The sequence below is a fragment of the Squalius cephalus genome (genome assembly GCF_949319135.1).
Source record: "Squalius cephalus genome assembly, chromosome: 10".
Classification (NCBI taxonomy): domain Eukaryota; kingdom Metazoa; phylum Chordata; class Actinopteri; order Cypriniformes; family Leuciscidae; genus Squalius; species Squalius cephalus.
Window position 1 is genome coordinate 43129441 of NC_137131.1, and position 72089 is coordinate 43201529.

The 72089-nt window shown below is 37.1% G+C and overlaps 1 protein-coding gene across 1 annotated transcript; it reads left to right on the top strand.

Annotated features, from left to right (window-relative positions):
* Positions 1–20377: 20377 nt before the first annotated feature.
* Positions 20378–40312, top strand: LOC307165394 (NACHT, LRR and PYD domains-containing protein 3). The gene is made up of 11 exons (XM_079882984.1): positions 20378–20465; positions 21612–21883; positions 22280–22324; positions 26464–28291; positions 28637–28810; positions 29530–29703; positions 31147–31311; positions 34422–34595; positions 35041–35214; positions 35748–35921; positions 39398–40312. Exons 2-11 carry the CDS (start codon positions 21625–21627, stop codon positions 39426–39428), a joined length of 3198 nt encoding a protein of 1065 aa, XP_079739110.1. The 5' UTR covers positions 20378–20465; positions 21612–21624; the 3' UTR covers positions 39429–40312.
* The last annotated feature ends 31777 nt before the right edge of the window (positions 40313–72089 follow it).

A 72089-nucleotide genomic window follows, 5' to 3' on the forward strand; every position in this document is an offset into this window, starting at 1 on the left:
AGCAAGTGGCACCCTGTTATCATCTGTTAACAATTATTTTATTTTGCTTTTTTTATTCAATTCAAATTATAATTATAATTAATTGTAATTTTAAAATAAAATCTGTAGCTGATATTAATTTTAATATTAAATAATATATATATATATATATATATATATATATATATATATATATAAAATGTCATATTAATTTGTCCACCATAAATGGCTGGTCAAGTGGAGTGCATTGAAATGTGTTCTGGTTGTGTACTGCATATTTTGGCAATGTGGTAAGTAGGTCATTCGGGCATTTCTGTAGAAAATCATCATACTGTGCGCAGAATACATAATGCATATCGCAAAAATAAGGAGTCAAGTAAATCTGAAGACCTCCCAATCCGCAGCTGACACCTTCACATGTGGCCTTCAGGATGCCTGAGAGCAAATCAGAGCTTTGCATGACCTCAATATTGCCTTTAGAAGGAGATCTGGGAATGTCTTCTGTGATGATTTATTGATCTGAATTTATATAATGAATTTTATATCTATATCAATATGTTTATAATGATTAATTCATTTACGACTGTGTTAATTATGCATGTGTCATGAGGGAAGGGTCTTGTCGTTAAGGGCAACGTTTTTGCTATGATCAGATGTGTTGGGGGTTGATGGAGTCTCTAATGTGTGTGTGTGTGTGTGTGTGTGTGTGTGTGTGTGTGTGTGTGTGTGTGTGTGTGTGTGTGTGTGTGTGTGTGTGTGTTTGTGTGTGTGTGTGATGATTAATTTATGGCTCCTGAACCCTTGAGACCTCCTCTAGTCAGAGCAGAGCGAGTCTTAGTCAAATAAAGAACAACTCAGGAAGATGAAATTCTCCTCCAGAAAGAGCAGCGGGACTGTAGTGCGAGTCTGTGCGTTGGTCTCAGTCATTCCGGGATTACTTTTGATGATGGAAAGCCATATTCTACACAGGCTGTAATTTGGGTCACAAGTAATAGTAAATAGTTTTAATAACACAAAAAGTGCCATAGTGTTATTATTTCTCTTTATTTTATTGCACCACTTGTAATATCATGGTTTCTTTGAAGTATTTTGTAAGTAAACTATACATATAAAGCTAGACTCTTAGTGTACTGTTTTACCTGGTGGCCACTAGTTAGGGGTTCTTCATTGACAGTTTACCAGTCACAAGTTCACAAGTCTATAAAGCATATGTTTATACAACCAGCAGATTTCCTGCTCCGCATATTCAGTACAATAATGCCATATTAAGTATATTTTTTGCTTTAGAATTTCAGACAGGTAGCAGCTTAATAAGAGACCAGGAACATGATCTAGCAAAAGAAGGAAGTTAAAACATTTCTAAAGAGAAATTTGAAGAAGTTTGTAAGAATGTTCCAAGGTGCAATTCGTGAAAATGTAATGTGCCTTGTGTTAAAATATAGTCTGAAGATTGAGCGTTCTGCTGAGTTCATTTGTAAATTAAACCTCCTACTTTTGGGAATTTAAGACAAGCTGGAGGTTATTCTAACTTTAAGAGGTAATTTACGGTGGTTTTTAAGAACATTCTTTTCAGAAATTAAAATCCTCCTTATGTTTTGTCTTTAGAACAGTCTTACGACAAAAGTTTCAAAATATTTTCAAGAAATGTTTTTGGCAATATTAAATATTCTAAACTTTATTCTTAAGTTAAAAGATAAGGCAGTTAAGAAGAATTCTATTCTTAAGAATGTTTCATGAATCCGGCCCCTGGCTTTAATGAAACCTGTTTCTGTCTGATATTTAAATGTGTAAGGAGTAAAATACATAGCAATCAAATCACACATATGATATGTTTAAAGAAAATCATTTTAATTGAGATGGAGAGGCAAAATAAAGTAGCTTGAGTGACTCTGCAGAATGACAAAAACACAAACAGGACAACTGGATAATTTGTGTCATAACTAAGGGTGTGATGATACACTCATGTCATGATTCGATACAAATCGCGATTCTGAACTCACGATACGATACTATCGCAAGATTTTAAGCCAAAATAAAGAAGAGATCAGATGATCAATGTAATCAATCACAGTTCTAATCGCAAGAAAGCATGTCAAAATGACTATTCCCAAAATGTAAATGGTTAGTTCATCCCAAAAAAATAATTCTGCATTTAGGCTACTCTCTCTCATGTTGTTTTCGTGGGTCACGCAAGCATTTGAACGTCCGTGTTTAGTATAAGTGTCGTTGTAAATCTGTTCATCATTTAAAACCATCGTGTCTCCTCAGAAGTCTTGGATTTGGATAAGACCAGACTCGATTGATTATTTTTATGATGCCTTTATGACATTTTTTGGATCTTTTAAGTTTTAGAGGAATGGATTTTAAATGGAGGGACAGAAATCTCTCAGGTTTCATTAAAAATATCTTAATTTGTGTTCGGAAGTTGAACAAAAATCTTATAGGTTTGAAAAGACATGAGGCTGAGAACATGATGACAGAATTTTATTTTTGGGCCAATTATCCCTCATAAATACAGTAAGCTGAGCCTTGGATGAAACTAACTCTACATCACAAATCATATCGTTTACATCAACAATACATATGGTCACATTTTTATAACAAGATATCTTAATGTAACTCTTGAATGTTTTGGCCTAAAATTGTGGTTGTGTTAGAAATTATATCTGAGAAGTGTAGGCTCATTAAGTAAATAAAAAGATGAAATAAGCTTATAACTTATAAGTTGGCCTAACGTAAGTGTGTTGTTGTCTAAAAAAATGTTAATAAAAAATGTTTAAAAAAAATTGAATATGAAAAAATATGTTTGTTTGTTTGTTTGTTTTTTCTTACTTTTTCTACAGATTTCATCAGATCTTTTAAAATTTTGGCTCAGATCATCTTCAGACTGTGCTGGTCAAAAGCTATTAAAAGCTTTTCAGTGTACCACATGTTCACGTGTCACGCATCAGTGAATTCAGCATCAGGACACCAGACAGAATCTGAGCTTATTCAGCAATGCTCTGGTGAACGGACACAAGATCTTTACACGTGCCTTGAGCACAATCTTCTGAAAATTGCAAAGCACTTTGTGCCACCTATTGGTCAAAAGTCTCAATCATTTGTAACTTTACCAAAATCTGCAGGCCATCTTTGTCCTATTAAATGTACTTGTAGCGTTAATGACACTGAAGTGTTTTGTCCTGTAATTATAGTGATTATACTCGGAATAGTTCTGATTGTCTACCAGCCAAATCACTCTCAATCATCTCCTTTATTCTCTCTCTTCTCTCTTTATGTGTGTGTGTGTGTGTGTGTGTGTGTGTGTGTGTGTGTGTGTGTGTGTGTGTGTGTGTGTGTGTGTGTGTGTGTGTGTGTGTGTGTGTGTGTGTGTGTGTGTGTGTGTGTGTGTGTGTGTGTGTGTGTGTGTGCATCTTTCATCTCTCTCCTTGTTTATGTCATGCGTTCTGCAGATATTTGTATTGATAGAGACAGAGAAATGAGTTGATCATCTGTCTGTCAGTCCCTGGTTAATCACCATCAATATAGAGTGTAATGATCTCCAGAACTAGTTTCATTCCTTTAATGCACCATTTTCACAAATTACATGACCAGTATTTTTTGTTGTTTTCCAGCAAAATAACTGAACAATAATCCTTTTGTTTTTTCATAGTGCATGTTGGAAAGAAAGTCATACAGGTTTGGAACAAAATGAGAGTGAGGAAACGAACTATTCTTTTAAGTTTAAGTTGCTTTATAGTCTTAGTAGTTTTTTACAGAGTGGAATACCGGAGGAGTTTTCATGATTCATTAATTTTATTTGACTCATCATTTGTTCTTCTGCTGTTCAGGAAAATGATCTGTCGGTTTTCCTCATTACTGTGACTGGATGGACCGAGTTCCTGATCGCTGATGTGTAAATGTGGACAGTGTGTGTTGATGTGTTCGTCTGTGTGACGACATAAATGCAGAACAAGTCCTTCTGCTGTTTAGTTTAAATAAACGCTTTTTTTTATTGGAACTGAAGCTTTGACTTCTGAAAGTTACAGTATGTTTCATACACTGAACTCGTTTGTCTGAAAATATAAAGGAAAGTTTTGTTCCTCGTAATATGAGCTTGTTAAAGTTAAACAGCTGTACATTTATTTTCTTTATGAAGAGCAGTCAAGTCCCAGTGTGTGTGTGTGTGTGTGTGTGTGTGTGTGAGAGAGAGAGAGAGAGAGAGAGAGAGAGAGAGAGAGAGAGCAGGTTAAAATCATCTGAATGTGTGTTTGAAAGAGATAACTTTGACAGCTTAAGGTTATGTGGAAGGGCAGAGCTCATCTGAAGATGAAACGCCTTTGATCACAGTACAAGGCAGAGAATACTCAGAGTCAGCAGTGTGTGTGTGTGTGTGTGTGTGTGTGTAAGAGAAAGCACTCTAGATATGAATTCCAGGGCATGTCGAATGTAACATAAGCATATGTTATGGAAATGTTTGTCGCTTTCTTTGTTTTTTCTACTGCAATGCTACATGTCCTTAATCAAAAATAGAAACAGAAATTTTATGAAATATTATTACAATTTAAAAGAACTGTTTTTTTATGGTGGCAAAGTTGATTTGGTCCTTAAGAAAAAAATCTTGTCATTATTGACAGTTGCTGCTAAATATATTTTTTTATAATAATAATTAAGCAAATCATCATATTAGAATGATTTCTGAAGGATCATGTGACACTGAAGACTGGAGTAATGATGCTGAAAATTCAGCTTTGATCACAGGAATAATTTAGGCTATATATTTAAAATGGATTTACATAGAAAACAACAATTTTAAACTAATATTTCACATTATTACTCTTTTAACAGTATTTTAAATGAAATGAATAAAGGTGATTGTAATAATAATTATTTAAATATCTGCATATGATGTCTCTATCTATAACGTCTAAATCATTAGACAGTAATAGGCTTTTGGTTCAACTGTTATGTTCAAACCAGATTTCTGTTCCACCTCCTTTATTACATTGACAGAATTGCTAACCATACTTCAGTTTATATGGATCGTATCCCAGAGCTTGTGTCCAGGCCAAAAACTCTTGTGTGAAAGCGCCCCTTTATTTCAGAATGAGTTTCAGGATTCGGTCTATAGATGGTAGAAGTGTGTAGATGGAAACAACTCTTGAGATTGAGACAGTAGGGAGATCTGCAGTGAAATATTCCCCAGGCTCTGAGAAGGGATACAATGATAATGCATTGAAAAGTATTTATGATCCGGAGCTGATAGGACACTTCGAGCAGATGATAAACTAAGACTTGCTCGATATATTCAGCACTCCATTAAAATGAGCAGCGATTTCTTACTCCAGACAAATCACACCATTGACTCTGGACCTTCTCTATGTGAACACTGTGAATGAGATCTTGAACTTATATGAATGAAAGAGTCTGACAATAAATGGCAGAATCCCTGTTCCTTTAGTAAGTTTGACTAACAGTTTTATGGATTTATGATTTTCCCATAGACTGTAAAAAAAAAGATGGACTCTGGTCTCTGCTTCCTTCCACCGTAGAAAAATGAAGCCAAAATATCCCAGTAATGGTCGTTGCCGATTATGTCATTCGGAGCCCGAGTTTGCACAGAAGTGATCATGATCATTCGCAAGCACCGCTGTTAATCATGCTGATAACACCCGTTTTTATAGCATCAAAAAACTAACTTAAACCAAACTTGTTGGAAAAACTAACACCTGAACATGCATCTGTGTGATAAGAACTGCCTAAAATAACAGACACCATCTTTGTCCCATACGATTACATGGAGAAGTTGGGATTTATGACCTATACTGGAGCCAGCCACCAGGGGGCGATCAAAGTGCTTTGGCTTCATTTTTCAGGACCTGTGCAGTACATTTGGGTTTTCCCCAATGAATTAGATGGACTGACGAGCTTAAAATGAACAGCTTCAGGGATCGCCAGTGCTCGAAGTTTTGCTTTCAATCAATTCATCACCGGACATCCCTGCACCCTCAGCGTTTACCACGGCTTCATCCCAAAAGCCTCACGACTGCCTAATGCTGGCAGAGCATTTCTGTGTCTCGTGATGTAATGTTGTTTCAGCATGTTTCTGACCCGGGCCTGTTACTGAGATCTCTTAATGATCGGTGTTTTGACCTATTGCTTTTAGATTATATGGATTTTGGAGTTCAACTTGATTTATTGATTCACAGACGTGGATTTACATGTTAAACTCAGTGACTGCATCCGTCATCAGGTCGAGTTCATTTCATTATGTTGTCATTGATTATGTTGCGGAAACACAACCTTAGTAAAGAGTACATAAGGTTTTCTTTTTAAGATTATGTACGGAAACAATGATAAACTCAAACCATTTCAGACCCTCACGGCTAGGCAGAAACGACAACAATTTTAGTTTTGTACGCTTAATATTTCTCTGTACCTCGAAGCCACAGAAGTCTATAAGTGTTGTTCTGGTCCAAACTCTCGTCTTTTGAAATGCTCATTGATTTGCACCGTGGGCCGAGTTCACAGTCTGGTACTCTCTAAAGGCCTGAGGATTATACAGTACGTGCATGTCTGACTGTCAGCTTCTACGGTGTGTGTCGCCTAGAGGACGCTTTATTTTTTATAACTTTGTCCACAGTTTTGCAGAATGGGACAGTTTCATAAGCATAGCCACTGAATTAAGACTGTCTTAAGAACTAATCTGACGAACTAACATATAGTTAGGGCTAATCAGGTTTACGTTTCAGATTCAAATTAGACCTTTTCCTGTATTAAAAAAGTTATGACCAGTCTTGAAGAAGAAAATGAGATGACTGGCTTGTAAGACTAGACTGCAGTTTATACAACCGGTCACAGGTATTCTGCCCTCTTTATAGAAAGATTGTGATAATATAAAACATAGATACAGTCTGCAACATATATGGGTTTATGGCGACCAGAATACAAATGTTAGTTACCCATTCAGTTCTATGGGGACGTTTCTGAGAGATTTGGTCATTTTTGAAAGCAATCAATGAGTAAATCAGTGAGTAAATCAGTGGCTGGTTGCAAAAACTGCTTAGACAAGCAATCATCTCATTTTCTTCTTCAAGACCGGTCATAACTTTTTTAATTCAGTTACAGGAAAAGGTCTAATTTGAAACGTAAACCTGATTAGCCCTAACTATTTGCTAGTTCGTTATATTAGTTCTAGTTAGTTCAAGTTAGTCATGTCATTTACTTTATTTTAACACTGGTCATAACTTTATGTCAGTAAAAGTAGATTAAATTTGCATTGGAAAAAAAGACTGATTACCCCTTGACAAACTGCTAGTTAGCCAGACTACAGTTCTTCAGACTGGCTTAACATAGCGACTATGTTTTTGCAACTTGCATTGCATTCAGTGCATATTTTCATCAGTTCATGCTTTTACTGAAAATCAAACTCTTGACCTTATGTTTGAGCAACAGGAGCGCTACTATTTACATTATCTACTGTAGTGAAGAGAATGACAAATGTATCAGAGATGATATAAACATGGGAAGACAGTAATATTGCTATATTGTGACTGGTGGAGTGTGGAAGAGCAAGAAAAAAAAATGGTCAGTAATTTCATGTTCTGAGATGAAATGTGACTCTTTACTGGCCAAAAGTCTGTTCGCAAAAAGTTGTGAGAACATTAATTCAGAGCGGACCGCCGGACACCATCATATCACGAACAGTTGGTGAACTAACACTGACATGTCAAGATTGCCGTTTTAAGTCTCTGTGGAGCTTTTTGCATCTTCTGTTTTGCAGTGAAACACTTGCTGTCGCTTAATATTTTTGCAGTTTAGTTTTGAAGTTCTTTAAATTGTTTGCTTGTTGTATTAGTCATATTGTATATTGTCATTTTTTGTTCATGTTCTAGCCACATTGTTTAAATACAGATCTTACTGCAAAAACATCAATCATCGGGCCTGTTTCTGACAAAATACAAAAAAATTACGCAAATAACAATGATGCAACTGAAGGGGATTATACTGTAATTATCAGATGACTGATGTTTAAATACAGGTCTTAATGCAAAAACATCAGTCATCTGATAATTACAGTATAATCCTCTTCAGTTGCATCATTGTTATTTGCGTATTTCTTTTGTATTTTGTTATGTATAGGTAAATACTTTTTCCTTTTAAAATTATAGTTTGTGGCTTGGCAAACTAGTTTCAACAACACTTTATCTGTTTCCATTTCATGTAGCATATCAGCATTTCTTACCTGAATTCTCGCCATTATCTCTTCAATAATCCCACTCCTTTATATTTAATATCTGTGTTTCTTCATCTCATGTCTAGATGGAAAGGTTTCGGATGCACACTGAAGCGTATCCCTATGGAATTGAGTGAGGAAAGCTCAGGTCGAGAGCAGGAGAATCTGCGGTTCTCAGATAACACCGTCCTGTCCTCTGATCCTGAGCCTTACACTGATGATGATGATTTCAGTTTGATCATCGCTGACTGTTTGTCTTTATGAGAGTGAAAATATAACACTGTGGCTCTTTAAATTAACTGGAGTTTTTGAACAAAGACAGTGTTTTTATGGCCATGTGTTTCTCTTAATTTTAGTTTAATGTTTTTTAAGAAGAATATTTAATTAATAAGGAGCGGGGTCTGATGAAGGACAGCTCAGAACAGCCACATGTGTAGCAGTGTCAGGCTTAATTAGCTATAATGAGTCATATCACATATGCAAATCTTGATTATTTCAACAGATTTAGTCATTTACACATCCAGAGCTCACGACCTTCCGTAATGCCCACTTAATTGTACCTGCTGCTCAACTGATTACATTAATATATATTATATAGTTCCCTGTTAAAAACTAGACATTTAATTAGATTTTATTTTGTTGCATAATTGTTCTCAATAATTAATTTCATTAAGATGGAGGTGCCCACATTTTTTACGGGTCTATCAAACTTGATTGAGGGACAGGGAACGGAAATAAATGTTGCGTTGTATCGAACAGTATTTTGAAATGTTTTTTTTTTTTTCACTTATATTTTCTACATTTCCATAAATGTAAAAACAAAAATATAAATTAAAGGAAAGAAAATATAATATTCAATGGCATGTTTTCCCCTTCTTTTGATATGCAGAGAAATATGGCCAAATTGAAGGACATCTCTGCATTAAGAATTTTATAAATATCTCCTCATTTCCTTAAACATGCCGAAAACAACAATATATCCTGCAGGAAGTGTGAGACAAAGACTGAATGAAAGAGCAACTGCAAAATAGATGTACGTGATGAGTAGATTTGTAAGTCCACTTCCATGTTTATTCATTTGGATTTGTGTGTGTGTGTGTGTGTGTGTGTGTGTGTGTGTGTGTGTGTGTGTGTGTGTGTGTGTGTGTGTGTGTGTGTGTGTGTGTGTCTCTGTCATGTCCAGGTCTGCTCCCCAGTGTGCTTTTGCCAGTCTGTGCAAGCTGCCCACTGTGCCACCCCCAGAAGTGGGCATTAGTCCTCTAATTAAACTTCTTTATGGTTTGGGTGGCACAGAGAACAGGCACATGTCATGCCAAGCCTTGTTTAAACATGCCAGCCTCTGCTGTGCCCTGCCAAACTTTGCCATCTGACAGTATGCCAACCTCTACATCTGAAGCCAGATCTACACCAGACTGTGCCAGTGAGGAAGGTCCATGCCAAGCAGTGTCACACAGTGTGCCAGCCATTACCATTTAATGCCAGTCTCACCAGTTCTTCTAAAGCTGCAGCTAATTAGCAGGGAACTTCATGAGTGTATTAAGAAACACATGACCAATGATAAAGCATTATTCTTATTCCTTTTTGTGTGTGTGTGTGTGTGTGTGTGTGTGTATGTGTGTGTGTGTGCGTGTGTGTGTGTGTGTGTGTGTGTGTGTGTGTGTGTGTGTGTGTGTGTGTGTGTGTGTGTGTGTGTGTGTGTATACATACACATATACATACATATATACACACTATCAACAAGGCTGCATTTATTTGATCAAAAATACAGCAAAAAGAGCAATATTGTGAAATATTATTACAATTTAAAATAGCTGTTTTCTATGTGAATATATGTTAAAGTGTAATTTATTCCTGTGATCAAAGCTGAATTTTAAGCATCATTACTCCAGTCTTCAGTGTCACATGATCCTTCAGAAATCATTCACATCAATGTTGAAAACAAGTTGAGCTGCTTCATACTTTTGTGGAAACTCTACCATTCAAAGGTTTGGTAGTAGTGTTTTTTTTATTTATTTATTTTTTTTGTTTTTTTTTTAAAGAAACATACTTTTGTTCAGCAACTACACAGTACACTGATCAAAAGTGTCAGTAAAGGCATTTAATGTTACAAAATATTGCTATTTCAAATAAAGGCTGTTCTTTTGAACTTTCTATTCATAAAAGATTACTGAAAAAAAAGTGTCTTAAAACTGCGTGGGCGCACTGAAGCGTTTTTTTATTTATATAGTTCAAAGTTACTATCAGATTTAATGTTATACCTTGACAAACTATACATCATTAAAAATATATAATACTCAAGTTTCAGTATTTGACCACTATTGTATTCTGAGAAACTTATAGTGACAGTTATGTCTTAATTTGTGTCAGGAGTTATGAAATGAAAAAATGAGTCGATACCTTTAATATGAATTATGCACGTCAACCGCTTTCATTCATAAAAAACTCCCGTGCTGTCGTCATGACAGCGATACACAAAACAACGTCCTTCAGGGCTTTTAGCTCAAAAATGTGCAAACTTGGAGAAATATTGATATATTCTCATAGATTCACGTCATATTTCTAAAGACAGGAATAATATTTATTGAATTTATACCCAAATGCGTCGATGTAATCATTATGATCGCTTCTTACTGAGATGTGCAGTGTTTTCAATTCATACCAATAGCCTGAGGGCGCTATATGCACAAAAAATAATCCATATATGGGACATGAAGAAGAGCCATAATCATGTGACATTCCAGGACGTCACTGCTACACACAAAGCTACAGAGATCCCGCTGTAATATGCATGTTTTGAAGACAATAAACATGTTTGCTATGATATTTGATTTGCCTGTGTTCTTCAAGCCATGCCAGGTATTTTCATAATAATAGATTATATTTATAATGTAATGCTAATCGATATAGACTTTATCATCGTGCATAAAACTATAAATAATGTTTTCTGTCTGATTTTTTTTTTATCTGAAGCCAAATTATATCACAGAAGATTATTTAAAACACTCGATTGCATTATGAAGTAAGTTTGGAGCACAAACATGGTTTTAATCTCATAAATGGTCGTGTATTGATGGTGTGCTAAGCTAACATGCTAGCTAGCCCAGGTGCACCTGCCACCAGGGGTTATTCTTTTATGAATTTTGTTCTAAATAAGAATGCTTACTGATATGTTTTAGTGCATTTGACCACTATTTAGTGCACTTCAAATGTGAAGTGAGAACTTTGATAAAAGAAATTAGGGATTGAAACCCTATGAATAGGCTGTGAATAGCCAGTCGTTAGTAACTATAATGCAGACAAAAGAAATGCATATTTCGAGCCATAACCAGTCTGGAGAGGTGTGAATGTGTGCAGGGGGAGACTGAGACTGAATGGGGCTCGTTTGCACCACAAAACAATAGAGACAAAAGTCTGAATGGATGCTTAGAAGACGACTAAACATCAGTAGCATTTTTAGAGTAGCCTAATCAAAATAAAGTCATGACATGATCTTGAAAAACATTTAACTAAATACAGAGTTTTAGACTTATTATCTTCATATTTTAAATATAAAATGTTTAGACATGTGGCTTTAGCTGTAGTGCATTTCTAGATTGCTCCAGTGCCAACTTCAATTTTATTTTCATTAATATGTTTCATAAAAAAAAAATTCTAATAACTTTACAAAACTTTGAAGCTATTTAAAAAAAAAAAATCATTATGACAATAATTAATTCTACATTTACAATAAACTACCAGGTGTCAGCTTTCAAATGAGATCATACTTGTGCTTTTAGTGCAAAGGGTTCATGAACTGTATCTGTTTCAGTTTGGGTATGTCATTTCTGGGGATTTTTCAAAAGTGGGGTTGCAGCTTAACAGGTTAAGCACCATACAACCATATTAGAATGCTTTCTAAATATATATATATATATATATATATATATATATATATATATGCTTTGTTATTAATTACAGTCTGTTTTATAAGACTTAACATGCTACAAAGATTTATTAGGATAAAGCTAAATATTCCAAGGGAATGCATGAACTGATGAAATGTGTGGTTATGCCATTCAAGTCACTTTTTGATAAAGGGACATTGTCAAACGAGTCATGAAAAATTGAATTGCATAATTTCTTAACTTTATACATTCAGTTTCTGTTGCTCTTTCGCAGGTTATAGTATGCAAATTGAGAGCATGTTGGCTGAGGCTTTGAGATGGAAATGCTATGCAAGGTAATCTAATGGTGACTCGTACTGAGAGAATCCTGTTAAAGTGTCATCTTAACCAAGACACCTTCACTACAGGGTGGCTCCTGTATTTGAACTGCTGCAAGTTAGAAAATAGTTTAAAAAAAGAAAAGTTAACACAGTGGACATGAAACATAACAGAGAGCTGATCCGACCTAAATACAAAACCTGTTAAAGCATTTGGCCTCCTCATCTGCAAGCTGTTTCCCCATTGGACCTGCAAGCTGTTCCCACAGCAGCCAGATGAGAGAAACACCCCAAGGGCTTGTGGGTAGTCCATGAGTGTTTTTAATACAAGACAAACAAGGACCAGAGGCTCGAGCTTAGAAATTTGGTTGAGGTATATGAATTAAGATATTTTTGGATAATTAGATGTCTTAAAATCAAATATTGTAACTGTGTGTTTGTAGACACTCTACTAATGACAGTGTGTTTTAGTGTTAATATACTCATGCACTCCTGTCTTCCTCTTGTGTGAGTCTAAATATGGATAGGCTACAGAAAGATGCAAATCTACTATAGGTTTACATAGCTAGTTTGCATTAATATGCATTTCCACCCATGTCATGTTTTCTGGAGCAGGTGTTCAAACAGCCTGATGAATAATTAGATCTTTGCTGGTCTCCATCCAGATTTTAATATGCTGATATACAGCGGTCTTAAATCTACCTTATTTTTTTCATCTGAACTATCACATTTTACATTTGAGAGTTGTCATTAAAAACCACGCTGTGTATTGTAAATAATATAATGATATATACTTCAAATATTGTGTAAGTATTAAAACAATACAGGAGGAGTCTCTCCTCCCCTGCCTCACAGTGCTTTCGTCCACTATACTACCTGCTTTCCTGGGTTGCCAAGTGTGCTGTTTTCCCGTGGAATTAGGCTACTTTTACACTGGTCGCGGGTTAAAGCGACACCAATATATTTAAATATATATAGTATTTATCCCCCGAAATGCAATTTTTACCGGTGGAACCATGGCAAAAAAATAAATAAATAAATAATAATAATTTCTCGGATTTTACCTCCGGAACGCGATTGGGCTAGTTTTGAGTAACAATTGGGTTTTGTTGTGAAAACCTGGCAACCCTTACCTCACTTATCGGGTGGAGAGAACAAAGTTCTTCAGGAGCTGTGGAACTCCAGTAAGGCTATTTTATTCACTTTTAACATCGGATAAATTGATTTTTTCCTCTTTGATACAGATGATGCATGAGTCAATAAATTAGTCATGACAAAAAAACAAAAAAAAAGATGATAATGTATTTTTCCATGAGTCCCGCTGTTAGCGATTATAACGTTATTTAGCCTGTTTAGTAGCTTGTTGGATAGTAAGGCAAATGTACCGTTGTGTTGGGTTTTGCTCAAAATGATGTTCAGTTGTAGTTCAGTGGACTGCAGTTAAATGTCCAAGTAAGAGTCTGTCACAGACGACGGACGCAATATAATTTAATAATTAGGGCGAATTGCCCTAAAGTGGAACACTGCCTAATGTGGGACATCTAAGGTCTAGTGCAGGGTTCACCAATCTCGGTCCTGGAGGGCCGATGTCCTGCAGAGTTTAGCTCCAACCCCATTTAAACACACCTGAACCAGCTAATCAAGGTCTCACTAGGCATACTAGAAACTTTCAAACAGGTGTGTTGGAGCTGGTTGGAGCTAAGCTCTCCAGGACCGAGATTGGTGAACCCTGGTCTAGTGTTTGTAGGTCCCCCATAAATATATGAATGCCAGTGAAACTAAGATTTAGCCAAAGCTCTGGTGTCATGTGAAGAGAATCAAATGTCTAGTCATATGAGGGTGGAGCAATCATCAAAAAGGAAGCAATTAGTGTGAAGACCACCAAAGCTCAGTGACATAGTGTTGACAAACTTGATGCTAAGGAGTATTCATTTTAAACAAAACAATCATTCTACTTTTTTGGCCTAATGTGCTTTTGAAATGTAAAAAATAGTATAACTTTGTATGACTATATATTTTATATTTTTTATCAAATTTCCTTGTCCCACTTTAGGAAATGTGGTTTCGAAATGTGGTTAGCCTAATGTGGGACAGTACTTTATTCAGTCAAAAATGTGTGGTAGGGCATGGTTTGTGTGACAAAAATGGTTATTTAAAGGGTTTTAGTGTTGTTAAGCAATATTAGAATGCTGTTACCGCAGATGTTTAAGGTTTTGCCTTTAAATAGGCCTAGACCATGCCTATTGTGGTTGTATGGGTTTGTTGTTAAGTAAAACGAACTAGAGAACAGTCAGGAATTCTGGCTGTGCATTTAACTCTTTTTCTATCTACATAACATAACATGGGCATAATAGTTGTTTAATGTCTTTATAATAAATGTATCAAAACTATCATATAGTATTATTTGTCTAATGATGTTCAATTGTCCATGTTCCATCCATCCATAACCAAGAGAATTACTATATAGACTTTTCAGTGTCCCACATTAGGGACACAACTATCCCACATTAGGAAGCTGCAGCTTGTCTCAGACGATTTGTACTAAGAACCCTAATATGTCTATCATTTATTTTATGAATGTGTCATCTGCATGCTTTTTATTCTTTTGATTTGATTAGGACACAAACCCCCCCCCCCCCACCACCACCCCCCCCCCCAACTGTTAAATGAAATTTACGCCCATGATCACAACATGATTTTACTAGTATTTAACTTTTGTTCAGCTTTGTTATTTAATTTTCAAATTGGTATTGAACACTAGACTTAATTTTCCAGTTATCTCAAAATTATGGTAACCGGGAAGGGTTATGTTTGGTTCACTTAGTTTTGTCGTGGCTGCGACATATTAATTAACTTGTGGGAACATGAAAATGTTGTGGCCTAATTTTGTGGCCATGCGATATGAAGTGTGATCCTATGTTGAGGGAATGACATTTTCTCATGGTCGCGACTTCTTCAATGACATCTGTGGGTGCTTCTCAATATCCCTCCTCATTTCCTCGCTCCTCCGTCCTCCGTCCTCCGTCCTCCATCCTCCATCCTATGACCCGGAACCGATCGAACCATCTTGAAGGACATCTCAATTCTAATTGACCCTTCGCAGGGAGTTTGATTGACAGGCGATCTGACCAATCATAATCCGCCATCCGCCGAATCCGCCATTTTTGTCCGACAAAGCAGTCAGGAGAGTTAGTAGATTAACGTTGAAGGATTTGAACTTGAAAAAAGTGACACAGGTGTATACACAGGTGTATCCTATGCGGTCTATACAGGTCTATACACAGGTGTATCCTATGCGGAAAAGTTTTATCGACTTAAACGTGACGCACGTATAAATTCTCCTCCCCCTTCACATCTGTCACAATAATTTTCATTTATGCTTTACCTTTGCAGTTCAAATGAATCATATATCACACATATATCAACATGGCATCTTGCTTTATCTTTATTATTTATTAATTTTGTAAGTAACCAAACTTTAACAACATATGAGCAGATCCTTTGAGCACAGCTGATGACGCTGTGAAGTGACGCTCGAGTGATCAAGAATATTCCAATATACAAATAAGCTTTCCTTCGATTCCTCTGTCCTCATTTTTCTTTCCTTGCAGCCTTCCCTCGCGTCCTACAGGGGGTGGAGCTGAGAAGCGAGGAAAGGAAACGAGGATGCACAAATAAGAATTGAGAAGCACCCTATTGCTCGTTGCCATAAGTTTAATGGCCCACTGAAATGCCTTGAAATTTGATAGCACGGGCACGACAGTCATAGTAAAGAATATATTACAACTATAACCAGATTAGGGAGTTATATCGATCACTAAATGAGGAACCAAAGGAAACAAACATTAGGAGTATATTATCTTACTTTTCAGACACACAACGCTTGAAACAGACAGTGGAGGAGGTATAAATGCGCCAGGCTTATATGTGTCTTTTTCATAGCTGAATCAAACGACAATAATATTGCAAATGAAAAAACAAGCAAAGATGACACACGAGCATATTCAAGCAATGGCCAGCATATATTAGTTCTGTGAAACAAAGCTAAACAATGTTACTCACCTATCAAGAAGAAATAAAGCAAACTCGGCGTCCGATGTTAGGCTTTCCCGCTCCTTGAGTTCTCTTCTCTTCTCGTTTTTCTTCTTGCTTTTTTGCTCTTTAATTTTAAGTTCCGCAGACATTTACCTCTTTTGTTTTTTATCTGCAATCTCTCTTTCTGTAGTCGTTCGGCTAATGTCTGTGCTGTGTGCACTGAGCGCTCTCTCCTCCCCATTATTAGTAGACACGCCCCTTACTGTTGATTGGTTACAAGTGTGTTTTGGTAGTCGGTCCAACACAGTTTTAAAAAGTGTTTTTCAAAAACTACTGGTACCACCTGTAATATTATTGGTTATTTTTATTTATCATGTATTTGCTTTATTTTCCCCTTCATGTATCTCTTTACCTAATTAACATTCTGCATATTATGTTACTTAAATTGTTTTGTAAATACTGTAAATGCCTGACAGTCATGCAATATAGCTTTCTTTCTATGACTCTATTTCTGTAGGTGCACTTACAGGAATTTTAGGGGAAGTTCACTTTATGGGAATTTAATTTAGTATATTAGGCTATATACACTACCGTTCAAAAGTTTGGGGTCAGTAAGATTTTTTATGTTTTTAAAAGAAGTCTCTTCTGCTCACCAAGGCTGCATTTATTTGATTAAAAATACAAACAAAAACAGTAATATTGTGAAATATTATTCCAATTTAAAATGGATGTTTTATATGTGAATATACAGTAAAGTGTAATTTATTCCTGTGATCAAAGCTGAATTTTCAGCATCATTACTCCAGTCTTCAGTGTCACATGATCCTTCAGAAATCACTCTAATATGATGATTTGATGCTCAAGAAACATTTATGATTATTATCAATGTTGAAAACAGTTATTTACATTTTTATTTCATAATGCTATGATGAATAGAAAGTTCAAAAGAACAGCTTTTATCTGAAATCTAAAGCTTTTGTAACATTAAACACTACCGTTCAGAAGTTTGGGGTCAGTAAGAATTTTAATTTTATTTTTGGGGGAAAGAAATAAAATAAATCAATACTTTTATTCATCAAGGATGAGTTAAACTGATCAAAAGTTACAGTAAAGACATTTATAATGTTAGAAAATATTCTATTTTAAATAAATGCTGTTCTTTTGAACTTTCTATTCATCAAAGAATTTTGAAAAAAAATTGTACACAACTGTTTACTACATTGATAATAATAATGAATGTTTCTTGAGCATCAAATCATCATATTAGAATGATTTCTGAAGGATCATGTGACACTGGAGACTGGAGTAATGATGCTGAAAATTCAGCTTTGATCACAGGAATAAATTACAGTTTAAAATATATTAAAATAGAAAACAGTTATTTTAAATTGTTATAATATTTCACAATATTACTGTTTTTTTTATTGTTTTTTATCAAATAAATGCAGCCTTGGTGAGCAGAAGATACTTCTTTTAAAAACATTAAAAAATCTTACTGACCCCAAACTTTTGAACGGTAGTGTATTTAATTTATTTCAGCTAGTAATTAAAGGGTTAGTTTACCCAAAAAGCCATCCTAGGTGTTTATGACTTTCTCCTTTCAGCCAAACACAATCGGAGTTATATTTAAAAATATCCTGGCTCTTCCCAGCTTAATAATGGGAGTGAATGGTACCTGAGATTTTGAAGCCCAAAAAAGCTCATCCATCCATCATAAAAGTAATCCATACGGCTCCAGGGGGTTAACAAAGGCCTTCTGAAGCAAAGCCATGCGTTTTTGTAAGAAAAATATCCAGAATTATAACTTTATAAACTATAATCACTGGCTTCGGGTAACGGCAGTATTATAAAACAAAACACCGGTCACAAATTAGAAGTCTAAAATGAGAATTTTTAAAGTGAAATGTCGAAGGTTTTCATTATAAGGATGGCTTGAGGGTGAGTAAATTATGGGATAATTTTCATTTTTGGGTGAACTAACCCTTTAATAGGCTATTTTAGAAAAATACTATGCTGCTAATTCTTCAGGGTTTTTGGTGTGTATATATGGGTGTGTATGATTTGTTATCTGTATTTATTGTATTTATTCATGATGAGTCATTATTTATGAGTGGTTTTAACCAGACTTTTAACCGGACCTCAGTATCTTATTTCGTTCCAGCTCGTGTCATGTTTTGGAATGACAATAAAATTCTCGATATAATTCTTGATATAATAACAATAATACAAATTAAAAGAACAGTCAATGCATGGATTTAAAAGAGTGGGGTGGGATGGATAATTTTTTCTTGTAGGCCTATATTATTTTATGTTCTAACACAGGGATGGGCAACGCTGACCCTGATAAAACACTCACCTGCCTGTAGCCTTAGTAATCCTGAAGATATTGATTAGGTTGTTCAGGTTCGTTTGATTCGGGTTGGAGCTAAGCTCTGCAGGACAGCGGCACTCCAGGACCAATGTTTCCCATCCATGTTCTAACATATTCTTAACATATATTAACATTTATTGATAACAATCTTCATTCAAATTCTGTCTGTAGGCAACATTGCACAAAGTATTATGTAATATAATAGTAGGCCTACAATTGTCACCATTCTGTTTGGTTTAGTTTTGTTTTCATGGACTTCCAGTTTGTTTTCATTTGTCACGTGTCTTCTTTGTTCAGATTTTTACCAATTGTTAGTCTCCTTGGTTACTGTTATCATTAATTCATATGTGTCAGCTGTATGTAATTGTTGAAGTTGTTCCTTCACCTGCACTCCTTGTCCGGTATTGTCTGTGCACTAGCACACTGTCTCGCATGTTGGCTGTTTGGATTATTAATAATAAATAATAAAAAATAATAAATCTTGTGTGCTATATTCCTCATCTTTATTGAATTTAAGCATTACAAAATACCGATCCCCAAAAAATGGCTACAACGGCTTAGGAGAGCCATGTTCTTTCTTTTTTTGTCAAAGACATACTTGTTTTCTCACCGTCTTCATTCCCCTAGACAACAAGATCCTAAAAACATTTTTCTGGATCAGGGCAACCTTCCACCATCCTATCGATCTCCCAGACACCACCGGATTGGACTGGATAGAAACAGTCATTAGTTGTCAGAGCTGACCCTCGACACCACCTTGGCTCCTCCTCCATCTACTCCACCATGAGCTGTCGGCACTGGAGAGCTCTGGGTCTATGCCATCAGGATGCTCCCACTTCACTGCAGAGATTTCTCATCCCCTCATCACCATCCTTTCACCGTATCCTGTCGCCTTAATTCATGTCGTTCTTAATTCAAAATAAAATATTAATTTATTAATAATGTCTATTTTTGATAATCTCATGTTGCTATGGTCACGCAGGTTAGTTTACGCATTAAGCTTGCGGCCACGGGAAATAGATGTCATATCCTCAACATGAGAAGTTGTGGTTATGAGAAAAATATGTCGTTACCTTTCGATTTCGAGGCCATGACTTTACATCGCTTGGCCATAACATAAGGATGTTGTTACCTCTGCAAAACACGACAAAACTAAGTAAACTGAACATGTTCCCAAGTCTTTTCTGAGACTTTTCTTTCCCAAATGATTTCTGTACAATTCTTTTTTTTTTTTTTTTTTTTTACTGTATTCACTGTAAAAATTCACTGTGTGTCTGAAAGGGCAAATCTACACATTAGCATTTGCTGTTGTGTTCCATACAAGAAACATAAATTTATGATTATAAAAACTTTATTTTATTATGTAAAAATACAAATGGTTTTCATGAGGGTTAGGACAGAACATTTTATCCTAGTATAAAAACAATAGAAGTATAAGAGTATAATAACAATAGAAGATGGAAAGACACAAACAATGCGTGTTTGTTTGCTTGACTGAATGTTTTCCTCTCACATTTTAATCTCATCATTTGATTCCTGAAAAATGCAGTTCTGCAGAAAAACACCTGAGAAGGAAAGTGAAAGGAAGATCAGTTCTTTTGATTAACAAAGTGCCGTTTCAGAGGACGACAAAGAAACATCCACAAATATTGTCATTATTCAAGGTAAGTTAGTAAGTACTTTAAGTTACTGACCAATGTTTAATTTTCATGTTGAAGATTCTAGCGTATTCATGAATTTTACACTGCTTAAACGAGGCGTGTTTGTGTTTGATTACAGTCTTTACAGTGGCATCCACTGAATAAAAGTTCTAGATCACGTCATTTACGAAACTCATAACTTTCAATGCTGTTTTATAGAATTTTTTTATTGAGTCTTTTGAAAATCTTTTGAGAAGATGTTTTTGAGCTGATGAGCTGAACAATCAATTTATTTCTACAGTATCCTTCACAGCTTCGTTCTTTGTCAAACATTAAATAAGGATATGTCCTCGCGGTCTATGACACTAAAGCAATAAAAAAACAACTTCTCAACTTAACTTTTCTTACTTTATCTCCTATTCTCTATCTCATGAATGCACAGACTGATTCAACATTACAATCTTTATATAATAGTAATGATTCATTTTGATAATGAGAATTTATTTCTTTTTTAGCATCAAGGGTAACCAAACATCAAAACCATAAAGAAATGTTGTTGTGTAGACGTTTATTACCTGTCTTATTTTTAAGATTATCAAATAAATTTTGCACTCCAGTAAAAATGAAAAGAAAAAGGAGGAATAAGGCAATTATTCTAAAAACAACTCTTACAGATTATTCTGTCTCTCTCTCTCTCTCTCTCTCATGTCCGCTGACAGTCTGGTGCGTGCTCCAGTACTGGAATAACTAGAATAACTAGATACTGGACAAATATTTTCCATTGCTCATAAACTTTAGAATGAAATGTTATCATTCGCAATCACTGTTGTAATGTTTAGTATTTTCAATGTGACATTTTTCTTTTATTTCTAGTCTGGTCTGAAAGTTTTCCAAAAAGACTAGGACAAAATGTGAAACTATGTCTTGAGTCTAATTGGCCCAAAATTCTAGTATTTTAAAGGCTGAATCTATCTGACCAAAATGATCTACTAATGTGCACAGAATCTTAAATTGAAAAAAAACCTGAAGATTAGTTAAAAGTTTTTAAAAATGTTTCATAATAATTTATCTAATCACAGAATCATTTCATTATGCAAATTTATTTACACATATTGTATCAATGCCTACTATAAAAGTGTTACTATTTTAAGATTTTTTCTTTTCCAACAGTCCATGAAGGACGATGGCATCTGTAAAAGAACTGCTGCTTAATACTCTAGAAAACCTGACAGAAGATGTTCTGAGGAGATTTAAGTGGCACTTAATAAATGATGGACCTATTGGAGCTGGTAAACTGGAGAAGGTTGGTGTCACTGATGTAGTGGATATAATGATGGAGCATTTTAGCGAAGAAGATAAAGCTGTGGAGATCACACTGAACATCCTGAGGAAGATGAACCAGAACCAGCAGGTTAAAGAGTTACAGAACAACTACACTGAAGGTAATAAAGGAAAAAATAGAGAATGAGAGGCAGAATAGATTCATAGAAATGTGCATATTAAGAGCCAGCCATGATAAGTTTTTATTTTAAAAAAAGAATCTAATGTTCAAGGCTGCATTTATTTGATCAAAATAGTTAAAATATTGGGAAATATTATTACAATTTAAAAAACTGTTTTCTATTTGAATCTTTTTTTTTCCTGTGATGGCAAAATTTACAGGAATTTACAGCATTTTTACTCCAGTCTCTTCAGTGTCACATTATTCTTCAGAAGTCATTCTAAGATGCTGATTTGCTGCTCAAGAAACATTTCTGATTTGAAAACAGTTTGTGATGCAGTGTCTTTTTCAGGATACTTTAATGAACTAAGTCCTATTCTTTTCTTTTCCTACACAGTACAAAAATCTTTAGAAGAAGATGAGAAAAACAGAAGAAAACAAGGTGAATTAACCTTACACACGTCCTTAAAGTGGGACCAAAAACTATTTTGGCATGTTTGATGTATACTAGGGGTGTAACGGTACACAAACATGACGTTTCGGTACGAACCTCGGTATTTAAGTCTCGGTTCAGTACGGGTTTGGTACAACAGGGTGGAGAAAACTAAACACAAACTTGCTTCTTTTTTCTTTTCTTTTTTAATTAAAGGCACAATATGTAGTTTTTCACCGCTAGAGGTCGCCAATTGAAAACAAAGGCGTATCTTGATGACGCCGAGATTGAACGCGGAATCATGGGAGTTGTTGTCTTCACCTCACAGCCGGTGGAAAAGAATCCGACGGGATTCGGGCAGAAATAATATTAATGGATGAGATTATCAACTTTACTGTAGAATGAAGCAGAGCAGGGCTGAGTGATGTGGGAGCGGATCAAGGCCGCTGGAGCAATTGCTAATGAGAGACGAGCAGCTGAACTTTAATTATACCTCTAGCGCTTCCGCTTCTTCCGGTCAGGTGTATTTGGGGTAATGCAGCGCTGTTTTATCATTTACATTAGTCTGTTGAAAATTATGTTTTAAAGTTATTCTGTGCGTTCACTCGGCAGCGGCTATGAGACACTTGTTGCACACTGCAGTATGCTAGATCGATGTTAGAATGTCATATTATTAAATGCTGGATGGCTTGTGTTGCTAAATGGCATGCAATTAATTTTAAAACATATTGTATGACAGAGAAAATGCTACATTTACTGTTACTAATTATGTTAGCCACTTGACAAAATAGTGTTTATCTCTGAGGCATGGTAAAAACATGGTACTCGTGAAAAATCAAGAAAACAAGCTATTCAAACAATAAGACTAACAGTGTTGAGCTATATAACAATGGTTAGTTTTCTGTCTATAAATGTATCCAAACAGTTGTTCCCTTATAACATAAAAAATATTTAAGCATATTTGGTATTTTCATGGTTTCTGCAAAATAAATCGAGGGTAATGGTGTCAATGATAGGCGATGAAATGACATTGTCCGTGTCCTGGTTAAAATTGCTTTTTTCTCTGGATTTAAACATTCTTGGAAACATCTGGGATATAAGTACACACGTCAACAAAATATATAACAGTGTTCTAGTGGTTTTGGATATTTAAAAAAAAAAAAATCTATCCTATTGTGCCTTTAAATTGTTTTATTTTTAACAAATGTGTATATGTGTTTAAATAATTTCTATTATAATTAAAAATTTCTAAAGTATAAAAAATCTATCTTAGCTATATGGGGAGCCCCTAATTAATACTAAATGTTACAACTAAAAACAGAGCCCAAATTATTAAATTCAGTTGCTATTGATTTTTAGATATAATAATCAACTCCTCAAATAAAATAAAAAACGTACTGTAAATTGCACATAAGGCAAGTTTTGAAAAAACTTCTAAATCTAATTTTTAATTCAATTTTTTAAATATAATAATCTACACAGTGGCTGTCACAAGCTGTATTCATGACAAATTTATTGAAATATATATTAAATAATCAAGACATAACTGACTGGTTAAGTAAATATAATGAATAGGCTAATATAGTGCATATATAGTTCTATGTGAGATATTATTCTCAAGCTGTTTTATTGATATATTTGCACAGTTGAAACACTGGTTGAGAGATGTAAACATATCGATCGGTCGTCTCTTTTTCTGTTCTTTTTACTGTTAGCAAACCGCGTTGCATTGCCGTGCATTACCTTCTGGATTGGAGTGTGGATCGCCTGTGACTGAATGCATTTGTTGTGCAACTATATGCACCAAACCATGACGTCCGTACCGTACGGTTTGGGACGAATACTATGTACCGTTACACCACTAATGTATACTGATCTTAGCTATGAATTTAAATACAGTAAATGTTTTTTACAAATTAACTAAGTTACCTTACCATTTATGGTGAACAACTGTAAATGATTTAACATCACATTCATTTACTGTAAAACACCAAAATTCATAGTCTTTTCAAGTGAAAGCTATGAATTACCATGAAATGTATGGTTAAAAAAATGTAAAGGAACATTCCCAGAAGTCCCTGTTACATATCACATATAAGAAATGAACAGTTTCTTCGTATTTTGTTTTGTGTTACATTTTATGTTATTTACTTAAAGGAGAACTCCGGTCAATTTTAACATTGAGCTCATTTTTTTGTACATTTGGAGTGCTGTCAATACAGAGAACAACGACAAAAATCGGTGTTGCCTACACCGTGTTATCCTCTTTTAAAAATTTGCACCCTGTTGACTTCAATGGGGCAAGTTTTAAACCTGCTTTTAGCCTCTTAACATCCTTGATGTGTCATTACAAGTGCACAGGTCATGTGAGTGATTCCTTCGGAGTGAACGCGGGTCAATCTGACTGCAGTAGATGTGAAAGATATGAATAAAAATTATGTTTATTCAGCCAGCGCACATACCTGTATTTACATCCTGTTTTCGGTCGAAGTCCATAGTAATCGATTGTCGAGTTCACGCGCATGATCATAGGTACTAAACCAATGCGCGTGAACTCGACAATCGATTACTATGGACTTTAAAGGTGCCCTAGAATGTGAAATTGAATTTATCTTGGCATAGTTAAATAACAAGAGTTCAGTACATGGACATGACATACAGTGAGTCTCAAACACCATAGTTTTCCCTTTCTTATTTAAATCTCGTTTTTGAAAAACACCCCTGAAAAACAGGCGAATCTCCACATAACACCAACTGTGACGCAACAGTTGGGATCATTAATATGTACGCCTCTAAAAATTTGCATATGCCAGCCCATGCTCAGTGCCAGGCGGAACTGCGCAGCCGAATCATCAGAAGTTCTGCAGGTGAAGAAACAAGCAGGAGGATCATAGGGAAAATGGCAGATCTATCTATAATCTGATACCGCTACAGTTTAATTCGAAGTTGTTAGTTGCTCTGCCCGTTTCCCCACGGACTGTTTTTCTAACCTGGAACATATCAGCCAGGCTTCTCTTGGCGTCTCAAACGGACGAAGGGGGCAATTTCAACTAACTTTATATTCCCGCAAGCGGTAAGTAGTGATTTTATTAACAATAATTTACACTGTGTTATCTAGATCCAGCGCGATATTGTTTTTTCCTCGAGAGACATCGTGGCTTGCAAACGAGCGAACGAAGCATGGCAGTTGCTCAGTGTTTTGATGTACAAATGAACACAAAAGTATTTTTTTAGTTCCTTCATCCGAGCCTCTGGAGAACCAGTGGGTTATGTGAATTTCTGATGTGTAATTGTTCAAGTTAAGACAGGATAATCTTTCTCTCAAAGTCGTTCAACACTGTTTATGCATCAGTAGATCGCGTTGCAGTGATAAGATCTTCATTCACGCGATCAACAGGCTGTCATCTGCTCAATGCTGGAATAGATCTAAATACTTAAAAAACTTCTCATGATTCGTTAATCCCGATAGCTGTAATAGTAAAAACGTATAAAAGCTGTAATAGTAAAAGTTTTCCAGATAGCTCTACATGTAATGCCAGATATTTCATATGCAAGCATGTCAGCCAATCACAGCAGTGGGCAACAACACTGAAGTCTCACAGCAGACACGCCCCTTCAAACAGAGTGTTCAAACCAGGGAATGAAATCAGGCTAGGAAATATGCCTTTTATTTCTAAATTATAACAATTTTTGATCTAAAAAACATACTAACATTATAAGGGCACCCCAGGAAACATTATAAAATAATAAAATAATCCATTCTACGGCACCTTTAACCGAAAACAGGATGTAAATACAGGTATGAGCGCTGGCTAAATAAATATAATTTTTATTCATATCTTTCACATCTACTGCAGTCAGATTGACCCGCGTTCACTCCGAAGGAATCACTCACATGACCTGTGCACTTGTAATGACATAAAGAGGCTAAAAGCAGGTTTAAAACTTGCCCCATTTAAGTCAACAGGGTGCAAATTTTAAAAAGAGGATAACACGGTGTAGGCAACACTGATTTTTGTCGTTGTTCTCTGTATTGGCAGCACTCCAAACGTACAAAAAAAATTAGCTCAATGTTAAAATTGACCGGAGTTCTCCTTTAGTGTCTATTGCATTATCTTAGTTTATAACATAACTTTTTTTTATAACAGATCATTTATGGCTGCAGGATTTCTTGAAAACTCACAAAAAAAACATGAAGGAGAAAGTAGAACACATTTTTGAGTGTAAAAAGGAAAATGAAGCACATCTAAAGGATGTTTTCACAGAACTCTTCATTACGGAGGGGGATCTTAAAGAAGTCAATCAAGAACATGAGGTTCGGCAGATTGATAAAGCCTTTAAACCCCGTAAATCACAGGACAGGCCAATCAAATGCAATGAGGTGTTTAGTCTGAACAAAAGTGAAAAGAAAAAGATTGTTCTGACCAAAGGCATTGCTGGCATTGGAAAAACTGTCTTAGTGCACAAGTTCATTCTGGACTGGGCAGAAGGAGAAGCCAATCAGGATATAGACTGTGTTTTCCTGCTTCCATTCCGAAAGATTAACTGCATTAAAGACAGAGAGTTCAGTTTGCATGAGTTTCTACAGATATTTAATCCTGAACTGAAGAAACTGGAAACAGCAAAGATATGTAAGATATATAGTTGTAAGCTTGCGTTTATTTTTGATGGACTGGATGAGAGTCGACTCCCTTTGGATTTTGACAGTGGAATTGAAAGCTTTCAGAAGCGATCATCTGTAGATGAACTGTTTACAAGTCTGGTAAATGGGTCTCTGCTTCCATCAGCTCGCATCTGGGTGACCTCACGACCAGCAGCAGCCAATCAGATCCCTCCGGAGTATGTGTTATTCACAGAGGTGCGAGGATTCACTGACCAGCAGAAGGAGGAGTATTTCAGAAAGAGAATCAAAGATGAGATTCAGGCCTTCAGAATGATCTCAAACATTAAGAAATCTCGAAGTCTCTACATCATGTGTTACATACCCATGTTCTGTTGTATCATAGCCACAGTTCTTCTGGACATTGGTAACGATGCAGAGAACATCAACAAGACACTCACTGAAATGTACATCCACTTCCTGCTGATACAGATGAAAATGAAGAGCCAGAAGTGTGACAGAAAAACAGAAAGAGAACGAACCAACCTCTTAGATTCCAATAAAACAATGATTTTGAAGTTAGCCAAGCTAGCGTTTGAACAGCTGACGAAAGAAAACATAGTGTTCTATGAAGAAGATCTAAAAGCATGTGGTATTGATGTGAGTGAAGACTTTGAGTCCACAGGAATGCTCACTGAGATATTTCAGCAAGAGGCTGGACTTCATGAGATGAAGGTCTTCTCCTTCGTGCATCTGAGTGTTCAAGAGTTCCTCGCTGCAGTGCATGTGTTCCTCTGCTACCTGAACAAGAACATGGACGGGCTGCAGGTTTTTTTTGAAGAAACTCAAAACAGAGTCAGGCGCAAACATCTGTTTCTTTCTCATTTTAAAAGAGACAAAACCCACAAAAATATCCCCTTGCATGATTTACTAAGGAAGGCTGTTGAGAAAGCAATTCAAAGTCAGAAAGGACATTTAGACCTATTTTTACGGTTTCTGCTGGGCATTTCACTGGAATCAAATCAGAACATGCTCAGAGGCCTGTTCTCACAAATGGAAGACAGCAAAGACAGCGTCACAGAAACAACCAAACACATTAGAGAACAATTACAAAACCAGGACATCTCACCTGAAACTTCAGTAAACCTGTTCTACTGCTTACTGGAGCTAAAAGACCATTCATTATATACAGAAATCCAGAGATACTTCAGATCATCTCCAGAAAGAACACTCTCGTCTTCCATGTGCTCATTGATGGCTTATGTACTGCTGATGTCAGAGGAAGTGCTGGATGAGCTCAACCTGAGGATGTACAGGACTGAACCAGGAGGCCACAAAAGCCTCCTGCACGCTGTGAGATGCTTCAGAAAAGCCATGTAAGTAACTTGTTAACTGCTGTTTAATGATTTTTTTCTCTACACTGAAACTTTTTTAAGTGCAGTGATGAAGTTGTAATGTAAATGATCATGTTTTTACTTCTTTTGGAGAGTAAAATCTGTATTTACTACAATGCATTTACTAAACAATCATGTATAGACATATTTTTAAAAGTTGTAAAAGATGTTTTCACTTGGCTAACATACATGACATTAATATTTAATACTTCTGGAAAGCTTGATTGTTCACAGAGTACATGACATAACTTGTTAACAGTCAAACAAACACTGTTCCAACAAGATAAACAAACATATATGTAATGGTCAAATATCTTGTTTTTACAGACTCTCCTCATGTGGACTTAATGACACCTGCTGTGAATATGTGGTTTTGGCCCTGCAGATATCAAACTCCCATCTGATAGAGCTGGACATGAGTGGCAATGACCTGTATGATTCAGGAGTGAAGCTGCTCTCTGATGGACTGATGAGCCCAAACTGTCAGCTGAAGAAACTGAGGTTTGCGATTGATTCATCCATTCAGTAGTCAAATCCATGAAGCCTCTGCTAGTAGAGCTAAGGTAAAGCTGCTTTCAACAAGTACTGTGCAGTGATGTACACAGTAGCAGTTGAACTGCTGTTTCATATCACAGCTGTTATTAGATCACTACTGGAACACTGTACCAATCAGAAAGCAGGGTCAGAATTATAAGTTTATGCATTGAAAAATGTGTATTATAAAAAAGATTGTTCCATTTCTGGATTATGATTGACTGATTCTTGTTAAAAGAAAAAAACAAAACAATGTGCAGGTGTCGCTCATCAGTAATCACACCTCCGGCTCGTAGTGCTCACCACATTGGCATTTGAAGAAATTTACACAAGACAATTTAAAAAGGCTTTAAAAGTACTGTTAGTTCATGTTAAAGAGATCTTACATATCACTTATATAAAGCTTTCACAATTGGGATTGGTATCAGCCAATCATGATGATAAGAAATCAGTAGTCGCTATCGGCTACCTCATTTACTCAGAACCTAAAACCCAAACTTACTCAAACATGACTATTTCCTTCAGGAGATACAAATCTACTTGTTAGATGGCTGTATAGATTGACTAGGGATCAGAACCATATTCTCTATATTCTATTTAGAATATCAGAGATATTCTACTTTTATCAGAATATATTAAATGGAATTTTTTAAATAAATTAAATAAATTTTTATTATTCTGTTCAGATTGGCAGACTGTAAATTCACTGGCCAGTGCTGTGAATACGTGGCATTGGTTCTACAATCATCAGACTCCCGTCTGATAGAGCTGGACATGGGGGACAATGGCCTGCAGGATTCAGGAGTGGAGCTGCTCTCTGTTGGACTGAAGAGCCCAACTTGTCAGCTGAAGAAACTGAGGTTTGAAATTCATTCAATCAGTATATTGAAGTGTTATAAATTGACTATATATTTAATTTTAGTAGGATCTTTAATGCATGCATTATTATATTCATGTATAAGAGTTATCTTCTCTAAAAGAAAAGAAGAACATCGTTTTGCAAAAACAATTTGTCGAGTGTCAACAGCGCAGTTTAAGGCGACTCAGACGGAGCATTTCATTTACTCAGAACCCAAAACCAAAACTAGAACACAGCTATTTCCTCCAGGAGATACAAATCTATTTGCTGTATCTGGTAGATGGCTGTATAGATCAACTGGTGATCAGGACCATATTCTCCTTTCAGCAGAACTTATAATTTATTAAATGAGAGAGATTCCACCTTTATTAGTATGTGTTAACTGTCAATTGAATATACTGAGGTTTGAAATTCAGGTGTGTTTTCATATGTTGATTTGATACAACATATAAACAAAGTATGATTACCCAAATCAAATAAATTATTGAATGTAATTATCTTATATACTAGTTTTGAGATTAAAGACAATGACAAAACAATTTGATTGTCTGAGCAACATTTTATAATATTACTGCATCAATAACAAAATTATTGCACCTCACATGACAAGACCACAAAATAAATAGAAATACATAGAAAACATGAATAACCTATTTAAATACATAAAAATTCCATCATTCCATACCCCTTGTGTTCAACTCCCAGCCTAACAAATTATTTATTTAGAAACCAAGTAAAAACAAGAGCTCAAGATGAAATGATGGATGGACAGTTACTGTATGTGTGTCAGGTAATGGTAGGCAAGGTATTTGCCTGATGAAGGTCATGAGACCAAAATGTTGCTAATAAAATTTTGATACTCGTATGCCAGTATTCATAGTGTGCGGGATTTCCTTGTTTTTTTGTTTTTGTTTTTTGACCCGACTCATTTGGTCTTATCTCCCACGCACTTATCACCTGCAGGTGTGTGATGGTGATTGCTTAATGTTTGTCAGGAAAAAAAATATAATATTATAAATAACAGAACCACAGAATATGATAAATAACATGAGAAATCCACTGCCAGATTTTTAAAATGTCTCGCATCTCTCACGGACGACTGCTGGCCACACAAAACAGAAACAAAACATCAACTAAAACACAGGCCTGTTCCTCTCTCCCTCTTCACTGTCGTCGCTCCTCCTTTATGCTTCCGCTCCTCCGTGAGAGATGCGAGACCGGTGCATCGCGCACGTGTCGCTCATTATCAATCACGCCACCGGCCTCGCGCTGTCCTCCCACGGCCCTCGACCTCGTCGTGCTCGCCACAGTTAGTATATAGTAAAATATAAGAGAGCCTGTAAAGTCTATCATGTTATTGTTCTCAACTTTAGATTAAGATGTGAAGTAATTTAAATAAAAATTGATGTGTAATTATTATCCTGTTTTTCATTATGCTGTTCAGTTTGGCAGACTGTAATCTTACTGAAATCAGTGTGGCATCAGTTCTACAATCATCAAACTCCCATCTTATAGAGCTGGACATGAGTGGCAATGAGCTGCAGGATTCAGGAGTGAAGCTGCTCTCTGATGGACTGATGAGCCCAAACTGTCAGCTGAAGAAATTGAGGTTTGAGATTGATTAATTCATTCAGTAGTCAAATCCATGAAGCATCTGCTAGTAGAGCTAAGGTAAAGCTGCTTTCAACAAGTACTGTGCAGTGATGTACACAGTAGCAGTTGAACTGCTGTTTTACATCACAGCTGTTACTAGATCACCACTGGAACACTGGACCAATCAGAAGGCATGGTCAGAATTATAAGTTTATGCATTGAAAAATGTTTTTTATAAAACAGATTGTTCCATTTCTGGATTATGATTGACTGATTCTTGTTCAAAGATTAAAAAAAACAATGCGCAAGTGTCGCTCATCAGTAATCACCACCGGCTCATCCTGCTCACCACATTGGCATTTGAAGAAATTTACACAAGACAAATTTTACAAAGGCTTTAAAAGTACTGTTAGTTCATGTTAACTTTTGTGTAGGATAGTGTTAATGCCTACACAACCTTATTAAAGTGAACCAGGTACATTAAACATACAATGCTTCCATGGAGAGACTACCCAAGAATATCATGCACTTTCCCAAATAATCCTAAACTAACTTTTTTTTTCACGGAATAGTAAGAAAGCCCTCTTTGTTCTCTTTATACAGAACTTTTTTTTATAATGATTCTGAAAGAAAATGTAACGGGGCTCGACTGTTGTTAAAGTAACAAACACAACTTTAATGCGCATCAGATTGATAGATGAACCGTGCGCTCTTATTTCAGTGTTGTTAATGTTGTAGTTATTTCAGAAGTTTCCTTCGTACATTCAGTTTAACGACATTCATTTTAATTTAATTTATCATTCATCAGAACTGAGCTTATGCATATTAGACACTTACATTGTGTTTGCTCTATCTATGCAATAAATGCACGCCCTTGAAAAAGCGGGGTTTTCCTTAAACTGCTTAGGTAATGTCAATGGTATGACTTATTTCCGTAAAACTTCAGTATTTTATCTTATAGAAAATAATAGTGACTTTTCCACGCTATGAAAGCATTTTATTTCAACAGTAGTGACCATGCAGTGAATTGACAGCTTTATCAATGGCTTGATTGGTTTGACTTGGGACTATTGCTGTCTCAATAGAGAGCTGTCATCTGCTCATGTGAATAGCAGTGGCCGTCCTGAGGAGAGCTCAAACGTGGGCTGCTCAAATATGTGTCAATGAGAGCTACGGACGGAGCGTGAGAGCAATCCAGTGAAAGGCGGTAAAGACGCCAGTGAAAAAGAAATATACTTAAATGTATTTAAAACACATTTATTTTATGTTAAGTATAAAACAAATACATTTACATATTTATGTACTTAAAATAAATACCCAGCAATTGTACTTTTGGTATACTAAATTGGTATACTTAATGTCGGCTAAATTGGAACAACTAATTTTGTACTTAATGCACTTTAGTTAAATAGTGCTGAGGTCCAACTAAAGATAATATACTTAAGCATATTTGATTGTGCTGAAGTGGAACTATTGCAAGTATACTTTTGCTACACTTTAAATATCCTGCACTTAAAGAATTATTAATTATTAATAAAGTTTAATTATATCAATAAGCTTCAAGCGACATGTCAATAAATATGTTAATGGATTTGTAGTTTACTTAGTATGAAAAAAATTTATCTTAAATACATTTTGGTTTAGGCTTTTTCACTTGGGGAGTGTGGCGCATATCTGTGAAGGAGAGCTGTGAGGGCGCGAATGACAGCGCACAATGTCTCCATTAATTTGTGCATGTATCAATTTAATGTTTAAATATTTTAAAGCACTGAATCGCTATCAAATCGCGAGTAATTTGATTCTTAGCATTTCAAATCGATTATTGACCGCAGCATTTAATTTACTCAGAACCTAAAGAAAAACTCGAACACAGCTTTTCCTTCAGGAGATACAAATCTATTTGCTGTATCTGGTAGATGGCTGTATAGATCAACTGGTGATCAGGACCATATTCTCCTTTCAGCAGAACTTATAATTTATTAAATGAGAGAGATTCCACCTTTATTAGTATGTGTTAATATGGAAGTGTAATTATTCTGTTTTTTCAAACTGTCAACTGAAGATACTGAGGTTTGAAATTCAGTTGTGTTTTCATATGTTGATTTGATACAACATACAAACAAAGTATGATTACCCAAATCAAATACATTATTGAATGTAATTATCTTATAATTGATGATTAATTATTCATATTTCCTTTTGGGCCAATTTGCTACTCCCATTTTTGTTGATCATTATTAAATGTATCTGATTGCGTCACAATCCTGATGCAGTGTTTTCCAAAGTAATTTTTAAGTTCAACCAATGGAAACAGGATCTCGATTATGGTGGGTAGGGACGATGTGTTGAGACCAGCCGGACAATCGGTTTTACAGCTAGAGCGCGCTTGTATTAGATTGATAGTTCAGATTGACAGGTCATGATTTGCTGTGCACCATAGAATAGAAGTGGACAGCTGAAACAGTGCTGGAAGATAATCCAAAACTAAACCAAACTTGATTTTATGACCTGTGTTATATACTTTCTAATAGTCATAATGTCAAGCATGAATAACCAAATAAATCAATAAATTGCATAACTTTTTTCTGTGGTTTTCTCAGCAGTGTTAACATAAGCACCTCCAAACATAATCAAGATCTATTTTCATAAAAATTTTAAAGGTTTTCTTTCTATTAAATGAGACCATGTACTTGATGATACCTTCTTTTTTTTTTTGTAGAGTTACTAAAAGTAAGCCATTACTTTTAAGTATGCCACTTGAAATCATGTGAAATCATTAAAAATGTTTTTAGAGTGTAAAGGGGTATAAAGTGACAGCCAACAGAGATCTTACATATCATTTGTATAAAGCTTTAACAATGGTGATTGGTATCAGCCAATCATGATGATAAGAAATCAGTAGTCGCTATTGGCTACATCATTTACTCAGAACCTAAAACCCAAACTTACTCAAACATGACTATTTCCTTCAGGAGATACAAATCTACTTGTTAGATGGCTGTATAGATCGATTGGGGATCAGAACCATATTCTCTATATTCTATTTATAAAATCAGAGAGATTCCACTTTTATCAGAATATATTAAATGGAAGTGTAATTATTCAGTTTTTTATTATTCTGTTCAGATTAGCAGACTGTAAACTCACTGGCCAGTGCTGTGAATACATGGCATTGGTTCTACAATCATCAGACTCCCATCTGATAGAGCTGGACATGGGGGACAATGGCCTGCAGGATTCAGGAGTGGAGCTGCTCTCTGTTGGACTGAAGAGCCCAAATTGTCAGCTGAAGAAACTGAGGTTTGAAATTCATTCAGTCAGTATATGGAAGCATTATAAATTGACTATATATTTAATTTTAGTAGGCTCTTTAATGCATGCATTTTGATATTCATGTATAAGAGTTATCTTCTCTAAAAGAAAAGAAGAATATCGTTTTGCAAAAACAATTTGTCGAGTGTCAACAGCGCAGTTTTAAGGCACCACAGGTGCAGCATTTTATTTACTCAGAACCTAAAACCAAAACTAGAACACAGCTATTTCCTTCAGGGGTTACAAATCTATTTGCTTATGATCCTCAGTATCTGGTAGATGGCTGTATAGATCAACTGGTGATCAGAACCATATTCTCCTTTCAGCAGAACTTACAATTTTTAAATGAGAGAGATTCCACCTTTATTAGTATGTGTTAATATGGAAGTGTAATTATTCCGTTTTTTTTATATTTTTTTTTTATTCTGTACAGATTGGTATGCTGTAAACTCACTGGTCAATGCTGTGAAACTGTGTCATCAGTTCTACAATCATCAAATTCCCATCTGATAGAGCTGGACATGAGTATCAATGAGCTGAATGATTCAGGAGTGAAGCTGCTCTCTGATGGATTGAAGAGCCCACACTGTCAGCTGGAGATACTGGGGTTTGAGATTCAAATGTGTTTGTTTGTTAATTTGATACACATAATGTATGATTACAGAAACCAACACATTATTGAATTTAATTATCTTGAAATGAGTCTTGAAAATAAGGATATAATCAACTGACTGTTTTTTAATATGACTCCAGTTGCAATTGAGTTAAACATCACATGGCAAGACCAAAAAATAAATAGGAAAACTATGAAAACTAGCTAAATGTTTGATTACCTCATTCAGGTCTTAGGATTCAGGATTTAACAAGCTTTTGTTGTGAGTTGGTTTTACAGACAATGATTAGATTAAACCAGGATTAGGCCTTAGTTAAATTAGGATATTTAAGTAGTTAAATGTGCCTTATAAAAAAACAGTACTAGTGTACATCTTAAGACAAATCAATGGCACTGACATATTTTAAGAAAATTTTGGTTAAGACAACTCAAACATGCATTTTAGTTTGGGATTAGGCTTAAGCCTTGTCTGTGAAATCGGGCACTGATGTAACAGATATCTTCTTTGTTTCTGTGTGTCTGTGTAGATTATCTAACTGTGAGGTGACAGATGAAGGCTGCTGTTTTCTGGCTTCAGCTCTGCGTTCAAACCCCTCACACCTGAAAGAGCTGGATCTTAGCAACAATCGCACGGGTGAATCAGGAGGCAAGATGCTGTCTGATCTACTGAATGATCCAAACTGCACACTGAACAAACTTGAGTATGTTGAGCAATAAGATTCATTCTGTTCTGAGAATTTTTGTAGATGTATTTCAGCTTCACAAAGTGTAAAGTGGAGTAAAATGCCATTCAAAAGAGGCTGTAGGGCTGCAAGATATGGAGGAAAAGAATGTTTATTTAGTTTTTTTTAAATAATTTGGTTAAAAATGTCATTTTCAATTAAAAGGCTTCTTAAAGAGATATTTCTGCCAAAATGAAAACTTTAACATCATTTACTCATCTTCACATCATTCCAAACCCGTATGACTTTTTTTTTTTTTTGAGAAATATAAAATATATTTTCTTCTCAGTGAAACATTCTTCAAGATATCTTTTGTGTTTGGCAGAAGAAGATCATACAAGTTTGATTATATTTAGGCGAATATTTTTAACATTTGGCTGAACTATCTACTAATTATCAAAAGGATTAGTCAGGTTTTAGTTGGCTGAAAAATCAGTTGATTGTTTCTTTGATTAAATAATTGTACTGTTTGGTTTGGTAAGAAGTTCAGATATAGCCATGCTGCTTGTGCTTGGACTGATGGTTTGTCATATTTACTCTCTGGGTAGCTATCACGTGATCTACTGTACAGGTTTTACAGCCACTTTTGAGTTTTCTTTATAGCGTTTAAAACCAAAATACACTCATAAAAGGGATCATTCTGATGAGCTGGGGTCTTTCAATCTGGGTTTTTTTCATCTGTCTGCACTATTTCTTATAAACAAGCATTAAACAGGTGTCTCTGACCACTGTGATGCCCTTTGTTATTTTTCCTACTCTTGCCTAATATTGTAGCAAATTAGCTTGAAAGGGAAATATGTATAATTAATTATAACGAATTATAATTAATTATAAATAGTTGGATTAGTTTTAGAATTGACTGTAGCTGAATTAATAGTACAATTATTTAATCAGTTCATCCAACAAACAGACAGCATAATCAATTATCAATTTTCAGAAATAAATTATCTAATCTGTGAAAGTATTCACAGCGCTTCACTTGTGCCATATTTTGTTGTGTTTACAGCCTTATTCCAAACTGGATTAAATTCATTATTTTTCTAAAAATTCTTCAAACAATACCCCATAATGACAATGTGAAAGAAGTTTGTTTGACATCTTTGCAAATTTATTAAAAATAAAAAAACGAAAAAATCACATGTACATACAGTAAGTAGGTATTCAGAGTCTGTTTCCATTGATAATCCTTGAGCTGTTTCTACAACTTGATTGGAGTCCACCTGTGGTAAATTCAGTTGATTGGGGAATTGGGGACAAGGAATTGTCTGTAGACCTCCGAGATAGGATTGTATCGAGGCACAGATCAGGGGAAGGGTACAGAAAAATGTCTGTAGCATTGAAGATCCCAAAGAGCACAGTGGCCTCCATCATCCGTAAATGGAAGAAGTTTGGAACCACCAGGACTCTTCCTAGAGCTGGGCGCCCGGCCAAACTGAGCAATCAGGGGAGAAGGGCCTTAGTCAGGGAGGTGACCAAGAAGCTGATGGTCACTCTGACAGAGCTCCAGTTTAAAGTTTGTCTCTAGTCTTTGACCAAATGGTTATCGTCGCCTGGTCTCCTGTGCTTGTCTTTCAGGGTTCCAGACACCGTCTCTACTAAGGTCGTTCAGGAGAGCCGAGGTGATAACGGTGTTTAAAGAGAACTGGTTTTGTGACTCTTTGGGGCTGATGACTTAGATTGAACAGAAGGGGAGGGAAGGTTTTATGATGTCTATAGCATTTTTATTATGTCCATTCGTTACAATATTGCTTAAAGGTCCCATGACATGCTACTTTTTGTAGGCTTTAATATAGGCCTTAGTGGTCCCTAGTACTGTATCTGTAATCTCTTTTCAAAAATTCAGCCTCGGTGCAGAATTATAGCCACTACAAGCCAGTCCCAGAATGAGCTTCCTTCAGACAGGCCGTTTCGGTGTCTGTAGCTTTAAATGCTAATGAGGAGGAGAAAGGCGGCGCAAGGTGGAGGGTGGGTGTGGCCTTGACCATCTTGCGCAACGGTACCGGTCCGTGCATGTTTACGTTTGATATAGCAATGGCACGAAGACACGCAGTCGTTCAAGCATTTCAGTTTGACCCAGAATCTGATCCGGATGGAGAAGCAACAACTCAGCGGTTCCAGCAGGACGTTTCCGAGTGGTTAGTTTAAAATATTATGTCTGGATACGGTACTTTATTCGGATGGTTTACAGTTATTATCATGTAGCTAACGCTAACCTACTGTTGCCTTTTCATGAGAGATCTGTAACATCTGTAATTTATCTTATTACAATTACATCATCAAGCTCTGCGATCTTGAAATGCGGATATCGCGCGCGCCGTATAACCAACAGGAAAACGGTTATCCAAATAACAAAGAAGTGTACAACACTCGCGTTACAGACAGTGTGTGTATTCACACACATAAACTGCATAGCTGCATAGCTAATGTGACAGCCACATTCTACGTGTAACAGTCTAGGCAACCATAAACAGTAAAGCAACACACTTATATATCATTAGTTGACTTACTTGTCCGAGGTGTGTAGCTGAGCCAAAGAGAGTGATCCAGACTTTAGTTTCAGACGTTCAGCAAGCCCAGCTCTGTATTAACCCTTCGGTGTTCATTTGTACATCCAATTATTGAGCAATTGTTATGCTTCGCTCGCTCAAAAGCCATGATAGGCCTATCTCTCGTGGACTAACTAAAATCGCGCGCGCGCGCGTTCCTACTTCCTAGCTCATTTTCTCATGGGCGGAAAATATTCTCTGGGCGGGCAAAGCAGAGACAGGGGAGGTAACATTCCTCCTTGTAACGTCACAAGGAGGAGATTCAAGATCAGCGCGTATGAGCCTCCATTTTCTCAAAGGCAGAGAAAGATAGCAAAAGCTCGATTTACACCGATTGAAATTTCTAGAAACTTGGGGACCATATACAGGCTAGGGGAACTCATATTAATGTTAAAAAACCTCAGAAAGTGAAAATTTCATGTCATGGGACCTTTAATTAGCTTTAAATATGAACCATAGATGTCTATGCTTTTCATTATTTAGTCAGGTAGGTAAATGTGGTTGTGTGAGACAAATATAAGCAAAATAATGGATGTTTATGTTTGTGTGGGTGGGTTTACTTGGCTGTATTTTAGTCTAACAAAACCTCACTTTGTTACATTCATAAATGCATTTGATTAAATGAAAATATTTATTTCTAAAATGCAACAAGTTTTCATTTATGGGAAGGGCTTGTTTTTGAGTAACATTTTTTGGGTAATATTAGCTGATTTATAAAAACAATAAAATTATATTTTATGCCCTCATTTAGATAAAGTAAATTCTTTGTGTGTGTGTGTGTGTGTGTGTGTGTGTGTGTGTGTGTGTGTGTGTGTGTGTGTGTGTGTGTGTGTTGCATTGGGGATCATTGGAGTGATTCTTATGACTATGACACTTTGTTTTGTGATGTGAAATGTTGTTTCTTCTTAGGTTAACACCTCTGTGGTCTCACACTGGATAAAAAAAAACACAGCAAACACTCGTCTCATTCTGTCTGAGGAAAACATCATAGTTCACACATGTGAAGAGGATCAGTTCTATCATCATTTTACAGAGAGATTGGATGAGGATCATCAGATTCTGTGTAGGCCGATTGGAATCACATGTTGGCTGAAATATCACTTGCATATAGAACAATCAGCAGCAAGAAAACAAATAGACACTAAATTTGAATTTAACTATCATTTTCTTTCTTTTTTCCACTCTGGTTATTGTCTTTTTTCTTATTTTTTTTCTTTGTTTGTAGTAGTTATTCATAGATGGTGCGATATTTTATTCAGATTAAGGTAAACACAATCTAAAGTCTGTAAGATTCTGAAATTATTACTAATGAAAGTGATTGAAAAATATGTAAATTAGCTAAACAAATGTAATATTTGTTATCTAAAAATGATCTTGATATAAATCTAATAGTCCAGTTTTTAAAATAACTGTCTTAATGTAATTAGTATGGTCTGTTCTGTAGCATTAATATCAGTGGGCAATGCTCTCTTATTTGTAGTGGACTAATAAAGTATCTGAACTGGACCATTTGGCAAGTAAGGGTTCAGATGGTAGTATGTTTAATTAAGAAATCATTTGAGGATACAATATTCTGTTAGAATAAAAGCTAATAGTCCCTGTTTTGGGCTGGGTATATTTCATTTTTACAATCACAAACTCATATCCACACAGACTGCGTTTAATGACCTGAACAGAAATATAATTGGAAGTGAATCAGTGTAAGGTGTCTGCATTCGTTGTGTTTTTTTCCTCATCAAGATTATATAGTCATTTTAAATGTCTTAACTGTCACTTTTGATCAATTTAATGCAACCTTGATGAATAAAATGTATTCTCTCTTTGAATTTCTTTTGAAAGGCAGTCATTTTTATTCTATGTAATAATACATCCATTTTTAAGTATAGCATCCTGTTTGATGAAATGAGCTCTTTCAGCATAGAGTGGCTTTGAAACAATGCAGTCTTTATTTACATGTAACTATTTTGTTTCAAGGGAAGAACTCTATAAATAGTTCTATGTTGTACAGTAAGTACATTGTCCATTATAATAAATACAAACAATATAGTGTCAAGCAGAAATGAAAGGCACAAGCACAGCACCAGACACACTGTAAATCAGTCATGATCCAGAGTCGCAGGACAGCAGAACTAAGTAAGTTTAGGGGCCCTATTTTAACGATCTGAAACACAAGTACCAAACGTGAAATGCAAGTAACTCTGTGGGCGGATCTCAACGCAAATCTAAAATGGGTTGGTCTGAAGTAGCTTCATTACTCATAGGTGTGGTTTGGGCGTAACGTGAAATAAACCAATCAGAGCATCATCTCACATTCCCTTTAAAAGCAGGCGCGCTTGTTCCATGGCGGATTGCTATTATAACGGCGGATTTGCCAGGTGCACGCCAGGAGCGGTTCACAGCCGAGGAGACCGACGTTCTCGTCAGGGCCGTAAAAGACAGAGAAACCCACCCAAATTAGTAATATTTATATATAATAATATAATAATATATATAATATAATAACATCCTGAATAATTTGGGTAAATGTGTAAGCTAGAATTATGCCTATTTTTTCACATCTTCATGGACACCACAATGATTTCCCTCGTGTGGTAATATTTTTCCTTGTAATTATGTATGGTTTGCAAAAATGGCAACTGCTTCCTGCGTCTGTGTAGATTGAGAGAAGCAAAGTGTATGCGCGTTGTGCACACACTACATTATGGCCAAGCATGCCCCCTTAAAATAGTATCTTAAAAAATGCGCCACTGACTTTAGACTAGGTTTTTCCTGGTCTGTGGTGGAATTGTTTTCTGAAACTGCAAAATAGCACCAGGGAACGTTTGCGCCGTAACACGTCTCTTTTCGCTGAACCGCCCCTGGGAGCGCAAGTTCATTCCCTAATTTACCGACGTGCATCTGTGGAGGGAAAAGTTTGCTGTGCGTCGAGGGCAAAATAGGAATGATACATGCGTTGGTGTACAAAGTCAATTGCGCTGGGTGCAAGATAGGGCCCTAGATCTTTATTAATCCCTATGGGGCAATTAGTTTAAACTGTCATGGTGATCACATATAACACTTAACACATACATTCAAATACTCAAAACTACACAAAATACATAAAATAAAATAAAAATAAGTTTACAAGATCACACTGAATTGCATGGTCTCCCTTAAGTTCTTAAAGGGGTTGCTCTTAAAGGGCCCTTTTCACAAGAATGTAAAATAAGTCTTTGATGTCCCCAGAGTGTGTATGTGAAGTTTTAGCTCAAAATAGCGCACATATTTTTATATAGCATGTTAAAATTGTCCCTTTTTGAGGGTGAGCAAAAACGCACCGTGTCTGTTCCTTTAAATGCAAATGAGCTGTTGCTCACGGCACAGAGGGCGGAGCTTCAAAAACTCACACAGACATGCACTGAAAATATCTAAAACTTTTAGCCTTTTATGTTCAAAACGGATTCAGACAATGATGGAGAGATTTAAGAAGTGACAACATGTAGAACGTAGGATGTTTCTGAATGGGTAGTTGATGAATTTAAGTATATATATATATATATATATATATATATATATATATATATATATATATAATTTAAGTATATATATATCAAGATTATTGGACACATCAGACCCACTTTAACTTTGTAGAAAATTTTATGCAGTACAGCTAGCCCACTTTAAATACTGATCCCATCTGATAATCTATTAAGAGACAGTGTGTGTTCTGGTTATTATTAATTAAAACTATTAAGAACTTTTTTTTTATTTAAGTAAAGCTGAAATAAAATAATAAATATTAATTGAAAAACTTAAACTAAATGAAAATTTTAAATGTTGCCTTGGCAATACATGGAAATAAGTGTAAAGTTTAAAGGTCCCATATTATGCCCCTTTTCACAAGATGTAAAATAAGTCTCTGATGTCCCCAGAGTGTGTATGTGAAGTTTTAGCTCAAAATTCCCAACAGATCATTTTTTACAGCATGTTTAAATTGTCATTTTTTGGGACTCAGAAAAACTCGCTGTTTTAGTGTGTGCCCTTTAAATGCAAATAAGCTGCTGCTGGACGGCACAGGGGGCGGAGCTTAATGAGCTTGCGCTCAGTCTCTCAGGACAATTTCATCTCACGGAATGATGATAATATCAGAAACTCTCAGTAACGGTGTTCATTTCGAGTCGGACAATAATGCCTACAGAGTAAGAGGGCTGTATAGAGATGGAACAGGTATAGTTTAGTAGTTTAATTACGGTTATAACATATTTGTCATCTGCTTGTATGTATCCATTATTAATAGCCTACAAGTCTGCTGTTTCGGACCAGGTCCGAATGATGATCAAACATATACTGATGAGTTTAATAAAGTTTATTGTACATCACACAAAAGATGAAGCGTCAGTTTTACTTCAGAAAATCACTGTAAGAGCTGAGTAAACACAGTAAGTTATAAGAAGTGCGCAAGTACATAAACGAATTTCGGTAGAGTTGAGGGAGCATTTTCTTTAAAAACAAAATAATTCCACCTTGTCTTGGCTGCCTCAGATTTCGGGAGTAAATAGAGAGAGCTATGTGGATTAATACATCCAGCCACACAACACCTACAACGCTTGGGAGACATTCTCGTCAGTGCAGCAGCTGTGAACTCGATCAGGGCGGGTCTATGTTGAAACGGCAGTGTCTGTCAACACTCGTGGGCGGGGCCTGTGCTTAGTGACGTCACTAAAACAGCATTCTGAAAACAGGTCGTTGGGAGACACTGCTGATGATTTATGGGGATTAATAAAAAAGGAGTGAGTGGATTTTTATCACTATTGGCTGGTTGTGTACACACACTGTCAACACACATTTATGTCCAAACAGCATGCAAAAGTGAATGTTGCATAATAGGGGACCTTTAAAGAAGTTTAAAGAAATAAGTTCAATTTTTCACCACTAGAGGTTTTTTATTCAAAACAAAGGCATAGCTTGATGACGCCTTGGTTTCGCGGAATCATAGGAGTTGTTGTCTTCACCTCTATATCTGGTGGAGAATATGAATATGAAGGGTCTCGGGCAGAAATCATATTCATGGATGACCGGTAATGTATTAAAGATTTATTAACGTTACGAAAGCTGTTGGACGACAGGTTGTGTGAATTGAGAGCCTGCTGGATGAGGCTTTGAGATGGTAATACAGTGCAGTGTTAATCTGGTAATGATGACCTGTAGACATCCAGGCAGTGGTGGAAAAAGTACCTAAAATTCACACTTGAGTAAAAGTATAGATATCTTAAAATATCAAATGACTTCGTAGAAAATTAGACATATGTTTATTGAAATTAGATATATGTTTATTGTATGTATGCTCTCACACTTTATTTGCTTCTATTTTAAAACATTTGATTATCTAATAAAAAATATTTATAAAAAACTGAAATCAAATAATTTTCTGATTTGTTATGTTTCTCTCGGCTGCATGACGATACAGTTTGCTTTCTCATGTCACCAGCTTTAAATTTCCAACTTTGCTGGATAGCGAATGCATAAAAGCAAACAAATGAATACAAACTAATGCAAATAGTTTGTAACATGAGTGGCATTAAACATTTGAGTCGGGCGTGTTTTTGTCGCATTGTTTTAAACGCTTGATGTACTAATGTTTGCATTTTTCTCAGCCTCGATGGCAAGCATACTGCTGTTCTCCACATCTTGACAACAAATGTATTAATGATATGAAAACATATACTGTATATGTCATGGGATGTGGAGGTAGAACCCAAGAGCAGACGAGGTGCAGACACTCAAGGTTTATTTATACACAAAAACAGAAAACAAAACCCACAAGGGGGTAAAACAAGACAGGATGAACTATTAAGACAGAAAACACTAGACTAACACTCAGACGATAAACTTAGACAATAAAGACAGGATCAAATACTTCTAACAAGACAAGACTTTCTTCAGGTAATTCACGGAGGGTATCAGACAAGGATAGACAATGTACCGACACAGGACAGCAAACACAAGGGGATTAAATAGGGAATAAACTAATCAGGAACACAGGTGAAAGCAACAATCTAATAATTACAAGATGAGATAACAAGGGGGCGGGGTAAGGTGACAAGACAACGCAAGCACACAGCCCAAACAAACGGCCATGTGCTTACACACAAAACATGGGTCTGTCATGATCCTGCCTCAAGACAAGAGAAATCTAGGACATGAAGGCAGAATCATGACAGTATAACATACCGTTTCATTGTCTGTTTTAAATCCGCATCTGAAGTGTCCCGCTCTGTGCAGCCTCATGGATCAAAACAAACTCCACAAGGTGTCTTGATGGTTTTTATTTCACCTCAAGAAGGCGCTCTCGTACTGTATACAGCAGACCTTTCTCAGCTGCTCCAGCAATGATGCAACACGGAAAATGAAATCAACCGCGCTTGTGCAGACCACTGATTTGTCAAACCTGCTTGCTTGCAGTCTGTGCTCTGAATTTATTTTGTTGTAAGTAACGAATATGCTACGGGGAAACGTATCGGAGTAAAAGTATATATTTTATTTAGGAAATGTGGTGGAGTAAAAGTGAAAGTTGACAGAAATATAAACAGATACACCCAAAAATACTTAAGTACTGTAACAAAGTATTATTACTTTGTTATATTACACCACTGCATCCAGGTTATGAGAGAAACCTGTTACCAGACCTCTCTTAACCAGGACACCTACACCACAGGATGGCTCCTATGTCTGAACTGCTGCAAGTTAGAACATTTCTCTTGAACAGATATGAACACAGTGGACATGAAGCATAAGACAGAACAGAGAGCTAATGTTAAATACAAATAATGTTTCCCCATTGAGAGAGATGAGCCAGATGAGAGAGATACCCCAAGGGCTCATGTGTAGTCCACCTGTTTTTAATACAAGGCAAACAAGGGCCAGAGCTTATAAAAACTTGTTTGAGGTATATGAATTAAGATATTTTTGGATAATTAGGTGTCTTACAGTCAAATATTGTGACTGTGTTTGTAGACACTGTACGAATGACAGTGTTTTTAGTGCTAACACACTCATGCACTCCTGTCTTCTAGTGTCTAAATATGGATGCAGAAAGATGGAAATCTGCCATAAGTTTACATAGCTAATGTGCATTAATATGCATTTCCATCCATGCCATGTTTCCTGGAGCAGGTGTTCAAACAGCCTGATGAATAATGAGATCTTTGCTGGTCTCCATTCAGATTTTAATATAATGTTTGCTAATATACAGCGGTCTCAAATCTACCATTACCCACCTTCAGTATAATCTGAACTGTCCTATATTAGCATATGCTTCTAGAAAAATTTAAGTGTCTCACATTTGTCATAATAGTTGGTACTGATTTCCTTGAGATAACACAGGAAAAAGTAAGTCTAGTGGACTTTTTCCTGTTATTTCAAGGAAATCAGTCTGATACAGCTTTACTATGTCAGCATCTATTTAGAATAGTGAAATTTCTCATTTCACTGTAAAAGCTGTCTGAAATGGCAGTCAAAAAGAAGGGATTCTGCACACTAGCATTTGTCCTTTTGTTTTCACGTCCTTTTGTTGTAAATATGTTTTCACAATTTCACACAAGACAAACATTTAATGACACACTTGTCATTATAGCGGCATGGGTATAAATGTTCCCACAGCGTAATTTCTTGATGCAGCGTCTTGTTCCCTTGAAAGGGAACGCCTTGGTTACAACTGTAAACTTGGTTCCCTGAAGGGGGAATGAGAGACTGTGTCGCCCAGCCTATTAGAAGCTAGCGTTGCACTGTTTGGGCTTGCTTTATAGTTTCCTGGTTTGTGACGTCACCCGCCTCTGATGTCCTGTCACACCATTGGACTGATTTCATACGTGTTTCACAACGCAATCACACAGAGTGTTTTCCACACAAGAAACATAAAATGAATGTTCCCATTTTAAATTATGGAGGAAAGTCAATAAGCATACTAAATCCAGAAGGAGCTGTGAAGATCACACTGAACATCCTGAGGAAGATGAACCAGAACCAGCTGCCTAAAGAGTTACAGAACAACTACACTGAAGGTAATAAAGAAAAGAATAGAAAACGAGAGGCAGCATAGATTTATAGAAATGTTTATTCAGATATTTTTTAGAGAAGAATCTTATGTTAACCAAGGCTACATTTATTTTATCAAAAATAGTTGAAATATTGTAAAATATTTTTACACTTTAAAATAACTGTTTTCTAATTTAATATCTTTCATTTTCCTGTGATGGCAAAATGGAACCCAAATGGAGTGTTTTCAGGATACTTTGATGAACATAAAGTCTCGTTCTTTTCTCTCTCTTCACAGTCCAAAAATCATTAGAATTAGCTGAGAAACACACAAGAAAACAAGGTGAATTAAACACATCCTTACAGTGGGATCAGAAATGATTTTAGCATGTTTGATGTATATTGATCTCAGTACAGAACAGAACTGCATTTAGTACTATGAATTTAAATGATGTTTTATTAACAAGGTTCGGGAGGAGCATGTTCAGATAATTAACACAGGTGGAGAGCACTCAGCAATCAATGGTAAGAGGTGTATATATACTCAGCAGTCTCACCTCATTTCATTGACAGTTTTTGCAGCATTTAGCCCGGCAGTACCGTCCTAACAGGTCCGAATCGAGCGATTCCCGTCCGATGAATAATCTCTCGTCTTTGAGGAACCTCTGCTGCAATCCTCTGGTGTAATTTCGTGGGCGTCAGGCTTAACAAACGGGATCATAACCGCGGGCGAAACATCCGCGATCTCCTTCCGCGTATTATCTACACTGGTCCATACAATAATTCCCGCCATAGAGAAATGGTCAGTAAGGCAATGCTGCCCTCTTCACGCGAGGGGAAGGGTCTTCTTTCTTCGTCAGGCCGCCTGACAAAGTAAGCCGCGCCGCAGATTCAGTCCCGGCCAGTCCATACTCAATGTCTGCTGGGTCAACTCAGTGAGTGCTCAGCTCGGCCCTTCTCGTGTCTGTCCTTGGTTGAGCTTGGCATTGTTGTTTGAGCCACGAGCCAGTTATGCCAGTTACACGTTTTTAAACTGTTTCTGTAGCCTACAATGATATACCGTCATACATAAACAGTAGGTTGCACGATACATGCAGGTTGCTTACAGAATCATTAAGAACCTATCGTTAACACTGTCCTGCAATTTATCTTCAAAATCGCGTAGAAAAAAAAAAAAACAAAAAAAAAAAACATACTATATATACAAGCAGTGTTTTTCACGCCAAGAGTTTAGTAATCCTTAAGTGAAACACAATTAAATAATGCAAGATGCCTACATTTATGCAAAGCTTCGTCTTTTACCATAAGCCGTCTCTTTTGTACTTCACTAAATTAACTTAAAACAGTCAAAACTGTTCTAAACGTGAACGGTTATCTTTGCTCGGTCACTTAAACTTCAATGTGCATAATCCTGCAAGGATTTCATCTCACTTCCTTTTGCCAGCTAAGCCACTCTCCTCCCTTTGTTCAGCCACACACCGCAGGAGCTCAGTTCTCCAGGTAAGTTTATCCACTGCCACAGCAGTGATGTCTCCTCTGGTCATGTAGGAGCTCAATTTCTCTCGCTAATTTCTCTAATATTGCAACGGTAATGTCTCCTCCGCTCCTACTGGAGCTCCGTTTCTCTGCCTAATTTCTCCACTGCCACAGCAGTGATGTCTCCTCTGCTCCCACTGGAGCTCTTTTACTCTGGCTAATCTTCTCCACTGCCACAGCAGTGATGTCTCCTCTGCTCCCACTGGAGATCTTTTACTCTGGCTAATCTTCTCCACTGCCACAGCAGTGATGTCTCCTCTGCTCCCACTGGAGCTCTTTTACTCTGGCTAATCTTCTCCACTGCCACAGCAGTGATGTCTCCTCTGCTCCCACTGGAGCTCTTTTACTCTGGCTAATCTTCTCCACTGCCACAGCAGTGATGTCTCCTCTGCTCCCACTGGAGCTCTTTTACTCTGGCTAATATCTCCACTGCCACAGCAGTGATGTCTCCTCTGCTCCCACTGGAGCTCTTTTACTCTGGCTAATATCTCCACTGCCACAGCAGTGATGTTTCCTCTGCTCCCACTGGAGCTCTTTTACTCTGGCTAATATCTCCACTGCCACAGAAGTGATGTTTCCTCTGCTCCCACTGGAGCTCTTTTACTCCGGCTAATCTTCTCCACTGCCACAGCAGTGATGTCGTCTCTGCTCCCACAGGAGCTCTTTTACTCTGGCTAATCTTCTCCACTGCTACAGCAGTGATGTCTCCTCTGCTCCCACTGGAGCTCTTTTACTCTGGCTAATCTTCTCCACTGCCACAGCAGTGATGTCTCCTCTGCTCCCACTGGAGCTCTTTTACTCTGGCTAATCTTCTCCACTGCCACAGCAGTGATGTCTCCTCTGCTCCCACTGGAGCTCTTTTACTCCGGCTAATCTTCTCCACTGCCACAGCAGTGATGTCGTCTCTGCTCCCACAGGAGCTCTTTTACTCTGGCTAATCTTCTCCACTGCTACAGCAGTGATGTCTCCTCTGCTCCCACTGGAGCTCTTTTACTCTGGCTAATATCTCCACTGTCACAGCAGTGATGTCTCCTCTGCTCCCACTGGAGCTCTTTTACTCTGGCTAATCTTCTCCACTGCCACAGCAGTGATGTTTCCTCTGCTCCCACTGGAGCTCTTTTACTCCGGCTAATCTTCTCCACTGCTACAGCAGTGATGTCGTCTCTGCTCCCACAGGAGCTCTTTTACTCTGGCTAATCTTCTCCACTGCCACAGCAGTGATGTCTCCTCTGCTCCAGCAGGAGCTCTGTTTTCTATGGCTAATTTCGCCACAGTCACAGCAGTGATGTTTCCTCTGCTCCCACTGGAGCTCTTTTACTCTGGCTAATCTTCTCCACTGCCACAGCAGTGATGTCTCCTCTGCTCCAGCTGGAGCTCTGTTTTCTATGGCTAATTTCGCCACAGTCACAGCAGTGATGTTTCCTATGCTCCTAGCCTTATCCTAGCCTTTTTTGGTTTTCTTAGATGCTCGTAACTCGCCATCACTTCCAAATTTGACCCAAAAATCCATCCCACCATCTCAGACTTATCAGTACCAGATGGCGAAACCATTTCATATTTGATCAAAGTAAGACTGACCAAACCAAAAAAGGTAATTTCATCTACATTTTTAACCTCGCTTTGCAAATCCAACCATACCAGTCGATTCTGGCATATCTGCAATGGAGAAGTTCTCAGGCTAAATCTCCTCTGGAACCCCTGTTTTTAGATGAATCCAAAAAAACCTGTGACACGATTTTGGTTCCAGAAACACCTCAAATTTTGTTCTCCAACAGTCAGGCTTTCCAGCAAATAATTTTTCAAGTCACTCATTCCGCATCGGGGCAGCAACTTCAGCAGCCCAAAAAGGCCTCTCCCAACAGCAGATTCAGGCCCTTGGGAGATGATCCTCCGATGCTTTCCAAAGCTATATCAGGACGAACCGGTAAAATAAAAATAAATAAAATAAAAATAAAGGTAGAGCACTTAATCCCCTCTTTCTCCTCTTTCCTGTCTCCTCTTTCTGTCCAGCGAGCATTGGTCTCACAGTGGACGGAGTGAGAACTTTCCCAGTAGAGCACTTACGTTTTCTCTTTCATCCAGCGATGCAGTGTGAGAAAATCTCCTGGGCAAGCACTCATTTTCCTGTTTCCTTTCCGTCCAACGAGCATTGGTCTCCCAGTGGACTGAGTGAGAACTTTCCCAGTAGAGCACTTACGTCTTCTCTTTCATCCATCTTGCATTTGGTCTCACAGCGGATGCAGTGTGAGAAAATCTCCTGGGCAAGCACTCATTTTCCTGTTTCCTCTTTCTGTCAAGCGAGCATTGGTCTCACAGTGGACGGAGTGAGAACTTTCCCAGTAGAGCACTTACGTCTTCTCTTTCATCCAGCTTGCATTTGGTCTCACAGCGGATGCAGTGTGAGAAAATCTCCTGGGCAAGCACTCATTTTCCTGTTTCCTCTTTCTGTCAAGCGAGCATTGGTCTCACAGCGGACGGAGTGAGAACCTTCCCGGTAGAGCACTTACGTTTTCTTTCATCCAGCGATGCAGTGTGAGAATCTCTTGGGCAAGCACTAATTTTTCCTCCTTTCTGTTTCCTCTCTGTCTAGCGAGCATTTGGGCTTAGCGGAAAAGCGCAAATCCTCCCGATCGGTCACTGTAAACTACAACCGCTCCCCGTTTGCAGACCAACAGGGGCCATCAATCCAGGCAGTGAGCCAACATTACGGGCCTTCCCGGTCAAGCTTCCAGGCCCCTTCTTGAGATGCCAGCCCGCCAAACTCGGCACTCATTTGGGGGGTCTTTAGTCCAGCGGCTGTCCTCTGCTCTTTAGCCTTTGGGGGGAGTACTCTGGGTTCGGGCCGAACTCCGAGCTCGGAGCCCTCCCTCCGGACAGCACGCCAAATACGCATTAAACTTTACCCCTTCAAATTATATGTAAGTGTGAACTCGTGAAATGATGTTTTATTAACAAGGTTCGGGAGGAGCATGTTCAGATAATTAACACAGGTGGAGAGCACTCAGCAATCAATGGTAAGAGGTGTATATATACTCAGCAGTCTCACCTCATTTCATTGACAGTTTTTGCAGCATCCCTCCACCACGCTTCTAGTCCTAAACACTTACAAATGGGGGGAGTACTCTGGGTTCGGGCCGAACTCCGAGCTCGGAGCCCTCCCTCCGGACAGCACGCCAAATACGCATTAAACTTTACCCCTTCAAATTATATGTAAGTGTGAACTCGTGAAATACCATATGTCTGCTCCAGTTGATTTTGATGATAATCATTCTAATGTGAAAACCTATGTGTTTAAATACCTAGTGTTGTTTTTTTCACACCTTTTATTTATTTATTTTTTATAACATGATTTCTGGCTGCAGGAATTTTTAAAAACTAAAAAAATGAACATAAAGGAGAAAGTAGAACACATTTTTTAGGGTAAAAACGAAAATGAAGCACATCTCAGGGATGTTTTTACAGAACTCTTCATTATGGAGGGGGATCTTAAAGAAGTTAATCAAGAACATGAGATTCTGCAGATTGATGATGCCATTAAACCCCGTAAATCACAGGACAAGCCAATCAAATGCAATGATGTATTTAGTCTGAACAAAAATAAGAAAAAGATTGTGCTGACCAAAGGCATCGCTAGCATTGGAAAACGGTCTCAGTGCACAAGTTCATTCTGGACTGGGCAGAAGGAAAAGCCAATCAGGATATAGACTGTTTTATAGACTGTTTTCCTGCTTCCATTCCGAAAGATGAACTGCATTAAAGACAGAGAGATCAGTCTGCATGAGTTTCTACTGAGATTTAATCCAGAACTGAAGAAACTGGAAACAGCAATAATATGTAAGATATATAGTTGTAAGCTTGCGTTTATCTTTGATGGACTGGATGAGAGTCGACTCCCTTTGGATTTTGACTGTGAAATTGAAAGCTTTGAGGAGCGATCATCTGTAGATGAACTGTTTACAAGTCTGGTGAACGGAACTCTGCTTCCATCAGCTCACGTCTGGGTGACCTCACGACCAGCAGCAGCCAATCAGATCCCTCCTGAGTGTGTAGGGTTGTTCACTGAGGTGCGAGGATTCACTGACCAGCAGAAGGAGTAGTATTTCAGAAAGAGACTCAGGCTTCCAAAATGATCTTACACATTAAGAAATCTCGTAGTCTCTACATCATGTGTTACATTTCCGTGTTCTGTTGGATCACAACCACTGTTCTTCAGGACATCTCCATTGGGAACAATGCAGAGAACATCAACACGACACACGAAATATACATCCACTTCCTGCTGATACAGATGAACATGAAGAGCCAGAAGTGTGACAAAAAAACAGAAAGAGAACGTACCAAGCTTTTAGATTTGAATAAAACAATGATTTTGAAGTTAGCTAAGCTAGCGTTTGAACAGCTGAAGAAAGAAAACTATGTGTTCTATGAGGAGGATCTGAAAGCATGTGGTATTGATGTGAGTGAAGCCTTTAAGTCCACAGGAATGCTCACTGAGATCTTTCAGCAAGAAGGTGGACTTCATGAGATGAAGGTATTCTGCTTTGTGCATTTGAGTGTTCAAGAGATTCTCGCTGCAGTGCATGTGTTCCTCTGCTACCTGAACAAGAACATGGACGAGCTGGAGTTTTTCTTTGAAGTAACACAAAACAAGGTCAGACCAGACTGTCATTTTTTTGGAAAGCTATACAAATCCCACATGCATGTGAGTGTTACTGACATCGACAAGCCTGATAGAGCTGGACATGAGTATCAATGACCTGCAGGATTCAGGAGTGAAGCTGCTCTCTGACGGACTGGAGAAACTGTCAGCTGAACATACTGAGGGTTTTTTTATATTTTTGATGCATGATTTTATTGAATGTGATGTTGCCACTGATATTGTATTATCACATTTTATTGTATTATTTTAATATATTTTCTGTCCAATTTTGTGTTTTACTTTAAAAAAGTGTGGCTATTTTATTGTATTGGCTTGTAGTTTTTTTTTTATTCAGATTCAGTAAAATTAAGTCTAATAACAATACAATTATACAAAAAAAAATATTTAAAATGAGAAAGTAATACTTCTTTCAAAAAAAGTTGTTTTCGGTTTTCGGCCAAGTGCCTCCAGACTTTTCGGTTTCGGTTTCGGCCCAGAAATTTAATTTCGGTGCATCCCTACTTTCAACAGAATTTACACATTTATGTTTAAAAATAATACAATTTATATTATAGCCCATATTTGTCAGTGAATAATAAATGGATGTGTAATTATTCAGTTTTTTTATTATTATTTTGTTCAGGTTGAAACCTCACTGGTCAGTGCTGTGAAATTTTGGCATCAGTTCTACAATTATTAAACTCCCGTCTGATAGAGCTGAACATGAGTGGCAATGAGCTGCAGGAATCAGGAATGAAGCTGCTCTATGATGGACTGAAGAGCCTGAAGAGAAACTGTCAGCTGGAGATACTGAGGTTTGTGTTAATTTATGACTATTTGTTTTAAATGTAGTAAATTCTTTAATGTGTGAATTTTGTATGTGTATGCATACGAGTCACTCTCTAAGAGAAAAAAAAAGGATATTGTATAGAAAGCAATGTCGAATGAAAACAGCACAGTTCAAGGTGATGCTGATGCAGCTTTTCATTTACTCAAAACCTAAAACCCAAACTTACATAAACGCAGCTGTTTTTCAGCAGAACATGTAGTTTATGAAATGAGAAATCTATAGCTCTCACCAGGAAAAATTAGGGGGGGTGGGGGGGGGGCTATACGTCCCCGGCCAAAGTGACCAAGCCTGGTCACATCGGCAAGGCCACGAAGGCCGGTATCCTGAGTTGCCGGCTCTGCCTTGGTGGCTGCCTGTTCGCCCAAAGCCGCCCCTTGTCAGCCTCCAGGTTACCCACCCTCCCACCCCTTCGATGTATTATGGCGTAAGGACGCGCCTTCCGGAAGAGCGGAGTACTATCACGATTTGAGTTTAATCAGAAAGTCTAAAGCATATTAATTTAAGCACGACAATGCTAATTTATTTACATATTTGGCAAAACAATGATTTCTTTCTTCTTTTTTTTTTTCTTTTTTTTTTCTTAGTAGTAGTTATTCATAGAGGTTGAGATAATATTTTGTTCAGATTTAGGTAAACACAATCTGAAGTCTGTAAGATTCTGAAATTATTACAAATGAAAGTGATGGGAAAATATGTAAATTAGATAAACAAATGTGACATTTGTCATCTAAGAAATATCTTGACAGAAATCTAATAATACAGTCTTGAAAATATCAATTCTATAGCATTAATATCAGTGGGTAATGCTCTCCTATTTCCAGTGGACTAAAGTATCTGAACTGGACCATTAGGCAAGTAAGGGTTCAGATGGTAGTATTTTTAATTAAGAGATCATTTGAGGATACAATATTCTGTTAGAATAAAAGCTAGTAGTCCTTGTTTTTGGCTGGATATATTTCATTTTGACAATCACCCATTTGTATCCACACAGACTGTGTTTAATGACCTGAACAGAGAAATATTGGGAAGTGAATAAGTGTAAAGTATCTGCATGTGATGTTACCGTTCTGCTTTTCTATCAAAGACAAACAACTTTATAAATATGTTTAGATTCACTGTATTGCTTGATAATACTGTATTTATTTATTAGACTCGCTGTTAATATTTAGTTGTGCTGCTTCATATTTTTGTGGAAACTGATAAAGAAAATTCATAATTCTTTGATGAATAGAAAATTCAAAAGAACAGCATTTATTTGAAATAGGAATTTTTTATAACATTATAAATATGTTTGTCAATTTTTATCATTTTAATGGTTCCTTGCTGAATAAAAGTATTCTTGTTTTTAAATAATCTTTTGAATTGTAGTGTATATTTTCTGTGCAATTCAACAGTCTTTAAGTATAGCATCTTTTTTGATGAAATGAATTTAGCATGGAATGGCTTTGAAACAGTGCAGTCTTTGTTCACATGTAACTATTGTGTTTTAATTGAAGAACTCTGTATATATTTATAATGTACTGCATGTGGTACATCATCCAATATAATAAATACAAACAATATAGCATCAAGCTGAAATTACAGGGCCATAGACATATTGTATATACTATTGTATTTCATTGAATGTAATACAATAATAAAAATTTTTATAAAAGTAGATTGTATATTTTTTATATATATTTAAAATTTAGAAATACCTGCTATACAATAGATTTCCTTTAAGGTATTTAAATTTATTATTATTATTTATTATGTATTTTTGAATAATCTGTCGATTACATTGAGTAATCGGCAGCATGTATTTTTCCCCCTTTTTTCTCTCCTGTTGGTTTTTTGTCTTATTTTTTTCTTCTATTGTATTGTTGTAAAAAAAAACTCGGGGGAAAAAATAAATAAATTACTGGGCCAAGCACAGCAGCACATACACTGTAAATCAGAACTATGATTTTAAGATCATTTGTTCAGAGGTTGTGAACCGTTATTTACAAGATCACACTGTATTGCATGGTGTTATTGACTTCTACCAAGCATTGTCCAGTCTGCTTGCATTGGATTCAGCCTGTATATCACTCCTGTAAAACTCACAAAGGGAATGTCTGTGTTGAATCAGTGACCTCAGAAACTCCAGATTCAGCTTAAACTCATCCTCGGGAAGACTGAAATACTCTTCCTCCCAGCTCTCCTGCTCCTCTCAGTCTCTTCTCAAATCCAGTTTCTCATGGTCTATAGAAACACAGGAGTTGATCAGGACTGCCGACTGAGCTTCACAGATTGAATTATTCTGACTACAGAGTCCTGTGTTCTGTCTCCCTTATGAAATCAAGCTCTTAATTCATTCTCACCAGCTCCATGTTCAGGCTATGGTCATCTCTCACTTGTGGCTGATACAAGAATCTTTGAATGCATCATTTAGCTGTTGTCTGGCCAGGTTCTCACATGTAGACTAAACAACATAGAGAAACACATTTTTTAAAATATGTGTTACTGGCTATATCAGACCAATCTTACTTTGGTGAAGAAAATGTTTTGCACTCTGCTTGAACCCATTTGAGAATCTATTAACTGTGTGTGTGTGTGTGTGTGTGTGTGTGTGTGTGTGTGTGTGTGTGTGTGTGTGTGTGTATTACACAATGTCTTATAAATAAAAGGCTGTTGTGTCTATTTTCTAGTCTCATGCAGTATGTATATTGTTGTAAGTGTGTGTAATATGTTGTTTGCCTCAAGGCTTCCATTATAAATCCAGACCTGTTGTTCTGAAAAAACTCTATTGCAAATGAAAATGGATTGCTAAACATTACAGTCTAGAATATATGTTAATCTATTGAATAATTCAAGGCCAAACACACTTGTGTCTGTCATGACTAATTTAAAAACAAATCAGCACCAACTTCATCAGCGACACAAGAGGTGTGTGTGTGTGTGTGTGTGGTGTGGGGGGGGGGTTAAGGTGCGACAGTGCTGAAACCACACACACTCATGCACATTTTTATAAATAAAGCTGCTTAATTAGTAAAGGCTAATGAAATAATTTTCGTGCTGCAGTCAGTCCTGCCATGAATATTTTAATTGATTATTGCTGCCTGGGGTGCGTTTCAGTAGCGTTGATTGTTCCTGTTCCATGTGAAAATCTTAATTCTTGTAAATTAGTTGGTAACACTTTGCATGGTTCAATTTGTTAACATTAGTTAACTAGTTAACTCATTTCATGTTAATTACAGCATTTACTAACACATTATTAAAATCAAAAGTTGTAGTAGTATCTGTTAATATTATTTAATGGACCTGAGCTAACATTAACTAACAATAAACAGTTAATTCATATTAACAAAGAAAAATAAATTCTGCAACGTATTGCTCATTGTAAGTTAATGCATTATATAATGTTAACCAATGGGACCTTATTGTAAAGGGTAGACGCATTATTTCTAAAACATTTGAATGTAAAATTGCTTGAAATTATTGCCCAGATCTACTTTCAAAAACGTTTTGTAACCAAATGTCAGGTTATTATAGTTCTGTAGAGATTCTGTATGTTTCTCAAGGTTTTAATTATCAACATATCCATAACAGAGAGAGTGTGAATGGAAATCTGAACGCAGCCCTTGGGCTCCAAGGCAAAGGAAGGTTCTAATTCAGTTTCCCTTTGTTGTGCATCTGGCTGAATAGAACATAGAAATATGGTTCTGAAAGGAGCAGTGACAACAAAAGGAAATGAATTTTAATAAAGCCCAGACCCCATTGAGACGGACACAAACTGATTCTCAGTGGTATGATGTGCTAATGGTGCTAATCTTCAGAGAACGCAGCAGGTTGTTTGAGCCACATTCAAACTCCATGACGCTGGAATGAAAGGGAAACCGTATTTCTGTGGCTTTTGTTTCAGTAATGGAATCCCACATGTGGGACACACAGAGACAAATGAACTCGCAATAACATAAAACCCTCAGAAAATAGTAGAACGGAACAAAGGAAGGCGATTTACCATATCCCACAATAATCAATTTCTTATTGGGCTTAATATCTTGTAACCTTTGTTCAGTTTTGCTCAGTGATTTTTGTCCTCATTGTGAACCACACAACTGCAGCACAATGAGGGTTGTGCAGTTTATGAAACCAAAGTTTAAAATGTATGCAAGTGGGAGTATTTAAACACTTTTATTCTCCAGGAAATATTTCTAAAGATGAGTTTATGGTTGAAGATTAATTTATGTTAAGACACAAATCACGAATCATTATGACAGCTATGGATAAATCCTAAAACATAACATGCTAGAAACATAATAATCACAGCAATAATGATTGAATCATTGGCTCTTAAGCATTTGCCTATTTAAACCCAAACAGCAACTTTTTGGGGAGCTGGGCAGTGTGTCACATTATTATATGAAATGTAATTAATTCCCGCCACAGATCACTGATTCTGATGTGTGATTAGTTCTGATTCAATGTGTAAAACATTATTGACAGAAACACCTTGATAAAAGCGACTGGCGTCCTAATCTCAGTAGCCATCAGTTCGCCTGTGGAGACGCTTTCATTTGATTGACAGCTGTTGTGAGAGTGTTAGGCTGTTATCATTCTGACCGGATCATCAGACGAGACCGACCATACATTCATGATATCTCCAGCGCTCTTTATCTGACAGAACAGACCTACACCTGCCTCTCTGACGCGTGTCTTCACACACACATGAAAACACTGAGCTCTCGATCGCTCAGAAGGAAACCCATTCTTCTCTGAGATATTTCAGCCAGCAGATATCTTGCTTATTTTGGTGCTTTTAACAAGTTTCTGGAATAGTTCTGGTGGTATATTGAAAGTGAATATATACCAGGGGTGTCCAATCCTGCTCCTGGAGGGCCACTTTCCAGCAAAGTTCATCTCCAATCCAAATTAAACACACCTGAACCAGATAATTAAGGTCTTACTGGGCAAACTAGAAACTTCCAGGCGGGTGAATCTTCCAGGACCGAGTTTGAACACTCCTGGTCTATGTACAGTAATGCAGTAAGAAAATACACACAAATTATAACATGCATTTGCTGTCATCAACATGCATCATGATTTGTTCTAAGCTTTGTCAATTTAAAGGGCCCTGAAGGAAAGTTTTAGAAAGTTTTTTCATTTATGAATGTGGGTGAAGATTATGAAATTCTCCAGATGTCGGCGTGTGTGAATCGTCCTGCTCTGTATGGTGTGAAATTGAGGGACATTTGGGGCCCTATCTTGCACCCAGCGCAATTGACTTTGTACACAGACGCATGTATCATTCCTATTTTGCACCCGCGCACAGCGTACTTTTCCCTCCACAGATGGGAATGAACTTGCACTCCCGGGGGCGGTTCAGCGAAAAGAGGAGGCGTGTTCCGGCGCAAACGTTCCCTGGTGCTATTTTGCAGTTTCAGAAAACAATTCCACTGACCAGGAAAAACCTCGTTTAAAGTCAGTGGCGTGTTGCGCTTGTTATTCAAATGCTATTTTGAGGGCACATGCTTGGCCATAATTTAGCATGTGCACAACGCGCATACACTTTGATTCTCTCATCTACACAGAAACAGCAGTTTTCATTTTTGCAAATTATAGGCTACTGTACATTATTACAAGGAAAAATATTAACACATGAGGGAAATCATTGTTGTGTCCATGAAGATGGGAAAAAATAAGGCATAAATCTAGCTTACACATTTACCCAAATTATCATACGCCTGTTTAACCGAAGCTAATTTGGGTGTGTTTCTCCATCCCCAATGTCACTTCTCTGTGTTTTACGGCCCTGACGAGAACGTCGGTCTCCTCGGCTGTGAACCGGCAAATCCGCCGTTATAATAGCAATCCGCCATGGAACAAGCGCGCCTGCTCTTAAAGGGAATGTGAGATGTCGCTCTGATTGGTTTATTTCGTGTTACGCCCAAACCACACCTAATAATGAAGCTACTTCAGACCAACACATTTTAGATTTGTGTCGGGCGCAAGAGTCATTTATCCCGCCGGTATAATAGCAACAGCGGCCGAGACCCACCCACAAAGTTACTTGAATTTCACGTTTGATACTTGCGTTTCAGATCGTTAAAATAGGGCCGTTTATCATATTTTGGTGACTTATTTATGGGCAGTTCTGTGTTTTACTGTATAACTCTTATATTGTGCATGAATTTACTGTCAGGAGTTATTCAGTGAGAAATATTGAGATCTGTAGAGACCATGTGTGTGTTAATCAGGACTGGTAGCATATTGAATATTCATGTAATGATTGCCAATGATATATTGCATGAATATTGTGATGAATCTAGTGCACTTTTTATTTGAAATCTGAAAGTTTCTGTGTCGTTAGTTTCACAATCCTTCTCATGAGTTGGAGAATGACATATAAGCTCAGTTCATTTCAGTGTATCGGTTCAAATTGTAAAATATATTTATAATTTTTTTAAATATCTTTCTTGTTTTTTTAGTAAAACTGTGTGCAAAACTATTTCAAATTATTATTTTAAACTAGATTTTACTGCATTTTACTTCTTGTATTAAACATAAACTTTTTTAATTCACAATATCTCTACACATTTTGAGATATATAATAAATACTATTGAACAGCTCAAAAATATAAAAACACATGTTTTAAGCTATATCACCCAGCCCTGATATGCATGTATTTATGTTTTAGTGCAGAGCAAGAGAGTTCAGCTCAAATAGTCGACATTGCACACATTTATTTCAGATTTTACAATGAATTGTGTAGTTTGATGCCATGCTCATCTTTTGCATAGTGCAATATCCATTATAGATGATCATTACTCATTCTCTCTCAAGTCTGTCAGAGAGAAACTACTGCAAACTCCACGTAAACAACAGCAGATATGATGTGACGATGCCACTAAAAATAGAAAAAAATGCTCTTTCTTTTTCTTCCCCAGTCTGTGGAAAGGAGAGAAACACCAGCACCTCCTCAAAAAAACCTCCAGCATTCACTGTTTTTCTCTCAGTCTGTGTGGAAACGCGACTGCAGACTGTCACCCAGTGAATCCTCAATGGAGTCAGATCTCTTTGAGGATTTGCTAAGTCTGGTGTGGAAATAACAGGCGTGACTCTGAACGGGCTGAGAATGAGCTTGAGTAAAGCATCAAATATGCAGCAGCTCTGAAGCGAAGAGGAATCGTGTGTCCCGCTACACTCCAAAACTTTTGTCACACACTTCACCGCTTTGAATGCTGCTCCTGCCCTTCCCCCTTTTCTTCTTTTGCCTCTTTTAATTTTTAAACAGGTTCCTTCAATTCTGGGTTGTTCTGGATTATTCTTCCATTTTTACTATTTTTCCTTACAGACACATTCAATAGCCTTCAAACACTTCAATTGGAAAATAATCAAATGAATCTAATATCAAATCTTATGCAGATATTAAAGGCTCAAATGCATTATTGCATGCTTTATTCCCCCCCCCCCCCCCCCCCCCCCCCCCCCCCCCCACACACACACACCCACCCTTCTTTGTTCCACTTATACATTGCTAATTGTTTTTTTGTGACAAATGTGTCATTACTTACAGTAGTTTCATGTCAAAAGAGGAGTGAATGGCAAAGTTATTGAATAGCTTTCTTCAGATACTATTGATTATCAATCTCATTTTGGGTTGATTTTGATCATTTTTTTTGATAAAAGGTCTTTTCATTTTTAAATGAATTTATTTTTTATATAATCTCAAACAGTAGAGCATAGCGCTATTAATACCAAGCTCATTCCCAGGCAGTGGATGAACTGGTCAAATTATAAATGCAGTGTTGGATAAAAATCTCCACAAATGCATGATTGAATTTAATATGCAACATGATGAGGTCATGTGACAATAATGTATAATACGTGTTTTTGAATTATCATTGTAAGATGTGTATTGTTTCATATACTATTTTCTATTTTCGTCAAAATTTCGTGCAGTATTCAGTGAGTATGTTATTAATCTGAAGACTGTCAGGTTCACCTCGGGTCCAGTCCTGTGTTCTGGTCCGGGCGGTTCTGACTCGGGTCCAGTAGTTCTGAGCTCTCTCTCAGAAACAAGCACATGTTTTCAGTAATGCTCCCACTGGGTCTTATTAATGCTCTCTCTGGATCTCTGCGGCTCAGAGAGAATGTGCCGCTTCACATGGAGGAATATAAGCTCCTGTTACAGCTTTAGCTCTCCAACAGAATGACCTGTTCCTGATGAAGAACTCTAGCCAAGAGTCACTTTTATCTATAAAAAATCTCAAAGAATGTTGTTTATTTCAACATAATTAAATTAGTTTTTCATTTCAAATAAGACACTTAAATATGAACAGAATGTTCAAAATGTTAGAACAAAAATTGTACATTGTTCATGGAACTTCATGGAACTGAAATGGTTTATTTGGACATTAGTCTAACATTTTTTAAATGTTACTACTTGTTTAGAACATTCAAAAGTAACATTATTTGAAAAATGTTAAAATGGAACGTTCCCTTAATATTCTTATAACCACGTTTATTTATTTTTTTAAAGGACATTTTGAACATTCATGGTGTTTTCATAACTGGAACGTTAGTGAAACATTCTCACCTATTTTGTTACCTGAATATACTACTTGACGACAAGTACACACTTCTTCTACTATTTTATATTATAAATACCACTTTTGTACAACATTAGTGTTCAACACAGGTCATTAGATCAGGAATAGGCACATCTTTTCCATTCCTCATGTTTTAAGATACAGTATTCACACATGCTACTGTAATGTGTATTATGGATAAAATACAGATGTAAACGCAGGAGCAAGAAAGAAGGAAAAACTTTGAGTGTGATGTTTTACAGTTTCTCACACGTTCCTGATTAGAGCTTTCACCCGCTGACAATGTTCAAATGCAGCTACTTCTGTATAAGAATCATATCAGCACGTTGCCAAGAGCAGGACAGGTTATCAGCCAACTAATATAATACAACAATTATACAGTCACCACACAATACAGACGACGGTGTATAGAATAACCCCCGCTTCATCTTTACTTCAGACTCATTCAGTCTGCAGTGAGTGTGTAGGCAGGTGATGATAATACACTGAACGAGCTAATTGAACATCAAACAGAGTGTGTTGGAGTGAGATTAGTGTTGGTCTAGAGGAGCTTCTCAGAACAAACGTGATCTTTTTCTTTCTTCTCATCTCCCTTTATTCTCTAATAGCTTTTTCTGTGCCGAAATTTGAATATATATTTCATATCTCCATTTCAATATTGTTAGTGTGCTTATAGTGATGTTTTTGTTCAATCTGATGTTTAAAGTTACCCTGGTAATCCAGAGTTCTCGTGAGAGCACAAGTTGAATTTGCTCAGCGAGTTACTCTGGTGTCGAGTAATGATGCTCATTAAAGTCCCTGTAAAGTCAAAATTAAGTATGTGTTCTGAGTTTGTCACACCACAGAAAAATGTGTTATTAGCCACCCAGCCAAATTTGAATGATAAAATAGCCGGCAAGTACATAAAATAAGCGATCAAAATCTTGAAAAAATGAGCAGTAATCTCTGCTCTCAAACGCTGGGGGCGTGTCCGCTGGCTGCGCTGAAACCACGCCCACTCGCGGGAAAGCTCGCTGCAGTCGACTCGCCACACTCAACTGTCACCGCTACAGCCGGAATGGATGCTCGTAGCAGCTTAATTTGTTTTACAAAGCCATACATGTTCGAGCCTGGACTACCTACTATAATTATAACATAAGCACACAAGGCAACTTACATTCATTGGTGGGCACGCACTGCCGACGATGGCACCAGTTGTCGGCGCGACGGGAGGATGAAGGCCGAGGCGGGAGATAGTCGGTTCGGCCACATTCACCAGTAACAGCGGATTATCAGTGAATGAATCCCAGTTGTCTCCGACGAAAGTTTATAAAACTATCCCGTGTAAAATGATCACTACAGAGGCGGGTTTTGGCGGTGATCCTCAGCTCTCCATCAAGGTGGCTCTTCACAAAATTAATCCACCTCTTGTTGATATGATAGTTTTTCGGAAATTTAAATAAGGACACCGATCTGTTTTGTACGTGATCGCATCCAGGTAATACGCATTTCCGCGACGAAGGCATAGCTAGCTAGCAAACTGTACGATGTAGTAACTAATAGTAGGCTACTGACAGTAACTCGTGATTGAGTTGCAAACTGATGTGAATGGGCTCCAGTGCGTCATCAAGTTGGGGCGTGTCCAGGAGCTCAGGGGCTCCAGTGCGTCATCGAGCCCCCCTTTTAGCCCCGCCCAAACAATCCGGAACACAGCAACGGTGAAAAACTGTTTAACGGTCTAACTCCACAATTCAGTACTTCACAGTTCACAGTCTTTGTAATATGATTTAGCAATACATTTCTAACATTTATAATGTGTTTAGAATTTTTTTTTAGAATTGCCTTTACAGGGACTTTAAATATGCCCCTCGATCTGAGCTGCACCAATCACATCGGGTTATCTGATATAGGCGGGCCAGAGGCGAGCTGACAACAGCGCTGTGACGTCGAAGTCATTAGTAAACATTACAAGATGGCTATGGATGAACACCAGTTGTTTGAAACGGCTTTAGCCGCTACAATGAACGAGTTAGACTTGGCTTTTATCTAATAGAGGAACAGAAGACGCCGCTCAAATCCTTCCTTTGCAAGAAGGGCGTTTTTGCTGGATACGGTAAGAGTCTAATCTACCAGTTAGCTCCGCTGGTAGCTAAGCGATAACTTGTTGTGATTGGTCGTAGTGTTATCCAATTGCGTGCAGTGAGATCTTCAAACGCACGCTTGGTGCCGCCCCTCGAGCTGGCCGATTTTCATTAGTCAACGCCAGACCATTAATCTTTCAGATTTAGGTCTGGATTTCCAGGCTAGTTTAAAGTCCTCATGATGGTCAATCACCATCACACAAACCTGACAAAACCTCACACAACCCCTTTCTGGGGAAGTCCTCATTTGTAAAAAGAAAGAAATAAACTGCATAAATAAGGTAAATAAAGTTTTTTGAAACCGTTCAAATGCTGAAAGTTTTCTTTTACTGTTAGGGTTAGTTTATGGGTTATTCATATATAAAAAAAAGAAGTGTGTGTGTGTGTGTGTGTGTGTGTGTGTGTGTGTGTGTGTGTGTGTGTGTGTGTGTGTGTGTGTGTGTGTGCCTACTTAACCATATTTTCACAGCTAACAGTGAGCATTCTGACAAGATTCTCTCAAAGTTATGAACTAACGTTCTTCCAGTAATGTTAAGAGAACATTCATTCAGTTATCTGTTTTTTTCTAATATTTTTAAAACGGTTTATACATTCTTCATGGATTTTTTTTTCCCTCAAATGTTTTAGATGTTTTTTAAATGTTGCTACTTGAACATTCAAAACTAATGCACTTATAATGTTTGCAGAATGATAAACTGTAATGTTCCCTTAATGTTTGCATCTGCAGCAGCCGTGAGGTTAAACCAATTAAAGCCAGGCCATGGCTAACAAGCTTTAAAAGCCCTGTAAAACCTCAAACACACACACACACACACGGATGGATGGATGAAAAGATCAACAAGCTCCTAACAGACAGAGTGAGCAATGCCATATCAGTTTAACACCAGCAATGATCATCATGCATGTTGCTTTTTCAAGTCCGCCTACAGTAATGCTATGAAAAGATTCATCTGTGTTCCTCTCTCTTGGAGGTTTGCTGATTAAGACGAGCGTTTTGTGTGCACTCGGCTGAGATCCTCTATATTTGTGTTTTACAGAATTAAATATATGCAATGAAATCAGCGGGGAGCACATGGAGAACCGGATTAGAATAATTAAACACACACATTCAGTGCTGGCGTGCTCAAGCGTGTTCAGACACACATGCAGTGAAGGAGGAGAATCCAGCTAATGTAATCTGGAGGTGAATGCGTGTTTTATCTACATGTGTGACACTGAGGCATGTTCATACGTGTACATAATCTTGTTATGAAAGTGCATATAGATTTGGATTTCATAATGATCAAAGGCATTCTGAAGCCCTGAATACAGCACTTTGATTGTTCAGTTCTGGATGTGAGAGGCATGATGCATTTCTAACAAGATATCATGTCCAAAAATATACATTCATTTCATCTATACCTTCTTGTGTTCCTGGTCTTGGTAACTCTAAGGCCCAAAACATATGCAAATAAATGAATGCAGATTGTTATTGCCTCAAAAGTCTGATTTCTAGCTCTTAGTGCAATTCATAATTCAGCATAATTATTTGCCACAAGAGGCGCTATAGAGACATTAGTAGTGTAATCTGTCTTCTTCTACTCAGTTTTCTCTTTCTCCTCAACATGCTTATATCTAATAACATGCTAAACAATCTAGTTTAAATGGATAGTTCACCCAAAAATTAAATTCTGTCATCATTTACTCATCATTTACATTACAGTTTTTCCAAATCTGTATACATTTCTTTGTTCTGCTGAACACAAAGGAAGATATTTTGAAGAATGTTTGTAACCAAGCAGATCTCGGGCCGGACTGACTACCATAGTAGGAAAAAAATACTCTGGTAATCAATGGGGCCTAAGATCTGCTTAGTTACAAACAGTCTTCAAAATATCTTCATAATAACAGCTAAATAATCTATATTAGTAATATTTAGGATGATCTGTTGACAGAAATGCAATATCACATGACTATGTAAAGACCTTACATAATGAAACGTTATGTTTTTATTAGCTTTAAATGAGGCATTTCTCTCTACATGTCATGACGATGCAAGGAGATGAACCCAAATGCAGACAGTGTACAATGAACACTAGGTTTATTGGTACAAAAACAGGAAAACAAAACATGGACAGGACAAGGAATCTTAGGCTGACAAGACTAAACTATGACTAGAAAATAAACAAACAATACTTCTAATAAATACTCTCACAATGACAAGACTTTCCACAAAGTACTCACAGGTATGATTAGCAATGATAATGAATAACACTCATGTAGGAATAACAATGAACCGACACAGGACAGCAAACACAAGGGGATTAAATAGGGAGAAACTAATGAAGACAGCAGGTGACACAGATGAAACAATAATGACTGACAAGGAGAACAAGGGGGCGGGGTAAGGTAACGAGACAACACAAGCACATGGCCCAAACAAAAGGCCATGTGCTTGCACACAAAACATGGGTCTGTCATGATCCTGCCTCGGACTAGAAAAAGATAATGACAAGAGGGCAGAATCATGACACTACACACACCGCGGGTCCGCTTACATCGACATGTTTCTACAGGAGCCCTAAAAGGACAAACGTGTTTCGTCACTATGTTGTTCTTCGTGTAAAGAAGCTAGCTAAAGTCAGCGAATAAAACACTGACACAAGTAACAATAATATTCGCAATAACATATATTTTTACTGAATAATTAAGTAAACCTAATCTCTTACTTTATCTCTGTAAAGAAACCTCATTGTTTAAAGGGATACTTCAGGATTTAGCATTAAGCTTTGTATTAGTAGAAAACCTGTAGTATTTTCGAATTACCGTGCTTTCCACCCTAATATCCCCCTGAGATGAGAGATTTATGTATTTTTTATCTGGAAAAAATCCTCAGATGACGCAAAAATCGTCATTTTGCGTCATCGGAGGATTTTCTGGCCAGAGGCTAAAGACTACAGCCAGTAGGAGGAGCTGTCCCGCATGTCTTCAACCCACCCATAGAGAGGGTGGGATCTCACTCACAGAATGTACACACAGTGTCAGCCGTCTTTCTGTGGAAGCTAAGCTAGCAGGCTCTTGTTCTGTGGAGAAAGCTGAGTAGTAGGAGAAAGCTGAGTAGTAGGGGTTACCATCCTCCTTTTCCCGGACTTGTCCGGCGGGCGAGATCGTTCAAAATGTCTGGGATTCAGCTTTTGCTTTCTGCGGTCGCCATTCATTGTTTACATGCACACCTCTTGTTTCAATCTAACTGAATTCATTCCGATTGGTGAATCTGAATGTAGTGTTTACATGAACGCTAAACAAGTGATCGGTTGATGTGCGTTTTAACATTGCTAAGAAAATTCCTGCTCCTCCGTGAGAGATACGAGACCGGCGCGTCTCAGTAATGACGCCACCGGCCTCGCGCCGTTCTCCCGCGGCCGTCAGCCTCGTCCTGCTCGCCACAGTAAACATGATGAATGGCGACTGTAGAACGCAAAAGCCGAATCCCGGACATTTTGGTTGATCTCGAAATCCCAGGCAGACTCGTCACGGAGACTCACTGGTAGCCGAACCTTGTTGTTTTCAACTGCGCTCTCTAACCGGTAGGCATGGCCTCCTAGGGCAGCGAAGCAAGTGCATTCTGGGAGTTGTTGTCTTTCATCCACATAAGCCAAAAATACATTTTCTGGCTTTTCTCAGTCTAGAAAGCTCCAAATTAAAAAAATTCTTCACATTTCTTCTACATAAATGACCAATTTTAAATACACATTCATCTTTCCAGAGGTGAAGTATCCCTTTAACTGGCTACTCTCTGCTGTCTCAGACGACGACATCACTTCCTGTCGGCCAGCGTAACGTCTGTTGAGTGCAATTCGCAACCTCACTACTAGATGCTGCTACAAATTACACACTGCACCTTTAAATGATTGCATAATACTTTCATGTTTGATGGGTTATTTCAGTGTTTGTTTTTTTTGTGATAAAGTATATTTACAAGCTGCTAAATTTATACAATTTTATTAAAAATTAAAAAATGGAACCCCTATAAGGTTATATATAGAAGTTTTTTCTAAGAATATCAATCTGAATATATGAAAGTCTATTCATGCAGTTTGATTTACGATGCTTTTAGAAGTCAACAGAGAGATCTCTGATCCGCAGGTGTAATGTTGATGATGTAATGTGCTTTTTTTAAACTATGAAATCACAGGTGCTAATTGAAATCGCGCAGTGAAAAGACAGAGTTTCATACATGCAGTCGATGGGAATGATGTGTAAAATGAACTCATAGCACTTCGTGAAAAGTGAAAGTTAACAGCAAAAGACTGAAATCCAGTTCGGTCTGTCACTCATTCTGGAAGTTTTGCACAGAAGCTTTTCATTTTAATTTATTGAAACTGTTTAATTAGTTGAGAAACTTTTACAAAGCACATTTCCTCTTTCAAAGTCCCTTTATCACACAATATAAAGGACTGTTTGCTTTATTGTTCTGCTTTTCTTGCTCTGAGACAAAATAACTACTGACTTATCATAGCTTCATTGCATTTGTCTCTCTTCCTTTAAAAGATAATTTCATTTTCTGCTTTATGCAAACACTATAAAGCGATACTTTGTGTTTTGGACAAAAGGGTTTTGCTTTAAGTGGATAAATAGGAATTGATTCATAAAAACACGGCTCATATTTGAAATTGGAAAAGAATTAAAAACAAAGTTGTCTTCTGTCACATGGAATATGCAGAATAAATTACAGCGAATTGAGCCAAAATCTTTCATGAAACTTTCACAGAGAGTAAATTACTGACCGTTATAAACAACAGCAGCAAGAAGCAAAACCAACAGAATATTTCCTCACAAAGAATGAATAAAGAGGTCATATCATGTTCTTTCCTGTGACATATGTAAGACAAATGCCAATATTAAGTTCAGCTCATGTCACTATATCACATTAAAATCTAAATTCAATTATTCATGCTTATAACAAACATACAATTTACTACCTGTGGAGTCATGTTTTATTGCTTTTATAAAATGAAATATTATCTGATGTTGAAAAGGAAGCACTTTAGTTTTTATTAATGACACAAGATTGGCAGGATTCATCTGTCCCTCTGAATGTTTAATTATACAGAGATTTGCCTGGTGTGTAATTAGTCTCACAGGGAGTGTGTGTTTCATGTCTCATTCAGAGTTCAACAGCACCTCCTAGTGTTGGACTCCGGAATGACACACGGGCCCTTAAAGGGACAGTTCAGCCCAAATGAAAACTCCTGTCATTATTTACTTACCCTCAAATCATTCCAAACCCTTATTATGTGCAGCACAAAAGGAAGAATGTTGAAGAATTTTCATGCAGCTCATTTCCATGCACTGAAAAAATTGGGGTTGGATTTACTTTGAAACAATTTTCAGTCAGAAATTGCTGGTAAATTTTACAAAGAATTATAAAGAAGTGGTAAGTAACATGTTGGCATGATGAAATGGAAGTTACGCTAGTCTTTTCTTCTCTATTGTGTCGTATATTGAGTGAAACGCTTCTGGAAAAATAACTAATGTGGGCGTGGTCTTGATTTTGTCTGTGAGGAATTGATTGGATGGTTGTGGTTTGCTATTGGCTGATCTCATGTGAGTGACAGGTTGCCCCGCCCTCATCATCAGAGAAGAGAAGAGATGCTGCAAGAGGGAGGGGAAGTTATTCTGATAATGATATGCACGGATAAATCATTTATAATAAATACTGCAAAACTGCATTTAAAAAAGAATGGTCAGTTTTGATTTAATGGTGACTTTAAACATGAAATTTTGTAGTAAAAAGACAATACAAAACAGTATTTTCTTGTGAAATGTACTTGTATTTACAACATTGAAAAATAATTTTTACAGTGTAGCATATATCCACTACTGTCAAAATATCACTAAAGCAGAATTTCTGGGCTCTGAAGTCCCTCAGGTCCATTTGCTACTCAGAACCTGACATATATTATAATATATACCTGACAATATTAATACAAATGTCATATTAACATGTCCAAATTATATTTCAGAAATTGTATATAGTCTATATTCATTTCTTTCTCTATATTTTCAGGTGAAATGTGAGCCAGATATCGCAGGTTTTGTGAGATTCACTCATTCAGAACAAAAGTATCAGACTAACAATCATCTGTCAGACTCAATAACTCAATCTGACAGCTTACAGATGACCGTCCATCTCCGTCCACTGCACTCGCTCCACCGGTGACTGACAGCGCTTCTGTACGTAATGTATCAAGGGAGTAAATATATTTAATTGACGGTCTCGCAAGGCCACATCAGTTGATGTGTTGCGTCCTCCACCAGATTAAAACAGAACTTTGAGGAAGATTTTCTCACTGGATGTGCCAGAGTTTGCAAGGTTAGTGATATCAAATGTTTGAAATGCATTCAGACTTTTTAAAGCACTTAGTTGCAAGTAAATTATGAGCAGAACAGTATATTATGCTATATATGATGCTGTGAAACATTATTATATTGGATGGACAGAAATTCTGATCAGAAAATCTACATACATTTTCCAATATATTTCAGACCGCTGCACTGTTTGAATTATATTTTCCCAAAATTTCCCCCATGCTGATCTATTGTGATGTATAGTCTAAAACATTTCAGATAAACCCGCCTGAAGAAGAAGTGCGCTTCTATGCATAGAATGAGCACTTGTAGTGTACTACTTCATATGTGAAAAGTGCAGAGAATATAATATTAATGAAATTAAAGGCTACTTAAGAGTACTTGAAGAGAGAACATGTTTCTAAACACACTTAAGAATGTAATTTGTAATAATGTCAAATCAAATGTTTTCATTTAAAGTAGCCTACATTTTTAAAATATTAGGCTATATTTTAATGCTGACTATACTATCCTTGATTATAATTGAACTGTAGTGTGTTGTTTAATATTACTTTTAAAGTTAACATGTTTTAAATTAAATTTTAAAAACTCTAATTTCACGTAAAAATGATAAGAACTGCAGTTTGGTTGCTGTAGCCTGTGTCAATCAGATGGTAGAATAAGTGAACCTGACCTCTTCAATAGTCAGACTGCACAAGCATTTATGATCATTTCTCTAGAGTGGATGTTTCTGATAAAATGGCCATAACACCACCAATATTCCACTCTTAAAAATAAAGGTTCTTTATTGGTATATGGTTCCATTTAGAACCTTTATGGAACATTTTCAGTGCAAAAAATGGTCCTTTTAAGCACTCTTACTGAAAGGTTATTTGTGGAAACTAAAATGGCCTTTCTGTGGCATTATAGCCAAAAACATCCCTTTGGAAGCTTTGTTTTAAGTGTGGTGCATAGGCCAACGATGTCAGTGAAATTCACTTTCTGCTAGAATCTCGTTGTGAGTGAACTCAAGGACGCAGCGCTGCTTTCCTTCTGTTTTAAATGTGCATGAATGAATCACTCTCAGATCACAGGAGCGGCGGGAGCGCGCGCGCGCGAACTATGAATATGAAGGAATGTTTATTTCTGGGTCAGTGGGGGTGATAATGAGAATGCGTTCTAAGACCGAGCGCGGCTCTTGATTGGTTCGATTTGATAGGCACTCACCGGGGAAGGACATTGACAATGACACACTGAGACCGAGAGAGAGAGAGAGAGAGAGAGAGAGAGAGAGAGAGAGAGAGAGAGAGAGAGAGAGAGAGAGAGAGAGAGAGAGAGAGAGAGAGAGAGAGAGAGAGAGAGAGAGAGAGAGAGAGAGAGAGAGCTACACCTGCTTAATATACAGTCAAAATAACAAATACAGAGAGAGAGAGAGAGAGAGAGAGAGAGAGAGAGAGAGAGAGAGAGAGAGAGAGAGAGAGAGAGAGAGAGCAGTTCGCAATGTTTTATTTATGGGTTTTGCCTCCTGAGACTTTCACA

Coding starts and splice junctions, on each gene's coding strand:
- LOC307165394 (XM_079882984.1), top strand. CDS start 21,625: ATGGCATCTGTAAAAGAACTGCTGCTTAATACTCTAGAAAACCTGACA. Junction 22,325..26,463: donor GAAAAACAGAAGAAAACAAG/GTGAATTAACCT, acceptor TTTTTATAACAG/ATCATTTATGGCTGCAGGAT. Junction 34,596..35,040: donor TGTCAGCTGAAGAAACTGAG/GTTTGAAATTCA, acceptor TATTCTGTACAG/ATTGGTATGCTGTAAACTCA.